The 72,089-nt window shown below is 40.3% G+C and overlaps 1 protein-coding gene across 1 annotated transcript; it reads right to left on the bottom strand.

The window, feature by feature from the left end:
* Positions 1–39,674: 39,674 nt before the first annotated feature.
* LOC135611582 (anthocyanin regulatory Lc protein-like) lies at positions 39,675–63,152 on the bottom strand. The gene is made up of 7 exons (XM_065107219.1): positions 63,025–63,152; positions 52,509–52,763; positions 42,281–42,377; positions 42,125–42,139; positions 41,947–42,003; positions 40,877–41,845; positions 39,675–40,659 (listed from the first exon to the last, which is right to left on the bottom strand). The coding sequence occupies exons 1-7, from the start codon at positions 63,150–63,152 to the stop codon at positions 40,129–40,131; spliced, it is 2,052 nt and encodes a 683-aa protein (XP_064963291.1). The 3' UTR covers positions 39,675–40,128.
* Positions 63,153–72,089: the final 8,937 nt, after the last annotated feature.

The following is a 72,089-nucleotide window of genomic DNA, read 5'->3' as shown; positions in this document are numbered from 1 at the left end:
GGGCAATAGACCAAAAGTTGCTATAGTGGTTGTTGGCGAGGGCACCCTACATCTTCTTGGTGAGCTACTATTATATTGGATGTATGTTATTTTGTTCATTCTATTATCAAAAATATTATTTCAATTTCATGTTTGAAAGTTAGTAGATATAAATTAGTTTTTTAGAACAATGGTTGTTTAATAATATTGGATGATAAGATCATCACGATAGGAACATTGTATGATAGTTTATTTATACTGAACACTACTCCACATATCATGAAAAGTATGTCCAAGAGAAAATGAGATGAAATGAACAATGGATACTTATGGCATTGTTGGCTAGGTTATATCTATAAGAGAAGGATTCAAAAGTCATTGAAGAATGGATATTTGATTATCAGTCATATGCAACTTGTAAACTTTATCTTCATGGAGAACTAACCAACTCTCAATTTAGTAGAATTGGAGAGAGAGCCACTAACTTACTCAAACTCATACATAGCGATATATATGGTCCTATGTCAATTCAGGTCATAAGTGGTTACTCCTACTTCATTACTTTCACTAATGATTTATTTAGTTACGGACTTCATTACTATGTCAATTTAGGTCAATTCTAATGATCCATTCTTCAATTCTACTATGTCAATTCAGGTCATAAGTGGTTACTCCTACTTCATTACTTTCACTAATGATTTATTTAGTTACGGACACGTGCACTTAATGAAGTATAAGTCCGAAGCCTTTGAAAAATTCAAGGACTATAAGAATGAAGTAGAGAACCAAATTGAAAAGAGTATCAAGACTCTTCGATTAAATCAAGGAGGTGAATACTTGAGTACAGAGTTTACCCAATTCCTCAAGGATCATGAGATTCTATCATAATGGACACCTTCTTATACACCTCAGCTCAATGGTGTATCCGAAAGGATGACTCATACACTGTTAGACATGGTGCGGTCCATGATGAGTTTCACCGACCTACCCCTCTCATTCTGGAGATACGCCCTAGAGTCCATAGCTTACCTTTTGAACAGAGTTCCAACTAAGTCGGTAGTATCTATACCATATAAGATATGGAAAGGAAAGAAGCATGAACTTAAGGTTGTTAAGATTTGGGGCTCCCTTCCCATGTTAAGAGATACAATGCTGATAAGTTAGAATCCAGGACGGAGCTGTGCAAGTTCGTAGAATATCCTAAGAAAATTTATGGGTATTATTTCCATCACCCCGAGGACTAAAAGGTCTTTGTAGCCAAGAGAATAGTATTCTTTGATAAGGATCACATTTTTGGTAGAGTTAGTGGGAGCATGATATAGTTGAGCGAGTTGGAGAACCTAGCTCAAGCACCATTCTACAACCTGAGTCTGTTCAGGTACCTAACACATAAGTTCCAACTTTACGTAGGTCTGGCAGAGTACCCCACCCTCTTGAAAGATATGTGGGACATATCAGAAGAGAGGATGTTGAGAATATTGATCCTCAGACCTACGAAAAGTCTATTATGAGTATAGACTTCGAGAAGTGGTAAGAAGCTATAAATTCTAAGATGAATTTCATGTACTTCAACAAGGTTTGGAACCTAGTTGATGCAACCGAGGGTATCATACCCATTGGTTGCAAGTGGATCTTCAAGAAGAAGATTGAAGTAAATGGAAAGGTAGAGACCTATAAAGCGAGGCTAACGACTAACGGGTGTCGTCAAAGGCAAGGTGTTGACTATGACAAAACCTTCTCACTTATAGCCATGCTAAAATCCATCCGAATTATGTTGGTTATTACAACACACTATGATTATGAGATTTGACAGATAGATGTAAAATCTAGGTTCCTCAATGGTAACCTCGAGGAGGAGGTATATATGATACAGCCTAAGAGATTCATATCTAAAGAAAGCCAGGTGTACTGATTTCTTAGGTTCATCTATGAACTAAAGCAAGCCTCCCAAAGTTGGAACATAAGATTGATGAAGCAATCAGATCTTATGACTTCATTAAGAACGAAGATGAACCTTGTGTGTATAGAAAGGTAAGTAAGAGCTTGCACTTTTCTCCTTTTTGCTGATGACAAAGGAGGAGAAGGTATAATGATGATTTGAATCATATATGATATGATGCACTTTAAAGTTTTAAAATTATGATTATGTATACAATGCTCATGATTTTATTATGATGATATATATGATGTATTGCATGATGTGAATCATGATTAAAATTGCTTTGACTTGAATTCAATTTAAATTCAAGGTTTATCTCAATTATGACATATTGATAGGGGGAGTTTAGTTTAAACTCTGCTGAAGGATCGGATGAAGCATCGGAAGAAACAATGACATGCCAGATAATATATGATTCATGCTTATAATCAGTTGTGTCTAGATTGAGTTAGTTTAGATTTAATTTAGTATTAAGGTGAAATAATCCAACTCAATTAGGGGCCAATTGGGCCTACTGTTTGGCTCATTCAGTGTCCTGTAGTAGGGTCCGGCGGTGGTACCACCCAGACATAGTCTCCTAGATAATGTTAGGCGCTAGTATCACCCGATTGGGTAGTGGTACTGCTCAAACATAGGCTCCCAAATTATGTCCAGTGATGGTACCACCAGATTGAGTGGTGTACCGTTAGGACTTGGGAAACCCGAGATGAGACCTTTTTTGCTTTATTTTTGAAGTCATTTGGGGTCTATAAATACTCCAGCTATTCCTACTTGGAGAAGCATGAATTTGAGCAAAAAAGAAGAAAATAATCCTTGTGAAAAAAGTTATAAATCTCTCTTAGTATAGAGTCACCTCTTCCTAGTTTTTAGAAGTTCTTCTAAAGGGCGAAGTGAGGTCTAAGTATAAAAAAGAGAGGTGTAAATGTTCTATCCTAAACCTATGAAAAGGAGAAAGAGTTGTAAAGGTAATTGATCTCCGCTCATTGGAAAGAAGATCAGTAGTGGAAGTCGGTGGCCTCGAGTGAAGAGGGATCGAGAGTGGATGTAGGTCACAATGACCAAACCATTGTAAAATTGGTGTGCCTCCCCTTCTCTGCTTGTTTACTTATTTTGCAACTACTTTACATGCTCATTACTATTCTTGCAATGTTTCAAGTTAAACTCTTTTCTGATATCGATTTTCAACGAACGAGAATTTTCAAACCGATGTAATTTTACGAAAGCACTAATTCACCTCCTCATCTTAGTGTCATCATAGTCCTAACACCAATGACATGCTAGACAACATAAGCTTTATGATTGTAATTAATTCTTGGTTAAAGTTTAGAGTCTAATTGAGTTGGTTTTGGAGTGTAACCATGCCAATTTAATTAGGGGCCTATTGGGCCTAAGTTGGGGCTACTTTGGGCCAAGTAGAAGGCCCATTCAATAACCCTTAGCTAGCCCAAGTGGTGGCACCACTAGGGTGGGAAGTGGCACCATCTAAGGCTTGGCCTCCTAGGTTGTCTGGGCGATGGTACTGCCCAGACACAGTCTTCCAAATAGTGTCAGGCGATGGTATCGTCAGACTAAGCGAAGGTACCTCCTAGTGGCAATGACAGACTGAGTGGTGGTGCTGCTCAATGTCAAACTGATAGGTGGTGGTACCGCCAATTATGAGTCTGGCAGGCAGTGATACTATTTAGTACTAGAGATGGTACCGCCAATATCCCGAAAACCCGGGATGAGACCGTTATAGCTTCAAATTTGAATCCATTTGGAGCCTATAAATTCCTCAATCTTTCCTACTTGACTTAATAAGAAAAGAGAATGAAAACTTGGGGTTTAGAATATGAAAACTCTATGAGAAAGTTGAGTCCCTCCTCCTTGAGCTTAGAGGTTGTTCTAAGGGAGGTGTGTGAAGGATACCTTATAAAAAAGGGGTGTAAATGTTCTCTCTTGAGCTTGTCGAAAGGAGAAAGAGTTGTAAGGGTATTTGATCTTTGCCCATTGAAAGAAGATCAGTAGTGAAAGCTGATGGCCTCGAGTGAAGAGGAATCAGGAGTATACATAGGTCACGATGACTGAACCATTATAAAATTGGTGTGTCTTCTCTTTGTTAGGACCCTTTTTCTAAGCATTTGAATAATGTTTATCGAGTTTGTTTAGTTCAGTTGTTTATTGAGTCGGTTTGGTTTAGTTAGAGTCAAGTAGAGGTTTATTTAATATTTATTTATTATTAGAGTTCAAGTCCTGATGGACTCTGGGTGGAACTCTATAAATAGTGATGTAACCCTTTCATTAATCAATCAATCAATCAATGAAATGTTATTCCACTCTGTGGACAAACCCTAAGAGGTCAATCCATTCAAAGTGATCAAGGAGGGCCGATCCCCTCGAAGCGATCAAGGAGGCCGATCCTCTCGAAGCGATCATTATCATCCCCATTTCTCTCATTTCTTCCATGTTAAGACTTTAGGGTCTTATCAATTGGTATCAAAACGATGATAAGATTTTTAAGACTTTAGGGTCTTACCATTTGGTATCAGAGCAACGATCCTTGGCATTCTTGCAGCGGTATTGCTGTAGCTATCTTAAAAAAAAAAAAAAAACACGCCCGTAGCCGCTCCCCTGCTTCCCAAGCCGCAGCCTTCCCCTGCTTTCGGCCAGCCCACCCGTCGCTCCTGCTATCCGGCCAGTGACCACCATCGCCCCGCTTCCTGGCTATAGGCCAACGTCGCCCGTCGCCTCCCACACAAGCCACCACCGCTGCCTCCTTCTCCACCGCCGCCCGTCTCCCCTTGCGTTGCATCGCAGCCGCTCGACCTCTCCTCCTCGGCGATCGTTGGTGACGCTGCTCCCAGCCGCGCCACCACCGCTGCCTTTCCACCACCGCCTGCCACCCCTTGGGTCGTAGCCATAGTTGCCGGTTGTCACCCTCCTCGCGGTGACCGAAACAGGGCAACTCACGGATTGTCCTTGTTCCCAACTGCATCACCACCACTTTTCCCAACCGCCTTGCTGCTGCTCGATCACCGCCGCCCGCCCCCCAACTGCAACCCTAGCTACCTCCCCTTGGGTTGCCGCCGCAGACGCGGATTCCTCTGCTAGTCATAGGTGCCCAGCAAGCCAATCACGTGAGTGATGGCACGTGTGACTTGATACATAATCTTTTTGCTTATTATATTTTGGCGTATATCACTTTATAACAATTGCATATGTGCATATATATATTGTGATGTCCTTGGATTTGTGCAATGGGAATCAGATCGTGATGAGATCAAGATAATGAGATCGATTCACCTTTAAACACATATCCTAAATAATCCCGGTCATAGGTTACTCGAGAGGGACATCGTGATAACCGGATAGACTGGTGTGCTGTATACCCGTCCATATGATGGATGCAGCTGGTCTCATAGCTGCTCGTGTAGGGACACTAGGGATACAGTACAGGTGCTCATTGGAGAATGAGTTCACTGATTGATCCGCTTACGGAATGCTGGATGGTTGATGATGCCTTATTGTCAGACAGCGATTCCGTAGTCCTAGTGGTGTATCTGGTCCTTAGACTTGAGACACCAAGGATGTCCTGTATGAGTGCTCCACTCTTTGATACCAGACTTATAGGTTTGGTTGTCCCCAGATCTAGTACAGCTGGTCATTGGGAGTGGTAGTCGACCTTACGAGGGCTATTGAGTGTCAATAGAGGATCATCCACTCTCGGTGTCATGAGAGGAATATCCTATGTGTTCTTGCTCAGACAAATCCCTGGCCAGGGTCATTCGGGTTGAGAGAGAAAGAGTTCTCCGGGAGAATCCGATTAGAGCGAGACTCGAGTAGAAACCGTATGGGTCTGACAGCACCATGCTCGATATACGGTCTCTGGGATATTAGATGGATAAGGGACTATAGGTACATGGTAACTAAGGACAGACAGGTCCAATGGATTGGATTCCCCTGTATCGTCTGGGGACTACGGCGTAGTGGCCTAGTACGTCCGTAGTCGATGAGTCAAGTGAATTATTACAGAGATAATAATTCACTCAGTTAGAAGGAGTTCTGACAGGTATGACTCACGGCCAACTCGATATTGGGCCTAGAGGGTCACACACATATGGTAGGCATTGCGATGAGTAGAGGTTCGGATATGAGATATCCGATGGAGCCCTTGTCTTATTGGATGCAGATCCAATACCCACTAGGGAAGGACCCATTAGGGTTTGACACGGGATCTCTATAAATAGGAGGGATTCACAGCCTCATAGGCTAGAGTCTTTGCTTGCCTTTCCTATTCTCCTCTCCCTCTCCACCTCAGAGTAGGCCTGGAGTTTTGAGGAGCGTCGTCGCAACCCTGCTGTGTGGATTACCGCTAGAGAGTAGGACGCTTGACCTCCTTCACCCTCTCCTAAGGATCTGCAAGGAAACAGGGATATACGATCTCCCTAGGTAAAACAATCTCTATACGCAGTTTTATGTTTTGCGGATTTTTGCGCACCAATCTTCGCACGACGACGAACATCCTTTTGGGAATCGGGGATTTTGTTTTCTTATTTTTCCGCTGCGCATATGATGTTGCCCCCCAATGATTTCCCAACATCCTCTCCTCCACCGGCATCAACAACAGAGCATCCTCTGCTGCCGCAACCACCGGACCCTCCGCTGCCTCTCGACCTTGTCAAACGACACCGCAGCCACCTAGCCTTCAACCTGCACGCAGCCTCCCAGCCCTCAACCAGCAACCTCCCCTCCTCGTTGCGCTGTAACAGCCACAACCACATCTTCTCCCATCCGAAGCCCATCTGGTCGAAAGGGGCCCATGCTTCCCCTGCTTTCGGCGAGCCCCGCCGTCGCCTCTGCTTTCCGATCGGTGACCACCATCGTTGCTGCTCCCCGGCCAGTAGTCTTCCCTCCTTGCTGCTCCACCTTGCTCGTGTTGAATCTCGTATTTTGATGATGAAACCACTTGATATGTGTTTATAATTTAAACTACATTTTGAGTGATGCAGGTCTACTCGATCAGGATTAGACAGTTAACGCAAGAGGAATTGACGTTGCGCCGGAGGAGATCACGTCAGGATATTGGACGGTAGAAGGCTTCGGACGTCGGGCATCGGGTAAAGGAGAGCGGAATTGCACCAAGGATATCGGGGTTGCGGAGGTCAACTGTCGATTGGGCAACAAGTCGCAAGAGAGGACGATGCGCTGAAGAATCGGACAAAGCGCCAACCAATGACGTGCCGAGCAACATAATGTCAATTCGTGTTGTAATAATTGTCTAGATCGGAGTAAAGTTTTAGCTTGTGTGTGCAGGATTAACTACGATAACGATGAAGACATAAAGCGAAACAAAGTGTCAGAGTCAAGCGCGAAGGATTTGTTGCGAGTTCGAGAGTTCGACGGAAGTCTGAAGGTTCGTCGGGAATGCTGCCGGAACTAGCCGAGAATGAGTAAGCTTGCCGAAGGGTTTTTCGGAAGCTCACCAGAAGGTTCGTTGGAAGTTCGCGGAGCTCGCCGGGAAAGATTGGAGCTGGCCGAAGAAGCCTGTTGGAACTCGCCAAGATCAAATCGTGAAGTCTATGAGCTTGCCGGGAGTCCGCAGAATGGTTTCCGAGATTTTATCGGAAGACCGTCAGAAGTTTGCCGAAAGTTCGCCGGAAGAAGTCTTGACCTACGGACTTTGTAATAGCTTAGAAAATGTCTTTAAATTCATAGTTAGCACATTAATTAGGGTTAGGATTAAGTGTTAATCCTAAACCCAAGTAGGGGCCAATTGGGCCCGAGTTCGGACTGGTTTGGGCCAAGTTTAGAGCCCAACCAGTGAGCTGAATTGGCCTAGGCGGTGGCACCGCCTAGACTGGGCGGTGGCACCGCCCAGCACCTGAGACCTGTGTGGTGGCACCGCTTGACTGGGCGGTGGCACCGCCAGTCCACTGTCAGTGTCAGACACTGACAGGCGGTGGCACCGCCGGCCTCGGAAACCCAAGAGAATTCAAATTTTGGAGCCCAAATTTGAATCCTCTTGGGGCCTATAAATATCCCTCATTTCTCAGCAGAGAATACAACCTTTTGAGAAGTTAGAAGTTGAGAAAAGCTTTAGGAAAAGTCTTGTTTTCAATAGCTTGAGTGTGTTGAATCTCAGATTTTGATGATGAAATCAATTGATGGGTTAATTGATCTAATCTATATTATTGAGTTAAGTGTGCAGGATTAACTACGATAACCAGAAAACACAAAGCAAGAATACCGGAGTCAAGATCGATGGACGTTTAAGAGTCCGAAGAATCGTCGGAGATGTTGCCGGAACCAACCGAGAAGGCTCAGCTACTCGTTAAAGTCATCACAAGATCGGGAGCTTGATGGGAGTCCGTCAGAAGAAAGTTCGTCGGAAAGCTCGCCGGAACAAGACTCGACGTTCGCGGTTGAAAACTTGCTTAGGAAGTGTTTTGTTATGTAGTTCACTTGTAATTAGGATTAGGATTAAGAGATAATCCTATATCCTGGTTAGGGGCCAACTGGGCCCAAAGTCAGATTTGGTTTGGGCTAAAATTAAGCCAAACCAGTGAACCGGAGAGCCAGGCGGTGGCACCGCCCAGCACCCGAGAGCTGGGCGGTGACAACTCCTGGGCTGGACGGTTGCACTGTCCAGCACCCGAGCGCTGGGCAGTGGCACCGCCAGCATCGGGAACCCAAAGAGAATTCAAATTTTGGAGCCCAAACTTTGAATCCTCTTGATGCCTATAAATACCCCTCAAATCTCAGCTGAGATTACAACTTTTGATAAGCATTTGATTGAGAGAAAAGTCTTAGAAAGTCTTAGCAAGTCTTGTTTTCAATTTGCTAGAGAGTTCTCCTCATTCTTTCTTATTGAAAATTTGTAAGAGGTTGAACTGCTTGTAAAAGGTTGTACGAGAGGTATTTACCCTTCCATTTCAAGAGATTTGCTAGTGGAAGGTGGGAGCCTCATCGAAGAGGGGCCTCGCAAGTGGATGTAGGTCATTTGACCGAACCACTCTAAAATCGGCGTAATCGCTGGTTTGCATTTCATTATTGCTATTTACATTACTGCAAACCTTCTTACATGCTTTAGTTCCTTATTACCTTTGCTACGCAACTTCAAGAATACGCTTTCAAGTTAAGCTTTTCAAGTTCCGTTCTTATCGTACGAAAGATTTTTCTAAAACCAAAGTTTTAATCCGCTGCACTAATTCACCCCCCCCCCCCTCTTAGTGCCGCTCCGATCCTAACAAGTGGTATCAGAGCGAGGTTATCTCTCATATTTGGTTTAATACCCAAGAGAGATGGCTTACTCTGGCATGCAAGAGGGTCATTCTATTGTACGACCACCTTTGTTTAATGGGTCGGATTACACATATTGGAAGACTCGCATGAGGATCTTCCTCATTTATATGGACTTTGAGCTTTGGTCTATTGTCGAGAATGAATTTCAAAAATCTTCTCTTCCGATGAGCGAATGGAATGAATCGGAGAAGAAGGTTTTTGCTTTAAATGCAAAGGCTATGAATGCCTTATTTTGTGCACTAGACAAAAACGAATTTAATCATGTTTTATTTGTGATTCGGCTTTTGATATTTGGAGAACTCTTGAGGTCATTCATGAAGGCACTAGCCGAGTGAAAGAGTCCAAAATCAACATCCTTGTGCACTCTTACGAACCTTTCCGAATGAAACCAAGTGAGTCCATCGGAGACATGTACACCTGGTTTACGGATGTCATCAATGGACTCAAAGCTCTTGGTAAAGATTTTACTAACTTTGAACTAGTAACTAAAATCTTAAGATCCCTCCCTAAAAGTTGGGATCCAAAAGTTACGGCCATTCAAGAGGCCAAAGACCTTAAAGCATTCCCTCTTGAAGAACTCATTGGGTCTCTAATGACCTACGAAATGACATGTCAAGCTCATGACGAGCTCGAGAACCCCCTTCCAAAGAACAGGAAAGATATGGCACTCAAATCACAAGAAGACCACTTGAAAGAAACATCAAGTGATAAGGACAGTGACAATGACATTGCACTTTTGACTCAAAAATTTAAAAAATATTTAAGAAAGAACAAATTTAAAAATAATATAAAAAATAAATTTGAACAAAAGAAGGACCAAGTGATTTGCTATGAATGTAAAAAACCGGGACACTACAAGAACGATTGTCCTCAAGCCAAAAAGAGAACAACAAAGAAGAAGGCGCTCAAGGCAACATGGGATGATTCAAGCGCGTCCAAAGAAGAAGAGTCCAACACCGAGCAAGTTGCTCATTACGCGCTAATGGCTTTAGGAGAAGAGGTATGTGATTTATTTAATGAATATTTATCTTTTGAAGAACTCTATATCGCTTTTTATGAATTATTTGATGAATGTAGAATTGTTAGCAAGAAGTTAAGTATCTTAAAGAAAGAGCATGCTTTGCTACAAGATAAGTTTGAGAATCTTCAAACTCCTCCATGCTCTAAGTGTGAGCATTTAGAAGCAATAAAAAAATGAAAATTTGCTTCTTAAAGAAACCTTAAACAAGTTTAAGGTTGGTAGCAAAGGATTAGATATGATCCTTGCACACAAGGGTCACATCGCAAATAGAAATGGAATTGGATTTGTAAAAGGATTACATCAAAATCCTACCACTTTCATAAAAGGACCTACATTACATGTTTCCTCTTATATGAAATGCAACTTCTGTTGCAAATCCGGACATATTGCCTACAAATGTCCATTTAGGAAAATTAGTTCACAAAAATTAATATGGGTTCCTAAAGGAACTATAAAGGATTCAATAATAAATAACAAAATTAGTGGGTCAATTTTTGAGGCACCCAAAATCAAATGGGTACCTAAAAATCATCCTCTTTTGTAGACGAACCCACAAGCTAGGAGCAAGAGATGGTATCTCGATAGTGGATGCTCAAGACATATGACTGGAGATCCATTTCATTTCTCTATGCTCACTAGCAAAGAAGAAGGGTACGTCACCTTCGGAGACAACAACAAAGGCAAAATCATTGGCAAGGGAACTATTGGTAACAAATTTAGTTTTTCCATTGATGATGTTTTACTAGTTGATGGATTGAAACACAATCTCTTAAGTATTAGTCAACTATGCGATAAAGGTTATATTGTTAGATTTGAATCAAATATGTGCATTATTGAAAAACCAAATCATAACATGACTATGATTACTTTAAAATAAAATAATGTCTATACCATCAATCTTGATGAACTAGGTAATGAAATGTGTTTCTCCGCCGTAAATGATGATGCTTGGCTTTGGCATAGGAGATTAGGTCATGCAAGCATGAAAACAATATCTAAAATCTCATCTCAAGAATTAGTACGAGGGATTCCGAATATGAAGTTTATTAAGGATAAGGTATGCGATGCATGTCAACTAGGCAAACAAATAAAAACAAGCTTCAAACCAAAAAATCAAATTAGCACCACTAGACCATTACAATTGATCCATTTGGACTTATTTGGACCAATTGATACAACAAGTCTAGGTGGAAGCAAATATGCTTTTGTGATTGTAGATGACTACTCTAGATACACTTGGACCTATTTCTTAGCTCACAAAAGTGATTGCTTCAAGTGTTTCTCTAAATTTTGTAAACTTACTCAAAACGAAAAAGGCTTCATGATTTCATCAATTCGGAGTGATCACGGTGGTGAATTCCAAAACCGTGACTTTCAAAATTTTTGCGAAGTTAATGGGTACAATCACAACTTCTCAACTCCAAGAAATCCTCAACAAAATGGAGTAGTTGAAAGGAAAAATAGAAACCTACAAGAAATGGCAAGAACTATGTTAAATGAACATAGTTTACCCAAATATTTTTGGGCTGAAGTCCTAAATACGGCTTGTTACATCATGAATAGGGTCCTAATAAGACCATCTCTATCAAAAACTCCCTATGAATTATCGAATAACAAAAAACCAAATATTTCTTATTTTAAAGTTTTTGGTTGTAAATGCTTCATTTTAAATGAAAAGGATGCCCTAGGTAAATTTGATGCTAAATCCGATGAAGGCATTTTTCTTGGTTACTCCTCCGTTTCTAAGGCCTTTCATGTCTTTAACAAAAGGACCTTAGTAATAAAAGAGTCTATTAATGTAGTTTTTAATGAAATTTCTGATTTAAAGAAAAATGATTTTGATGATGATCTTGGTTTTGATAATTTGAATTTAAACGAACCCCCTCCTCAAAATAGCCATTTGAATGCATCTTCTTCCAAAATTTCTTTACCCAAAGAATGGAAGTATGTAGATGCTCATCCAAAGGAGCTAATTATAGGAGATACAACAAAAGGAGTTCAAACTCGTTCTTCCTTCAAGAATTTTTGTGCTAACGTCGCTTTCCTTTCTCAAATTGAACCTAAATGCATTGACGAAGCCTTAAAAGATTATTTTTGGGTTATTGCAATGCAAGAAGAATTGAACCAATTTGAGAGGAATGAGGTATGGAAGCTTGTTCCTAGACCAAGTGACCACTTAGTCATAGGTACTAAGTGGGTCTTTAGAAACAAGCAAGACGAAAATGGTATCGTGGTTAGAAACAAGGCTAGATTAGTGGCCAAAGGTTTCAACCAAGAAGAAGGTATCGATTACGAAGAAACCTTCGCTCCCGTGGCTCGATTAGAAGCCATAAGGATGCTCCTTGCCTATGCTAGTAGTAATAATTTTAAACTAGTTCAAATGGATGTCAAAAGTGCTTTCTTGAATGGTTTTATTTCCGAAGAAGTATATGTCGAACAACCTCCCGGATTTGAAAATTCTCTTCTTCCTAATCATGTATTCAAATTGACTAAAGCTCTCTATGGCTTGAAACAAGCTCCTAGAGCTTGGTATGAAAGGCTTAGTTCCTTTCTTATTTTAAATAATTTTACCAAAGGCAAGATTGATACTACATTGTTTATTAAATATTTTGAAAATAATTTTCTTATTGTGCAAATTTATGTTGACGATATTATTTTTGGCTCTTCGGATGAATCACTATGTGAATCATTTGCCAAATGTATGAGTCATGAATTTGAAATGAGTTTAATGGGTGAATTAACTTTCTTTTTAGGATTACAAATCAAACAACTTAGTGATGGTATATTTCTTAACCAATCCAAATATACATTAGAATTGTTAAAACGATTTAACATGGATAATTCAAAAGCAATAAACACCCATATGAGTACTGCGACTAAGTTAGATATGGATGAAAATAGTGCAAATTTTGATAAAAAACATATAGGGGAATGATAGGTAGTCTACTCTACCTCACCGCGACTAGACAAGATATTATGTTTAGTGTAGGACTTTGCGCTAGGTTTCAATCTAATCCTAAATTATCTCATCTAAAGAGTGTTAAAAGAATATTTAGGTATCTTAAAGGAACTCCAAATTTAGGATTGTGGTATCCAAAATCTGAAAAATTTGATCTAATAGCTTATGCAGATGCCGATTTTGGCAGATGCAGGATAGATAGAAAAAGTACATCCGGAACATGCCAATTTTTAGGACATGCACTTGTTTCTTGGACTTCCAAGAAACAAAATTCAGTTGCACTATCTACGGCGGAAGCCGAATACATTGCTGCAAGTGCATGTTGTGCACAAGTCATTTGGATGAAAAATACATTAGAAGACTACGGAATTCACTTTAAAAACATTCCCATAAAATGTGATAATACTAGTGCCATATGTCTTACTAAAAATCCAATTCTGCACTCTAGAACTAAACACATTGACGTTAGGCATCATTTCATACACGATCATGTCCTTAACAATGATGTTGTTCTAGAATTCATTGACACAAAGCATCAATTAGCAGATATATTTACAAAAGCTTTGAACGAAGATCAATTTGAATTCATTAGAAGGGAATTAGGTATGTTAAATTGTCCCTAAAATGAGCTTCACGAAAAATGACTCGTCCTTTTCCTTTCTTTTGTGGATTTGATTTCTTCCTTCTTCTTCAATTCAAAATGATCCATTAAAGTATAACTTATGATCTTGAGGGAAGAAGCTAAACAAAAGGGAGGAAGAAAAATTTTTTTCTTTCCTCCGCGCGATGCCTGCGGTGGCACCGACCGAGCGACCCTTATTAACCCGAGGGGTTAGGGCCGGCGGTGACACCGCCCCCAACCCGAAAAAAAAGGCTCTCAAAACCCTCTCTCATTCCCTCTAAACCTCATTCTAACTCTTAGAAGCATTGGAGAAGGATTCTTGGTGGTCCAAGCTTTCCATCTCTCAACATAATCTCCATAAGGTAACACTTGAAATCCCTCTTTTTGGTATCCCATTCCCTCTTTTCTTTCCTCTTTCCCTTGCTTATTTTTCACAATTTCATCATCATCTTGTCTAGATAATGGCTCCTAAGAGATCAAAAGGAAAAAGGATTGAAGGAGATTCATTTGACCATGATCTTTTTAGATCAAAAGAGGTAGCCCTTAGCTTTCCAAAATTTAAAACACGATGTATCCATAAGGGAAAATACGTTGATCGGGATGAACTAGAGGACTTAGAACCCATTAGGTGGTTTGCACACCTAGAAGCTCTACCTCTACTACAAATAGATGAACCAATCTATCCGCGATTAGTTAGATTGTTCTATGCCAACTTATATGAGGACAACGATAGCCTAAGCACTTACCTTCTAGGAACACCCATTAGAATATTTGACAGCACTATTTGTGGGCTAATTGGCATAACTGAAAAAGATAGGGGATGCTATTTTAAAGGTAAATGGGACGTCAACACAATAGGAGCAACCTATACCGAAGCCGTAGAAACAATTTTTGCAAATCCAAACCTTGACTTCCTACCCAAGAGCTGTGAACACTTACTGTCTTTCAACTCTAAAATTCTTCATCACATTATCACAAGCATCATATTCCCCAAACAATTTTATCTTGACGAAATAAGTCAAATAGAGATAGGAACCATGTATTGGATTATGACCGGTCAGCATAATTGTTTTGGGTACTTAATTCGCCAACACATGTAGGATATTATGGCTAAAGATACTATATTGCCATATGGGAGGTTAATCACTAGATTTCTTCATGCCTATAACATTTGCATTCCACCCGATGAAGAATCTATTCAAAATGATCGATATAACATAATAAATAAAAACCTACTGAAAAGACTTAGGTGCACTTTTAGCAATGGCATATGGGTTAGGCAGCCTAGAAGGACGGATCCAATTCCTCAACCAATATAACACCCCGAAACACCAATTCTTATGGGAAATGAATCTCCTCTTCCTAGTCCCTTTGGCGCAGCACCTTCAGCTCCTGTTTCCTCCTCTGAAGATCTCATTATGGCGGAACTATCTCAGATCAAATCTCAACAAGTACAAATTCAGAATCAACAAGTTGAAATTTTGAAGACACTACGACAAATGAATGAAAAAATAGATATCCTGTATCAGCATTGTGGATTACCTCCTAAGGATTAAATTGATGTATCTTTTTATTCTGTTCTGTTTGCTTTTAACAACAAGTTCAAAGTTTGTCATCGATTGAACGATAACTGATCCTTCCTTTTCGATAACTACTGTTTTGATCTACATAAATGATGATGTCTTTTGGATAAACTATTTCTGAAAAATTTGAATGATGAACTTTGGTTCCTATTAAATGCTAAACCTTTTTTCTATGATCATCAATTAGCTGGCTTGTCTCTTTTTGTTGATGACAAAGGGGGAGAAGTGATGACTAAGTGATGACTTACACCATAACGATAGCATGACTTATATGAATTACAAAAACTTGTGTGATATGAATGTCTTATATGCCTTGCAAAATCCTTGAAAATATCGCAAGATTGATTGATCATATTGAAGGCATGCCTTACATTTGCATCATGAAATTCATGTTGAAAATCTTTATCTTCTATCGTAGTAAAAAAATTGTCTCTCATCATGATTTTCATCGAAGTTTTATATTTACTATTGCTTAATGAGAATGACGATAAGTTCTACGGTTAGAACTTATCGGTTTATGCTTGAATTCTATGGATGGAATTCAAGTGTTTTCATCTTCTCATAATATGGCATATAGATAGGGGGAGTTATGTTTAACTCCGTTATCAATTGATTTGTCATCATCAAAAAGGGAGAGATTGTTGAATCTCGGATTTTGATGATGAAATCAATTGATGGGTTAATTGATCTAATCCATATTATTGAGTTAAGTGTGCAGGATTAACTACGATAATCAGAAAACACAAAGCAAGAATACCGGAGTTTAGATCGATGGACGTTTAAGAGTCCGAAGAATCGTCGGAGATGCTGCCGGAACCAACCGAGAAGAAATCGGGAACATATCGGAATTTTCGGAAGTTCGCCGAAGAGATCGTCGGAGGTTCACGGAGATCACCGAGAAGGCTCGGCTACTCGTTAAAGTCATCACAAGATCGGGAGCTTGATGGGAGTCCGTCAGAAGAAAGTTCGTCGGAAAGCTCGCTGGAACAAGACTCGACGTTCGCGGTTGAAAACTTGCTTAGGATGTGTTTTGTTATGTAGTTCACTTGTAATTAGGATTAGGATTAAGAGATAATCCTATATCCTGGTTAGGGGCCAACTGGGCCCAAAGTCAGATTTGGTTTGGGCTAAAATTAAGCCAAACCAGTGAACCGGAGAGCCAGGCGGTGGCACCGCCCAGCACCCGAGAGCTGGGCGGTGACACCTCCTGGGCTGGGTGGTTGCACTGTCCAGCACCCGAGCGCTGGGCGGTGGCACCGCCAGCATCGGGAACCCAAAGAGAATTCAAATTTTGGAGCCCAAAATTTGAATCCTCTTGAGGCCTATAAATACCCCTCAAATCTCAGCTGAGATTACAACTTTTGAGAAGCATTTGATTGAGAGAAAAGTCTTAGAAAGTCTTAGCAAGTCTTGTTTTCAATTTGCTAGAGAGTTCTCCTCATTCTTTCTTATTGAAAATTTGTAAGAGGTTGAGCTGCTTGTAAAAGGTTGTAAGAGGGGTATTTACCCTTCCATTTCAAGAGATTTGCTAGTGGAAGGTGGGAGCCTCATCGAAGAGGGGCCTCGCAAGTGGATGTAGGTCATTTGACCGAACCACTCTAAAATCGACGTAATCTCTGGTTTGCATTTCATTATTGCTATTTACATTACTGCAAACCTTCTTACATGCTTTAGTTCCTTATTACCTTTGCTGCGCAACTTCAAGAATACGCTTTCAAGTTAAGCCTTTCAAGTTCCATTCTTATCGTACGAAATTTTTTTCTAAAACCATAGTTTTAATCCGCTGCACTAATTCACCCCCCCCCCCCCCCCCCCCCTCTTAGTGCCGCTCCGATCCTAACAGAATGTTCACCTCCTTTCTTTTCATTGAAATCTTTGTAAAAGGGTGAACCACTTGTAAGAGGTTGTAAGAGGGGTGTAAGAAGGAGGTTGATCTTCACCTAGTAAAGGAAGATCATTAGTGGATGCCGGTGGCCTCGACGGAAGAGGAATCGGAAGAGTGGATGTAGGTCACGATTGACCGAACCACTATAAACTACCGTCTTCTTTGGTTTGCATTTTATTCTTGCCATTTACATACTGCAAACTACTTTACTTAGTCACTATGCTTCCATACGCTTCTAAGTTATTAAGCTTATCAAGTTCGGTTTTTTATCGTACGAAAGATTTTTCCAAAACCGAAGTTTTAATCCGCTGCACTAATTCACCCCCCCTCTTAGTGCCGCTCTGGTCCTAACAATTGGTATCAGAGCCCGGTATTTCTCATTTTGGATTTACACCTAAGAGAAATGGCTCTTCATGGCTTTCAAGAGGGCTTTTCGGTTGTTCGTCCACCGTTGTTTAACAGATTGGACTACACTTATTGGAAAACTCGAATGAGAGTTTTCTTGATTTCTATGAATTTGGATATATGGAATATTGTTGAAAATGGTTTTCAACTTCCCTCTAAACTGATGAACGAATAGTCAGATTTGGAGAAGAAGTATTTTTCTTTAAACGCAAAGGCTATGAATGCCTTATTTTGCGCTTTGGACAAAAATTAGTTCAATCGGGTTTCTTTGTGCGAAACGGCTTTCGACATATGGCACACTCTTGAAATCACACACGAAGGCACTTCTAGAGTTAAAGATTCAAAAATCAACATTTTAATGCATGATTTGGAGCTTTTTCGATTGAAGCTGAGCGAAACCATTGTTGACATGTACACCCGTTTTACGGATGTCATCAATGGTTTACAAGCTCTTGGCAAATGTTTCTCGAATTTTGAACTTGTTAGTAAAGTTTTACGATCACTTTCTAAAGCTTGGTAATCAAAAGTAACGGCAATACAAGAAACAAAAGATTTAAATATTTTTCCACTTGAAGAACTTATCGGCTCATTGATGACATATGAAATGGTGCGCAATGCACATGATGAACACAATGAACACTTGAACCATCTTCCAAAGAACAGGAAGGATTTGGAACCCCGGACAAATGAATTCCACTTGAGCGATGACTCAAGTGATGAGGACAATGATGAACTTGAACTTCGAACACTAAATCTTAATAAGTTTATTAAACAAAAATCTAAAATAAACAATGAACTTGAATGGAGGAAGAGGCCAAAGAAGAGGAAGGCAACCAAGGATGAATCAAGAACTTCCAAAGGTGAAATGACGAATTGGGCTTTGACGGGCTTCAACCACAAGGTAAGTAACTCAACTCTCTTGAATTATTTTGAAATTACTTGAAGTTTTTCATGAGTTCTTAATTTAGATAGTAGGAATAGGAAATAAAAAATTGTTTTTCAAAAATTATATCATGTTTTTCTTTTTAGCATCTTTGAAAAATTAAAAAAAAATTGATCATGAAAAATATATTGCTAAGGTTTCTTGCTTGTTATGTTTTGAAATATTAAATGATATATGCAACATTAGGGATGATAATTATATGATATGTGATAATGCTTAGGATTAATCTATGCATGTGTATCTTGATGATTTTATGTCATGCATGAGATTTTGAAGTAAATGTTGATTTGAAACTCTCATTTTAGATTAACATGTTTTTGGTCTAATCATTTTTACGATAAATTAAGATGACATTCTCATGATATATTAAGATGACATAGTGCATGTACATCTATATATGAATTTCTTGATAGTCTTTTGATGATAGATGTGATATTATGATGTGTTTGGTCTTGACGGTTTCATGACGAAACTTTTATTTCGATTTTAAAATGATACATGTTTTCACAAAAGACTTGAATACCCTCACATGAAATCAATTGTATGAAATGGAAATGAATTTTCTATCCTATTGAAATTAATGAATTTATTTTACCAATCTTGTGGATTTCATGAAAATAAACATGATGAATATTTTGAAAATAAATGAGTGTATCATGTATTTGCTCTTAATGATTTCTCTTAAACATATTTTTTGAAATCATACTTGATGATGAATATCAAGATATTAAAAGGATGTTATCATGGAATCATGCTTGATGATTTGTTTTACGAAATTTACCTTTCCATTTTAAATGTTGACACTTGTTTTATTAAAGGTAAAGGCATGCTTATAAGAAGCAAATCACATGAATAGAAATTTATAAAAATGAAATGTAATCCTCTATCTTATTGATTTTTCAATAAATCTATGCTTGTCATATATGAATTTATTGAATGTAATTTTGAGGATGATTTCAGATTTGACAAATGCTTGATTCATATTTACGACATAAGATACATTTTAAATATGAATCATGCTTCAATCATGTTAAATGCTTCAATCATTTTCTATCTCTAGAGTTCTCGATTTTGATGAAATACAAGTGATAAATTCATTTATGATATCTTGTAAATCACTTGAATTATAAATAAGTTTTTTTTATGATGTGTTAAAAGAATCACTTAAAAAGAAAATGATTTTCCCATCTTATCGAGATTAATGATTTCATGATATTATGTGAATCTCGAAATTGAGTTTGATGAAATAGTAATAACGTTATTCATGTTATAAATCTCAAAAATGATGATTTGATTATGATTTTTTTTTAATTAACTTGAATGAAATTTTGTTTTAACCGAATCATGAACTTTCCCTTGACTTCTTGATTTAAGAATTTTGAAGAAACATGATGATTACTTGATATTTGATTCTTGAAATTTCTTATAAAATGTGATCTTGATAAGAATGTTTCAATTTGCTCTTTGTGCTATATCTTTTCAAATGAATCATGAGCCTTGATATCATATATTTCATAATATAGAAATAACAAGATTTCTTTGCCTTGTATGTATTGTGTGATGATTGTACATCAATTTGCTTTATTATGAATTATATGAATCTTGATCGTGAACTTGTTAAGAAGAATTTTAATGAACCATGAATCATATCTTTGGTATTCACGAATTGATCCTTATTGATATCTTTCATGAATTCTTTGCATATTTGGCTTGTTGAATGGTTGAAATTTTTAGCCATTGAGTTCTCCCTTCTTTTCGATAATGATAAAGGGGGAGTTAGTTTACTAGCCTGCATATTTCAAAGGAAGAAAAATTTGCTAGCTCGATCATTTCATTGAAAGAACTTGCTATCATAAATACTATCAATGAATTACAAATCTTGCAATATAAAGAGAAGCAAAGAATTGTTATTTCGAAAGAAGCAAAAAAATGCAAAACTTAGAAAACTTGCAATATAATTGCTCTTGCCATGCTTTGTATCAAAAATAGGTTGATATCCTTAAAAGCATCGCATTAAAGTTTTTAGTGTATCGCAATGTATCACATGTATCACAAATTGAAAATTTTGAGACTATTATCATATAATGTTTAACAATTGATATCTTTCATTGATATGATAAATTATCATCTCATGATATATCGCATAATTATATCATGCTTTGCGATTGTATCATGTGATCTTTGCTGAATTTTCACATTAATATTCTTCATGACATGATTTCTTTGCATTGTTGTATGCTTCATGTGATAATATGAATACATGAAACACTTATGATATGATTTTTATACAATTCCGTATATTCATAAAATATTTATCTCATCACCCAATAACTCTTCTTGATATTCCTTATGAGATGAAATGAAATAATGCATGAAATACAAATGAGAAGTTAATGATCATGCATGATAGGATGTAATGAATTTTGACATTTAGATACCATCATTTGAATAGCTATGATCATGTTGCCAAAATGATATATCATGAATGCTTGAATATCATGGTTGATATGCTCATAATGATGATTGATTTTTCGGTATCGTACATAAAAAAATGAAATGTAATGTTAATGAATTTGTGCATTAAAACTATAATGATGCACAAATAAGAATGATTACTTACCTTTGTCATGATTTAGAAATTGATGTAAAGGTTTTTTTCCCTTCTTTTTTGACAATGACAAAGGGGGAGATAGCTAGCTTACACAATTCAAGAAGAAAGCAAAAATTACACTTCTCAAAAGAGAAGAAATTGCTATCTTGAACATCACTGAGAATTGCTAGCTTGAAACATCAAGAAAATGTAAAAATGTGCTATCGTGCCTATCTCAAGAAAAGCAAATAAGCCAACTTGCATATATTTGAATTTGCTAGCTTATAAAACTTGCATATTTCAAGAAGCAAGAGTTGCTTTCTTGAACATCTCTAAATTGCTAACTTGCAAGTTCTAAAATGTTGTAAAACTGCTAGATTACATGATGATAAAAATTTAATATTATGTTTTTCATGCAATAAGTTGAACCCATATAACAAACACTTGATTGTGGTACTTCTCCTTTTTGTTGATGACAAAGGGGGAGAAGTATGTTGATGACATGACATGTGATACATAAGTTTTATGCATATGTTCATGATGATGTGTTGCAAGTATTCATGATGAATATTGCAATGACTTGAATTCAGTTTGAATTCAAGGTTCTATCAATATGGCATATTGATAGGGGGAGTTTATTTAAACTCCGGGAGTTAAGGTTAACTCCGTCATCAAGTGGTTGTCATCATCAAAAAGGGGGAGATTGTTGAATCTCGTATTTTGATGATGAAACCACTTGATATGTGTTTATAATTTAAACTGCATTTTGAGTGATGCAGGTCTACTCGATCAGGACTAGACAGTTAACGCAGGAGGAATTGACGTTGCGCCGGAGGAGATCATGTCAGGATACTGGACGGCAGAAGGCTTCGGACGTCGGGCATCGGGCCAAGGAGAGCGAAATTTCGCCAAGGATATCGGGGTTGCGGAGGTCAACCGTCGATTGGGCAACAAGCCGCAAGAGAGGACGATGCGCTGAAGAATCGGACGAAGCGCCAACCAATGACGTGCCGAGCAACAGAATGTCAATTCGTGTTATAATAATTGTCTAGATCGGAGTAGAGTTTTAGCTTGTGTGTGCAGGATTAACTACGATAACGACGAAGACATAAAGCGAAACAAAGTGTCGGAGTCAAGCGCGAAGGATTTGTTGCGAGTTCGAGAGTTCGATGGAAGTCCGAAGATTCATCGGGAATGCTGCCGGAACTAGCCGAGAATGAGTAAGCTTGCCGAAGGGTTTTTTGGAAGCTCGCCAGAAGGTTCGTTGGAAGTTCGCGGAGCTCGTCGAGAAAGATCGAAGCTGGCCGAAGAAGCTCGTTGGAACTCGCCAAGATCAAATCGTGAAGTCTAGGAGCTTGCCGGGAGTCCGCAGAATGGTTTCCGAGAGTTTATCGGAAGACCGTCGGAAGTTCACCGAAAGTTCGCCGGAAGAAGTCTTGACTTACGGAATTTGTAATAGCTTAGAAAATGTCTTTAAATTCGTATTTAGCATGTTAATTAGGGTTAGGATTAGGTGTTAATCCTATAACCCAAGTAGGGGCCAATTGGGCCCGAGTTCGAACTGGTTTGGGCCAAGTTTGGAGCCCAACCAGTGAGCTGAATTGGCCTAGGCGGTGGCACCGCCCAGCACCCGAGACCTGGGCGGTGGCACCGCTTGACTGGGCGGTGGCACCACCAGTCCACTGTTAGTGTCAGACACTGACAGGCGGTGGCACCGCCGGCCTCGGAAACCCAAGAGAATTCAAATTTTGGAGCCCAAATTTGAATCCTCTTGGGGCCTATAAATACCCCTCATTTCTTAGTAGAGAATACAACCTTTTGAGAAGCTAGAAGTTGAGAAAAGCTTTAGGAAAAGTCTTATTTTCAATAGCTTGAGTGTTCACCTCCTTTCTTTTCATTGAAATCTTTATAAAAGGGTGAACCACTTGTAAGAGGTTGTAAGAGGGGTGTAAGAAGGAGGTTGATCTTTGCCTAGTAAAGGAAGATCATTAGTGGATGTCGGTGGCCTCGATGGAAGAGGAATCGGAAGAGTGGATGTAGGTCACGATTGACCGAACCACTATAAACTACCGTCTTCTCTGGTTTGCATTTTATTCTTGCCATTTACATACCGCAAACTACTTTACTTAGTCACTATGCTTCCATATGCTTCTAAGTTATTAAGCTTTTCAAGTTCGGTTTTTTATCGTACGAAAGATTTTTTCAAAACTAAAGTTTTAATCCGCTGCACTAATTCACCCCCCACTCTTAGTGCCGCTCCGGTCCTAACAGCTCGAGCGAGAAGGACCGCAGCCGCTGCTTTCCGGCCAGTGGACCAACCCCCTCCTTCTACCGTTGGCGACGCTGCCCCCAACCACACCACCATCGCTGCCTGCCCTTGGGTCACAGTTGTAGTCACTTGATCATCCCTCTTCGCGGCGATCAAAACAAGGCAACCATGACCGTCATAGCCACCATCGTTTCCTCAATCGCACGTGATTCCTCGGTGTCACCAGTGCCTCCTTTCGCAGTGCGATAGAGACAAGCATCATTCCCTCCCATCCGCACCGTCGCAGCCACCGCGGTGGTGAGCCTTGGCGGTGCTGTCCCTAGCCGCACCACCATCGATGTCTTCCCTTGGGTCGCAACCATCGCAGCAGCTGCAGCCACATCAACGCAGTCGCCTTCCAACCCCGGCGCTCTCACCCCACGCAGCGATAGAAACAGGGCAGCAACTCTTCCTCCAACACAGTGACTGTAGCACTGCCCTCGGCGTCCATCTTCTTGGCAACTTCGCATCGACAATGTTGATACCCTTGACCGACACCAAAAATAGAAGTTGAGATTACAGATTTGCAGTCTTACGCAATAGCCACTGATAACTCGGTGAAAGCATAAATGGAAGCATTGGAAATTAGAATTGAGAACCGACTACAAGAAACACTTAATGATTTCAAAAAGAGCCTACTAGAGAGCCTCAACAAATTTCAACAAAATGGGGGCTCAAGTTCTACGTTGCACAGATCTGAAAATACAGGAAAGAGGCCCCAAGATTGTGACACAAACTACTTACACATGAAGGTGGAATTTCCGAGATGGAAAGATGGAGATCTGACCAGTTAGATCTCTTAGGCAGAAATTTTTTTTCATTTCACAGAACTCCAAAAGAATCCAAGGTGGAAATAGCCTCAATCCAGCTCGATGGAGATACACTCCAGTGGTACGATTGATATGAAACTATTTACGGAGTTCCTTCATGGGAGAAGTTCAAAAGAGGGCTTCTTGTTCGATTTGGCCCATCCGAATATGAGAATGTTGATGGCCAACTCGCCAATTTTCGTCAAACTTCTACAGTGTTGGAATATCAAAGTAGGTTTAAAAGATTATCAAATCAAGCTAGAGATTTGTCGGAACGACAGCTTCTGGATATATTTATTGAAGGGCTTATTCCAGAGATTCGGTGTGAAGTTAAGGTTCGTCAACCCCGCACTATGATAGCTGCGATCTCATTCGCGCATCTATATGAGAAAAAAATCAATCAATGAAATGTTATTCCACTTTGTGGACAAACCCTAGGAGGCCGATCCCCTAGAAGTGATCAAGGAGGGCCGATCCCCTCGAAGTGATCAAGGAGGCCGATCCCCTCGAAGCGATCATTATCATTCCCTTTTCTCCCCTTTCTTCCATGATAAGACCTTAGGGTCATATCATTTGGTATCAGAGCGAGGATAAGACTTTAGAGTCTTATCATTTGGTATCAGAGTAATAATAAGACTTTAGGGTCTTATCAATTGGTATCAGAGCGACGATAAGACTTTAGGGTCTTATCAATTGATATCAGAGCGATGATAAGACTTTAGGGTCTTATCATTTGGTATCAGAGCGACGATAAGACTTTAGGGTCTTACCACTCTTCTTTGCCTTTTTCTTTATATTGCTTACTGATTTGGCTACTCACTCCACTTCACACTTTCTTTAAGTTCAAACGTATTTCCGATATGATTTTATCGAATGAGATTTTCAAATATACGTGATTTTACGAAAGCACTAATTCAAATGCCAAAACGGTCCTAACATTTATAACACTTTTATCCTCAATAATTCTTGCTCCTTTTTTGCTTCATTAAGTAAGCATGAGTAAGGTATTTATAAACCCCCAAATTGCTTCAAAATTGAAACAAAAAAATTTAAATCTCTAAGTTTTTTGGATACTGGTCGTACTACCTCCTGCGCCAAGCGATACTACCAGTTGACAAAGCCTGGGAACCTGGGCTCTAGTGGTACCATCGCTTATATAAACAGTACTACCGTCGACCTGGGCAGTACTATCGCTGAACCTAGTGCTAGTAAAAAATGCCCTTCACGTGAGTGATGACACATATGATATACACTTTTTTATTTTTTTATTATTATGATAATTTCTTATTTTATATTGCTTGTTGCATAAATATATTGTGATGTCCATACTAGTCATTGGTACCATGCAAGCTAATCACGTGACTAATGACATATGTGATATGACACACAATCTTTTTGCTTATTATTATTATGGTATTTTCTCACTTTATATTGCTTGATGCATAAATATATTATGATGTCCATGGATCTGTGCAATGGGAATAGGATCATGATGAGATCACGATAATGTGATCGATTCACCTTTAAACACAGACCTTAAATAATTCCTGTCATAGGTTACTCGAGAGGGACATCAAGATAGCTAGACAGACTGGTGTACTGTATACCCATCCATATGATGGAGGAGAATGGTCTCATAGCTGCTCATATGGGGATACTAGGGCTACAGTGCAGTGCTAGTTATAGGTGCCCTACAAGCCAATAATGTAAGTGATGACATGTGTTACATAACACGTAGTCTTTTTGCTTATTATTATTATGACATTTTCTCACTTTAGATTGTTGAATCTTGAATTTTGATGATGAAATCAATTGATGAGTTTACCATTTAATCTATGTTTTGAGAAAAGTGATGTAGGACTAACTTCAATCATGAAAAGGTAAAATAATTAAAGTAGAAGAATAAAAGGTTGGGTTGGAGTCAAAGATCGAGCATCAAGTCAGAAGAATCGAACATTGTGCCAATATTGAACATTGCACCAATATCGAACATTACGGGAGTCAACATGCCGATGGATCAGGTGATACGCCAAAGGTTCAAATGACACACTAGTTCGCTAGAAGTTTGCCGGGAGTTCGGATAAACCAATGATATGCTAGAAAACTTAGATTTTTGTCTTAAAATTATTTATCTTAATTATCGTAATTAGGTCTTAATTATCATTGTTAGGTCATTCTCCCCCACTTATTCCTTCGACGTCCTTGTCGAAGTCTTTGCCGACACTGCAACTCCTCGCCTTTGCTGAGTCTTCAATCTTCAGCTCCAGTTGCAATGCACCTTTTGGCTCCCAGTTGCTCTCCGCTGCTATTGTTGAGTAGTCGAACTTTTGATCCACCATGCTGCTTCAACTCATCAATGACTCTGACTCTAGTGTAGGGTTGGCTAAGTTGTGTTGATCCTTGTTGGTTCCTGCGGATCCTTCAGATGAAGGAAAAGACCATCCTTACTTTGCGCTAGTCTCTTAAATGACTCATGCTGCTTGAACTGGGTTCATGCTTGTTGGAGCTTTAACGAGCATTGCCTCTCAAACTTTTGAAGTTTTGGGTCCTTCCTCCATAAAATTTGCCTAGTGACTCTTCTTTCACTTAGTTGTCACTTCCAAACAGATTTGCATCACTTTTGCTTTCGATTGGCATTTTGTTGGGAAATGAAGCGGGTAATCTGCTCTCAGTAGCACTGATCACCATTGGTGATGATTTGATAACTATTATCTTAAATTATCTTTGAAGAGCCTTTAAACCTATATAGAGCTCCTTTGCTGGATAGATAAGAGAATTGGGGTACTCAATTTCGCCCATTCTCTTAAGAGTTAAGAAGGCAAAAGTTACTTGACTTCACCCGCCTCCTCGAGGGTTGTACTCCATACATCGAGCTGGTTACTAGCCTTCGCTTGCTCTTTGCTCACAATTCTGAAGCACTTGAAGTGTTTGTACTCCTTGCGTTGAGTTAGTTACTGTGATTCACCTTCTCAATGTCATCGAACTTCTGGAATGCAGGAAGTTTTCACCCCAACTTGGAGTAAGTCTCTAGTAGTTTTGGTCGCCTCTAGGATTGTGCTATCTTCTCCATCAACCTTGCTGCCTACTTCATATAGTAGCAAAGGTACAACACCCCGTACTGCCTGCTTTGTTCCTTGGTCGTGCACTCTTGCATGACCCGAAGTCCTTCACTTTCGGCTATCTTGATGAGAAGCTCGTTGACATTGGTCTTACGAAGTTCCCTAGCCTTAGCCCTTCATGTTGAATCTCGGATTTTGATGATGAAATCAATTGATGGGTTAATTGATCTAATCCATATTATTGAGTTAAGTGTGCAGGATTAACTATGATAACCAGAAAACACAAAGCAAGAATACCGGAGTCAAGATTGATGGACGTTTAAGAGTCCGAAGAATCGTCGGAGATGCTGCCGGAACCAACCGAGAAGAAATCGGGAACCTATCGGAATTTTCGGAAGTTCACCGAAGAGATCGTCGGAGGTTCACGGAGATCACCGAGAAGGCTCGGCTACTCGTTAAAGTCATCACAAGATCGGGAGCTTGATGGGAGTCCGTCGGAAGAAGCTCGTCGGAAAGCTCGCCGAAACAAGACTCGACGTTCGCGGTTGAAAGCTTGCTTAGGATGTGTTTTTGTTATGTAGTTCACTTGTAATTAGGATTCGGATTAAGAGATAATCCTATATCCTGGTTAGGGGCCAACTGGGCCCAAAGTCAGATATGGTTTGGGCTTCAAAATTAAGCCAAACCAGTGAAATCGGAGAGCCAGGCGGTGGCACCGCCTGGCTGGGCGGTGACACCTCCTTGGCTGGGCGGTTGCACCGTCCAGCACCCGAGCGCTGGGCGGTGGCACCGCTTGGCTAGGCGGTGGCACCTCCAGCACCGGGAACCCTAAGAGAATTCAAATTTTGGAGCCCAAATTTGAATCCTCTTGAGGCCTATAAATACCCCTCAAATCTCAGCTGAGGTTACAACTTTTGAGATGCATTTTGATTGAGAGAAAAGTCTTAGAAAGTCTTAGCAAGTCTTGTTTTCAATTTGCTAGAGAGTTCTCCTCCTTCTTTCTTATTGAAAATTTGTAAGAGGTTGAACTGCTTGTAAAAGGTTGTAAGAGGGGTGTTTACCCTTCCATTTCAAGAGATTTGCTAGTGGAAGGTGGGAGCCTCATCGAAGAGGGGCATCGCAAGTGGAGTAGGTCATTTGACCGAACCACTCTAAAAATCGGCGTAATCTCTGGTTTGCATTTTATTATTGTCATTTACATTACTGCAAATCTTCTTACTGCTTTAGTTCCTTATTACCCTTGCTGCGCAACTTTAAGAATACGCTTTCAAGTTAAACTTTTCAAGTTCCGTTCTTATCGTACGAAAGATTTTGTTAAAATCCAAGTTTTAATCCGCTGCACTAATTCACCCCCCCTCTTAGTGCCGCTCCAATCCTAACAAGTGGTATTAGAGCAAGGTTATCTCTCATATTTGGTTTAATACCCAAGAGAGATGGCTTACTCCGGCATGCAAGAGGGCCATTCTATTGCACGACCACCTTTGTTTAATGGGTCGGATTACACATATTGGAAGACTCGCATGAGAATCTTCCTCATTTCTATGGACTTTGAGCTTTGGTCTATTGTCGAGAATGGATTTCAAAAATCTTCTCTTCCGATGAGCGAATGGAATGAATCGGAGAAGAAGGTTTTTGCTTTAAATGCAAAGGCTATGAATGCCTTGTTTTGTGCATTAGACAAAAACGAATTTAATCGTGTTTCAATGTGTGATTCGGCTTTTGATATTTGGAGAACTCTTGAGGTCACTCATGAAGGCACTAGCCGAGTGAAAGAGTCCAAAATCAACATCCTTGTGCACTCTTACGAACTTTTCCGAATGAAACCAAGTGAGTCCATCGGAGACATGTACACCCGGTTTACGGATGTCATCAATGGACTCAAAGCTCTTGGTAAAGATTTTACTAACTTTGAACTAGTAACTAAAATCTTAAGATCCCTTCCTAAAAGTTGGGATCCAAAAGTTACGGCCATTCAAGAGGCCAAAGACCTTAAAGCATTCCCTCTTGAAGAACTCATTGGGTCTCTAATGACCTATGAAATGACATGTCAAGCTCATGACGAGCTCGAGAACCCCCTTCCAAAGAACAGGAAGGATATGGCACTCAAATCACAAGAAGACCACTTGAAAGGAACATCAAGTGATGAGGACAGTGACAATGACATTGCACTTTTGACTCAAAAATTTAAAAAATATTTAAGAAAGAACAAACTTAAAAATAATGTAAAAAATAAATTTGAACAAAAGAAGGACCAAGTGATTTGCTATGAATGCAAAAACCGGGACACTACAAGAACGATTGTCCTCAAGCCAAAAAGAGGACATCAAAGAAGAAAGCGCTCAAGGCAACATGGGATGATTCAAGCGCGTCCGAAGAAGAGGAGTCCAACACCGAGCAAGTTGCTCATTACGCGCTAATGGCGTTAGGAGAAGAGGTATGTGATTTATTTAATGAAGATTTATCTCTTGAAGAACTCTCTATCGCTTTTCATTAATTATTTGATGAATGTAGAACTGTTAGCAAGAAGTTAAGTATCTTAAAGAAAGAGCATGCTTTGCTACAAGATAAGTTTGATAGTCTTCAAACTCCTCCATGCTCTAAGTGTGAGCATTTAGAAGCAATAAAAAATGAAAATTTGCTTCTTTAAGGAAACCTTAAACAAGTTTAAGGTTGGTAGCAAAGGATTAGATATGATCCTTGCACACAAGGGTCACATCGCAAATAGAAATGGAATTGGATTTGTAAAAGGATTACATCAAAATCCTACCACTTTCATAAAAGGACCTACATTACATGTTTCCTCTTATATGAAATGCAACTTCTGTTGCAAATCCGGACATATTGCCTACAAATGTCCATTTAGGAAAATTAGTTCACAAAAATTAATATGGGTTCCTAAAGGAACTATAAAGGATTCAAAAATAAATAACAAGGTTAGTGGGTCAATTTTTAAGGCACCCAAAATCAAATGGGTACCTAAAAATCATCCTATTTTGTAGACAAACCCACAAGCTAGGAGCAAGAGATGGTATCTCGATAGTGGATGCTCAAGACATATGACTGGAGATCCATCTCATTTCTCTATGCTCACTAGCAAAGAAGAAGGGTACGTCACCTTCGGAGACAACAACAAAGGCAAAATCATTGGCAAGGGAACTATTGGTAACAAATTTAGTTTTTCCATTGATGATGTTTTACTAGTTGATGGATTGAAACACAATCTCTTAAGTATTAGTCAACTATGCGATAAAGGTTATATCGTTAGATTTGAATCAAATATGTGCATTATTGAAAAACCAAATCATAACATGACTATGATTGCTTTAAAATAAAATAATGTCTATACCATCAATCTTGATGAACTAGGTAATGAAATGTGTTTCTCCGCCGTAAATGATGATGCTTGGCTTTGGCATAGGAGATTAGGTCATGCAAGCATGAAAACAATATCTAAAATCTCATCTCAAGAATTAGTACGAGGGATTCCGAATATGAAGTTTATTAAGGATAAGGTATGCGATGCATGTCAATTAGGCAAACAAATAAAAACAAGCTTCAAACCAAAAAATCAAATTAGCACCACTAGACCATTACAATTGATCCATTTGGACTTATTTGGACCAATTGATACAACAAGTCTAGGTGGAAGCAAATATGCTTTTGTGATTGTGGATGACTACTCTAGATACACTTGGACCTATTTCTTAGCTCACAAAAGTGATTGCTTCAAGTGTTTCTCTAAATTTTGTAAACTCACTCAAAACGAAAAAGGCTTCATGATTTCATCAATTCGGAGTGATCACAGTGGTGAATTTCAAAACCATGACTTTCAAAATTTTTGCGAAGTTAATGGATACAATCACAACTTCTCAACTCCAAGAAATCCTCAACAAAATGGTGTAGTTGAAAGAAAAAATAGAAACCTACAAGAAATGGCAAGAACTATGTTAAATGAACATAGTTTACCCAAATATTTTTGGGCCGAAGCCGTAAATACGGCTTGCTACATCATGAATAGGGTTCTAATAAGACCATCTCTATCAAAAACTCCCTATGAATTATGGAATAACAAAAAACCAAATATTTCTTATTTTAAAGTTTTCGGTTGTAAATGCTTTATTTTAAATGAAAAGGATGCCTTAGGTAAATTTGATGCTAAATCTGATGAAGGCATCTTTCTTGGCTACTCTTCTGTTTCTAAGGCTTTTCGGATTTTTAATAAAAGAACCTTAGTAATAGAAGAGTCTATTCATGTAGTTTTTAATGAAATTTCTGATTTAAAGAAAAATGATTTTGATGATGATTTTGGTTTTGATAATTTGAATTTAAATGAACCCTCTCCTCAAAATAGCCATTTGAATGCATCTTCTTCCGAAATTTCTTTACCAAAAGAATGGAAGTATGTAGATGCTCATCCAAAAGAGCAAATTATAGGAGATACATCAAAAGGGGTTCAAACTCGTTCTTCTTTCAAAAATTTCTGTGCTAATGCCGCTTTCCTTTCTCAAATTGAACCTAAATGCATTGACGAAGCCTTAAAAGATGATTTTTGGGTCATTGCAATGCTAGAAGAATTGAACCAATTTGAGAGGAATGAGGTATGGAAGCTTGTTCCTAGACCAAGTGACCACTTAGTCATAGGTACTAAGTGGGTCTTTAGAAACAAGCAAGACGAAAATGGTATCGTGGTTAGAAACAAGGCTAGATTAGTGGCCAAAGGTTTCAACCAAGAAGAAGGTATTGATTACGAAGAAACCTTCGCTCCCGTGGCTCGATTAGAAGCCATAAGGATGCTCCTTGCCTATGCTAGTAGTAATAATTTTAAACTATTTCAAATGGATGTCAAAAGTGCTTTCTTGAATGGTTTTATTTCCGAAGAAGTATATGTTGAACAACCTCCCGGATTTGAAAATTCTCTTCTTCCTAATCATGTATTCAAATTGACTAAAGCTCTCTATTGCTTGAAACAAGCTCCTAGAGCTTGGTATGAAAGGCTTAGTTCCTTTCTTACTTTAAATAATTTTACCAAAGGCAAGGTTGATACTACATTGTTTATTAAACATTTCGAAAATAATTTTCTTATTGTGCAAATTTATGTTGACGATATTATTTTTGGCTCTTCGGATGAATCACTATGTGAATCATTTGCCAAATGTATGAGTCATGAATTTGAAATGAGTTTAATGGGTGAATTGACTTTCTTTTTAGGATTACAAATCAAACAACTTAGTGATAGTATATTTCTTAACCAATCCAAATATACATTAGAATTGTTAAAACGATTTAACATGGATAATTCAAAAGCAATAAACACCCCTATGAGTACTGCGACTAAGTTAGATATGGATGAAAATAGTGAAAATTTCGATCAAAAAACATATAGGGGAATGATAGGTAGTCTACTCTACCTCACCGCGACTAGACCAGATATTATGTTTAGTATAGGACTTTGCGCTAGGTTTCAATCTAATCCTAAATTATCTCATCTAAAGAGTGTTAAAAGAATATTTAGGTATCTTAAAGGAACTCTAAATTTAAGATTGTGGTATCCAAAATCTGAAAAATTCGATCTAATAGCTTATGCATATGCCGATTTTGGCGGATGCAGGATAGATAGAAAAAGTACATCCAGAACATGCCAATTTTTAGGACATGCACTTGTTTCTTGGACTTCTAAGAAACAAAATTCAGTTGCACTATCTACGGCGGAAGCCGAATACATTGTTGCAAGTGCATATTGTGCACAAGTCATTTGGATGAAAAATACATTAGAAGACTATGGAATTCACTTTAAAAACATTCCCATAAAATGTGATAATACTAGTGCCATATGTCTTACTAAAAATCCAATTCAGCACTCTAGAACTAAGCACATCGACGTTAGGCATCATTTCATACGCGATCATGTCCTTAACAATGATGTTGTTCTAGAATTCATTGACACAAAGCATCAATTAGCAGATATATTTATAAAAGCTTTGAATGAAGACCAATTTGAATTCATTAGAAGGGAATTAGGTATGTTAAATTGTCCCTAAGAATAAAATTGTTTGAATCGATTTTCCGTAAAGTTTTTCATTCTCTCTCCGTTCCTCGGTGACTTGTTAAATTATCTTATCCTATCTTGAGTCAAACACCGCTTCCATCTGATCAAGATTAATGATTTTATGATATTTTGAATCTCGAAATTGATTTTGATGGCTTGATTATGAGTTTCAAGTTGACGAATTGAATTTGAATGGATTTGTATTCGAATTATGATCTTGACTTATTGGAGTTACTACTTAAAATTTTTTTCTTATCCCAATCTCTTCTTTGTACATCTACAATTTTTGTTATTTATAAAAAGAAGAGATTTGATAATATGGATGAATGCTAAATTTTCCTTTAAGATGAACTCTGCGTAAATATTTTAGCATACTTAATTTTGAATGATAAAATCTTTGTATGATCAATGATAATATAGATGAGTGATGTATGATCAATGATAAAATCTCTGTATGATAAATTATGTGCTTCAAGTCTCATTCCCTTTTTGTTGATGACAAAGGGGGAGAAAAGTGATGACTTGTATCATTTTAATAGCATGACTTATATGAATTGCAAAAGCTTGTGTGATATGAATGTCTTATATGCCTTGCAAAATCCTTGAGAATATCACAAGATTGATTGATCATATTGAAAGCATGCCTTACATCGATATCATGAAATTCATGTTGAAAATCTTTATCTCCTATCGTAGTAAAAATTGTCCCATATCATTTGACTTATGATTTTCATCGAAGTTTCGCATTTACTATTGCTTAATGAGAATAACGATAAGCTCTACGGTTAGAACTTATCGGTTTATGCTTGAATTCAATGGATGAAATTCAAGTGTTTTCATCTTCTCATAATATGGCATATAGATAGGGGGAGTTATGTTTAACTCCGTCATCAATTGATTGTCATCATCAAAAAGGGGGAGATTGTTGAATCTCGGATTTTGATGATTAAATCAATTGATGGGTTAATTAATCTAATCCATATTATTGAGTTAAGTGTGCAGGATTAACTACGATAACCAGAAAACACAAAGCAAGAATACCGGAGTCAAGATTGATGGACGTTTAAGAGTCCGAAGAATCGTCGGAGATGCTGCCGGAACCAACCGAGAAGAAATCGGGAACCTATCGGAATTTTCGGAAGTTCGCCGAAGAGATCGTCGGAGGTTCACGGAGATCACCGAGAAGGCTCGGCTACTCGTTAAAGTCATCACAAGATCGGGAGCTTGATGGGAGTCCGTCGGAAGAAGCTCGTCGGAAAGCTCGCCGAAACAAGACTCGACGTTCGCGGTTGAAAGCTTGCTTAGGATGTGTTTTTGTTATGTAGTTCACTTGTAATTAGGATTAGGATTAAGAGATAATCCTATATCCTGGTTAGGGGCCAACTGGGCCCAAAGTCAGATATGGTTTGGGCTTCAAAATTAAGCCAAACCAGTGAAATCGGAGAGCCAGGCGGTGGCACCGCCTGGCTGGGCGGTGACACCTCCTTGGCTGGGCGGTTGCACCGTCCAGCACCCGAGCGCTGGGCGGTGGCACCGCCTGGCTGGGCGGTGGCATCTCCAGCACCGGGAACCCTAAGAGAATTCAAATTTTGGAGCCCAAATTTGAATCCTCTTGAGGCCTATAAATACCCCTCAAATCTCAGCTGAGGTTACAACTTTTGAGAAGCATTTTGATTGAGAGAAAAGTCTTAGAAAGTCTTAGCAAGTCTTGTTTTCAATTTGCTAGAGAGTTCTCCTCCTTCTTTCTTATTGAAAATTTGTAAGAGGTTGAACTGCTTGTAAAAGGTTGTAAGAGGGGTGTTTACCCTTCCATTTCAAGAGATTTGCTAGTGGAAGGTGGGAGCCTTATCGAAGAGGGGCATCGCAAGTGGAGTAGGTCATTTGACCGAACCACTCTAAAAATCGGCGTAATCTCTGGTTTGCATTTTATTATTGTCATTTACATTACTGCAAATCTTCTTACTGCTTTAGTTCCTTATTACCCTTGCAGCGCAACTTTAAGAATACGCTTTCAAGTTAAACTTTTCAAGTTCCGTTCTTATCGTACGAAAGATTTTGTTAAAATCGAAGTTTTAATCCGCTGCACTAATTCACCCCCCCTCTTAGTGCCGCTCCGATCCTAACACTTCAGCCATGTCCTGATACTTGGAGTTTGCCTTGCATGCTCCACCTCTTCGGTCCCTTTCATCACCAAGCGCTCTCCCTCCATAAGAGCAATTGATCGATGACTTCACGAAAGTGCCGCCTTTGCAGTACCATAACGCTGCCATGCCCATGACTCTACTATCTGTTTCCTCGTATCTGCATCCCTTTTCATCACGATCGGTAGATCTGCCTTTGTGGCACTCCTTCGAGTCTACATCCATTCTAACTGATGCTTTGTTTTTGGGTAGCTAAGTCCCTCTGGACTCATCATCGCTTCCTCATCCCTTTCGACCCCCTGCTTCAACACCTTTGTGTTCTTAAGTAGTTCCCCTTGGTCGATGGAAAGACAGACTACAACTCCAATGCATGGCCTCTGCCATCATGTTGTAGGGTTTGCACTGATTCTGTTCTCCTTAGCTTCCTTGGCAGCAACGTTCACTTACTTGACCTTGTCCACTGGCTTGTCGGGCTCCCTTAAGTGAATATGAGCTCTGGAGCAGTCCAATTCTCAAACTGCTCTGATCATACCTTTGTATAACCAAGTCCCTCCCATGGGACTCATTAGTACTTGCATTCGAACTTTTCCCTCGGTGGTACATAGCCTTCATATGCTGATGACCAAGGCTTTTATCCGATGCAAAATTTGATGCACGCACGGAAGACTCGCCTCTATGGTACCATGACTTTCACTCCTTGAGTCCATGACCCTTCCTACCATCGTGTTGTTCATCGAAGTGGAGCTCTCGGTAGCTCCTGATCATACCTCCGTATGAAGTAGTCCCTTACGGGACCGTCGTCGTGTGTATCACATTGCCACAAACTGTTCCATCACGATCTACTGCATCATGTCGCCTCCTGGTGACATCTCCATTGCATTTTGATCCTTATGGGATGAACTTGAATTGTGATCCCTCTATGTGTGGCCTTTGCCAATACATTATAGGGTCTCTTCCACCTTCGATTTTGTTCGCTCCTTTGGCAATCGACCTTCATCCATCTGTTCTTGGGTCTCACCTAGATGAAGCACCGCTTTAGGACAGTCTGTCACCTAGTAGCTCCCGAAGTCCACCGACTTTGCTGAAAATGGTGCACCATTGTCTGGATCCTGGGCCTCTACCCCTACCAGCATAATCTTCATTGCGCACCGCTTCCTTCATGACAACTTGAAATGGCAACACTGTGGTATATTCATCAAGAGTACCCGCCTCCGCATCCTCTTGTCCCGTGCCAAGGCCTTCTGAACCCAACTTCGCCTCCACAAGTTGTGTCACCTTAGTTCTTCCATCAAATGCTTTTCCGAGATAAGGTGCATGTGCCCAAAAGCTCCCTTCGTCTTTGGCACCATGCAAGATGAGTTCACTCCATCAGAATGAAGGACCCATGGAACAACATAATCTTGCTCTTAGCTCTGCAAGAGTTCATGTCCTTGACCTTTGTCCAAGGAAAGCTCTGGGCCTCCACTCCATGTTCGATATTCTATGTTGGCTCCCTTCATACGACTTGGGTACTTCACCAAGTTATACCCAAGTTGCTCTGCTCCTTATTTTTGCATTGAGTTGATGGTGGCCCTTGTGCCCACCATTCCATGGGTCAGCCCTTCCTTGAGTCTGATCTCTATATCGACTCTAAGTGTGTCTTCATTTGTGTTGCTTTGGGTTGCTCCCCCACTTGATATCGCAATGCATCCACTAATGTATTCTCTCAAGCGAGATCATGCGACGACTCTTCACCACTCACTTAGTCCATTGAGCTTCGTGGAGTTATTTTTGAGGTACTCCTCCTCAACATGTGTGGTCTGTTGTACATGATTCTCCCTCTGGAGAACCGGGATCTATCCCTCTTGGATATCTGTCCCATTCGAGCAATATCTCTCTTTGCTTCTTTCTCTCTAAAAGTTTCGGAGACCACCATCCCCTTGGACTACTTTGATTTGCTGAACAAACTGTGCGTTGTTTTGCCTCTTGCAAATACACTTGCTAGATTGCGACTCCACGTCAATACAGTCCCCGCTGCACCACTCAAAGCCTAGCAATATGCTGAACTCATTGCACACTTCAGCCGCCTACGGATATATCCTTCACATGTCGAAGATAAAGTTTCAATGCTCCATGGCGCCGAGTTTCGATCGCCTTGGGATGGCCGCATATATTCCATCGTCTGCATACAAGCCCTTGCATGAGTATCAAATTCTTCGAGTTAGCAATTCCCCTCACCTTTGTGAGCTTTGTACAACTTTTTCGGTCGCTGAGCAACTCATTCCACCTTGCATGGTCTCATTCTTTACCAAGTGCCTCGCTTGCCTTGAGCACCATCAAGTGTAGTTACCAACGTTGAGCCATAGCTCAAACTCAGCCATCCCAACCTTTGTGCGTTCTGCATTCATCCTAGCTTGCTTGTCCTCGTGGTGCCTCTTGCATGAAGGGTTGGTCATTCCTCTGAATGCCACTCGTAGATGCCCACTCCTCTAAGCGACTCCTTCTCCCTACATCTCCATGCCCGTTTTCCCTAAAACGATCGCGCGTGCTGGCTGCCCTCAACGCAGCCCCACTAGGTCCCCCACGTTTGCATGGCAAGTGTTTCTATGAGTGCTTATCCCGCTTTGATACTATCTATCATGGACTTAACTAGTTTTGCCTAAATCGTGTAGCACCCTTGCGCGTCCGTCCGCAAAGGCCAGCCTCCCCGAAACCTCCCATGGTCCCTTAGGACCTACAAAAGAGAAAACGGATTAGAGAAAATGCCTCACTCGGGATCTACAAGCAAACATCTCCGAAAACACTTCATAGCCAATGTAAATTACAAACAGACTTTACAAGCTCTGTACGATTGCACAACAAAGGGTCAAAATGGTCCACTATAGACCAAATATCTCTCACAAGTGTCCACATGACATAACCTTTATTTGCAAGCCTAAACCGGCCACCAAACTCAACTAAAATGAGACTATTAAGCCTTCGGTCGTGCCTCTACATACTATGTAAAGCATAAATATACCAAAAGACACGGACATACATAAGCATTACATCAAACATCTTGTTTAGAAGTTTGTCCGTGACAGTAAGTCACGATGACCAAACCACTATAAATCCGGTATGCTATTTTCCTTTCCTATTTATTGCTTACTGACTTTATTGCTCACTCTATTTTACATTTACTCTAAGTCAAGCACATTTTAGATATCAACTTTTATTGAATGTAATTTTTTAAAATCGTCGAAAGTTTTTTATAGCACTAGTTTTTTAAAATCTCCTTAGATAATACAACTATCTCACATATGGTTTTCAATTTTGTAGATTTTTGTACACCAATCTTCGCACGATGACGAATACCTTTTTAAAAAATATAATATTTTATTTTTTGTTCTTCCGCTGCATATATGATGTCGCCCCTAAATTTCCCTACAGTGGCATCAGAGCCAAGTTGTTAATGCAAAGATTGGTTTTGAACTGCATGTATTGTGTTTTAGAAAAGCTTTTGATGTCAAAATTATTGACGCAATGGTGAAAAAGGATAGCAACAGCCCTCACAGAAGTGGCCAAAGGCTGCTTGCAGCCTTAGTCGCGATTGGTTGTCTGTGGCCTGCTTGTAGTGGTGCCCGCATGGGCGGGTGACCTGCCCGCAAGGGTGGGTGCTCGTTTGCAAAAGGTGCTCGCCCACAAAAGTGATGGGCAGCAAAAGGATAATTTTACCCCTGTAAATTTTAAAAATTTTACATTTTATCCTTTTTCTATCTAAATTACCTAAATACCCTTTACAATTCAAAATTTTCCTGCATATCCTGAATTTTAAAAATATTTGTTAATTAAAAGGTTTAATTAACTATTATTATTTATATAGTAATTCTATATAATAAAATATATATTTTATCTAGTATCCTCGTGTAAAATGGTCTTTCCCTTGTCGTGTTCCAAACCACTCAATGTGTGACCAGGTAGTATCCTCGTATAGTAATTTGGTTTTCATATTATTTGTGCCACTATATACTGTTTTTTCCCTCAGAAGTAACAAAGTAAGCAAAATACTCCAAAAAAAATGTTTGATGGCGAACATAAAATAATGAATAATATGTTGTGCAGTAACCACGAGAGTATCATGATGCTAAACCAGGAACCATAGTGCTAAGAACAACGACGACAACATAGACACTCCTACCTATTCATTGTTCTTTCCACAGTATAGATTGCCATGAAGACAAGTGCTCTTCCCTCGCAAGCTGATTCATGAATGGACGTCAACATCTTTAGGTTTTCTACTATCTTTTTCGTCCACTGAATTATGTTTACATCCATCTTCTGAGTAATAGGGATAACCAACTGCTCATCCCTTGCAAGCTACTTCCTGAGTGTACTCCATTAGCTTTCATTTTCCCTGAAGATCGAGGAGAACCTGCACGTACTTACGTGACACACTCTGGTGCTCAGTTGACTTGAAGAAAGATCCGTAAGGGCTCAACGACCTGCTGTCATTAGGGAAGAGGATGCCACCAGCTATTATAATCCCATCACTCTTTGAAGTGATTGCTTTATCATTCCTGGTGAGGCAACACTGGTGCTTCTAAACTGTAGTGGAGACCAAAAGCAAATCAGTAACTAGAAAACACAGCAGGAAGCAATCCACCAGTGAGGCTGTTGGATGCATCCAAACCTTGGATTTTATTGCCAGGGAAAGCATGCCATCGACAGTGGAAGATTGCACCGAGAGCAGATCCAAATGGAGGTTGCTTATAGATTCCACTATCTCGAAAACCAAGCTTTCCCTCCATGGACAGTGCATCTCTACCAAAACCTCTTTGTCCTTCAAGGTGACGTTTACCTCGATTGGTCTATCCTTGGTCGAGATCCAGAGGTGCTCGGCATTTGATCTATCGACGTCAGATACTTTCCGCTTCTTTGCTAAAGAATTCTCGCCATTCACGATCTCTTTGTTCCTGTAATTGTCAGATGATCGCTTTGCTACATCAGGATGCTTCCTGCTCTCCGCAATCTCAAGCTCCGCTGAATCCTGGCAGGATTCCAACTCCAGCAGTCTTCTCTTAAGATCTTTCAGATAATCTATGGTGTTACCAAGGACGGATGCCTTGTCGACCTGATAAAAAGATAATTACAGCAAATTAAATTCTATAACAAAGGTGAAAGGTCAAAGATATATTTTCCCAAATAAGAGGCAAAACATTTCTAGCTTATCACCAAAATTTTGGATTCGGCAAAAATTGTCAGAAACTTCACATGAACAGAAATATACCGAGAAAACCATTTGATACCACTCTAGAAGTATATCTTCCGTCAGGAACTAATTCTACTACCTTGCTGATAGACGGAATAAGTGATCTCAAAACAAGAAATTTCTCCTTCAACTTCTCTCTTCTCCTCCTCTCTGATAAGACATGACGTACATCGGACTCTCCCTCTGGCTTGCAAGTTTTTTCCTGCATCCCATTTTCTTGATGCCTCTGCAGGCGTCCGTCATGCAACCATGTTATATCCACTAGAAGTTTCTTTAACAGCTTCTGAGACATGCTAGTGAATGGTTTTGGTGGGTTCATATCAATTCTCCAGATTGCAAAACTGGATTTATGAGAAATCTTCGGGTAGCTTGAAACTGGTTTTACATGTTTTGAATTCTGTAAAATGACAGCAACTGCCTCTGCAGACTGTGAATCATCACCATCAAGATCCAGTGGAACTATCCTGCTAAGGCTTCTCTGTTGAACACCGTCAACAATCTGGTTGTTTTTTCTTTCTCCCACAGTGCCAGAGACAACTCTCTGAACATGAACAAAAGACATCGGTTCATGCCCATCAGAATCCAAATAGCCATGTAGGACATTGCTGAACTCATCATCTATAAACTGCCTACTCTGAGTCTGAGATATGTCATTTAGCCCATCAACTCCAAATGCATCTTCTACCTTTTGCGTGGGGCAGCCATCATTTAAACTGCCATCTGAAGAACCTACAATTAGTTCTTCACGTGTGCTTGTATGTAGCTCCTCGATCATGCATCGGACTGGTTCTGTTTGTACGATAGGGGCATACAAATGAAATGGAATGTGTGTTGGACCATTGCCCAATTGGGTTTGAGGATCGACGATCAGATTCTGGTCCTCCAAGTCGATACAGTCATCTATGTTATTATCAAGATTAGGGCATAAATGATCTTCGTCGTTCTCAGCCATTCGACGACCGGATATAGATTGCTCAGAGCAAATCGGATTTGGTAGCTCCCAGAGAGAACTTGTGATCTTCTCTATGATGGCAGGATCCTCCAAAATCTAAAGTCACATAAAATTAAAGGAGAGATAGTTGTATGAGAAGTATAATAGTTCAGAATACCTACTTGAAATCTTCATAAGAACAATCAAATAGAACTTACTAGATCAGTTGTTCCAAGCTCTAGTACACCATCCATGATAGGGATGCACACCACTGTCTGCAAATAGACGCCATGACAAATCATAGCATAACTCGCCTAGACATATTTTCACTTAAAGATTATCGAGAGAGACTATCACGGTGTAATTGGTCATTTGAAACTAAGACTGTAATCGTACCTGAATAGATGCACTCTAGATGATGTGTGACGTGGTCCAAATAAATCATTCCGCGAGTAACATATCAAAAATTAAGGCAGTAGCCAATTTTAGCTTCGTGTTCTAATTACATATTTAATTACAACATTGGAAATTTTAACTGGTTAGGTATACTACCTTTGCTAAAAGAGAGCGTGAAAACATCTTGCAATTTGCAAATTGAGAACCGTTCAACCAGATGTGTTGATTGTCTGCAAATGCTTTACCTGGCAATCTGAAGAACAATAGAAAACTAACATGTGTTAGAATTAAACTTATCAAAGGTGTAAGTTCATTCAATCAAGAGGTGAAACGTATTAAAGGCCTAGAAGAATAAATCAAATTAAGGATTGATTCTGGAAAGAGTCTTTTGAAAAAAAAAAAGATATTAAATATAATGAATATAATCTAAAGAACAACGTAAAACATTTAACTAAGATATATTGGAATTAAGATTATCAAGGTGAAATATATTAAGGGCCATACAAGAATAAACTAAATTAACTAATGATTATTGAAAGAGTCTCTTGAAAAATAGAGATTTATATTAAATGCAATAAACGTAATGTACCATATTGTTACGAACGGTCGTCGCGCACCCGCAACAACTCCGTTCAACGAACCGTTCGTCGCTCACACTTATATGTATAGCTGCTTGACAGTATGTTTTCTCTTAGTTTTGGGTCATTTTGCTTGTAAAAATGTAAGTTCGAACAAGCTGCAGCGTTACAAAGCGACCGCTCACCGAACCGAGCAAAACAGCCCCAAAACAGCCCAAAACAGCTCCGTTTTCACGTGCCGCAGGATGATTTCTGCAATCTGCCTCCGCTCACCAAAACGTCAGCCACCTCAGCCCCTTTGAACCCCTCGGGTGGCACAGGGCTGGATGAGACTTCGGTTATATACCGGGCGTTGAACTCTCTTTTGCAAGTTCGCACGTGGCCTTTCCGAGAACTTGTTTTCGCGCCCGGGACTAGGTGAGCGGCTGTTTGTGGGCTTGCAGCTGTTCGTTCATCCTTCTAAAGCCTTGTTTTCTCCCTCTCCCTCTTTTCTTTTGTGCACACAAGGTGCTCGCTGAATTGCTTGTAAAGCTTCCCCTTTTCGCGAGACTTCGGGACTTGTCCGTTGCTCGTTCTTTCGAACTAACCAACTTTCTCTTTTATAGGTCCTTCGGGACCTGCGAGAGGTTACAAGTGGGCTGATCCTTGCGGAGCAAGATCGTAAGGGCGAAGCGCGACTTAGGCAACGCAAGCTAAGTTCGCGTCTTTGGCCGCAAGGGTGCCTCACACCTTAGGCAATTCCAGCTAAGGTCGTGACATTGTGGTATCAGAGCGAGCAAGCACTTCAAGCGAGCAGCGAACCAACTTCGCAACTTCGCCATGGCAAAGCATCGTGGCGAATCAAGCAAGACGGGGCAAGCCGGACCCTTGCCCCAAGCAGCCGCAGGTGGGCTGCATGTGCACACTCGCTCTCATGCTGTTGGAGCCGCTCAAGAGGAGCGCGACAGCGAACATGATGAGCGAGAAGTTGGCGACTCTCCGCGAGCGGAGGAAGCGCAATCTGGTGCGCTAACTGGGAAAAAGAGTCACAAGGAGAGACTCACAACGGCGGAAACCTGCCTGGATGTTCTTGAAGCGAGCATGGAGGAACTCTACCATGGCCAACAAAGGCTTGTTGGGGTAGAGAGCTCGCAAGAGGAAGCGGAGTCCAGGATTGACAAGGTCGAGGCCCTAGTCAACCGACTGTCTGATGACACCAAAGACTCCGTGCAACACTTACAGGCAAGGTTCGCAATACCGTACCGTACCGGAGTTTCGACCTGGGCTCGGTACCGGTACGGTACGGTATACCGCTCGGTACACCCAGGTGTACTGAGCGGTATATTCAGGCGTGCCGAGCACTGTAGCAGTGCTACAGTGCTACAGTACTGATACAGTACTGCTACAGTGTCGGAACGGTAACATATGGTCCGCGTACCGAAAGTCTGGCGGACTGGTACGTACCGCCCGTATCGGCGGTACGGATCGGTACTGCAAACCATGCTTACAGGATGTTATGGCGGAACTCACTGCAAAGGTGGTCATGCTCACAAGAACACTAAATGCGGGAGGAAGCAACACCCGCGTTGCACCGCCACAAAATTTGAGGGCACCTGAGCCTCATGGATGTGGAGGGGCCAGAGATGCCAAAGAGCTCGAGAACTTTCTGTTCGACATGGAACAATGCTTCTGAGCTACGAGGCCCGATTCTGAAGGTACCAAAGTTTCTATAGCAACAATGTATCTGAACGGAGATGCAAAACTTTGGTGGCGAACCCGTTGGGAGGAGATCCAACAAGGTCGGTGTCGAGTCGACACATGGGAGGACTTGAAGCGGTAGTTGAGAACTCAGTTCCTACCGGAGAACACAGAGTTCGTTGCAAGAAGGAAGTTGAGACAACTCCGCTAAAGTACCACCATCCGAGACTATGTGAAACAATTTTCTGCACTAATGCTGGACATACAGGACATGTCTGAGAAGGACAAGTTGTTCAGCTTCCTCGATGGTTTGAAATTATGGGCTCAACAGGAGCTAAATCGAAGGAATGTTACCGATGTAGTCGGGGTAATTGCTGCTGCAGAAAGGCTCACCGACTTTGTTTCCTCTGAAGACCCAGCAAGAAGGAAATAATCTTTAGGCAATCGCCCTCCAAAACATTCTCGAGGGAAGGAGCTCGGGGGCGAATAAAAGAAGAAGAGCTCCCACAAAGGGCCGAACCCGAAAGGTAAGGCCTCAAAACCTAGAGGATGCTTCTTGTGCGGAGGACCGCACATGGTGAGGGAGTGCCCACAAAAACAGGCACTCAATGCTTTGACGGCTTCCATCCACCCCCCCCCCCCCCCGATCGGACAAGGGCAAAGCTGTTGCTCTTAGTTCGAGTAGTTCTGAATCCAGCAGCGACGACGAGGAGTCGCAAGGACCCCGAATGGGAGCAATGCATTTGTTGAACGCTATGCGGGGTCAAGTGGGGGAGAACATGAAGACAAAGGTACAAAAAGCAAGAAGTAGTGAGCTGATGTATGTGGACATCAAGCTAAATGACCAAACGACTCGTGCAATGGTGGACACGGGCGCTACCCACAACTTCATAGCTGATCGTGAAGCACAACGACTTGGGTTGATCTTGGAGAAGAGCCCAAGCCGAATGAAGGCGGTGAACTCGGAGGCCAGGCGAATCTTCGAGTTGGCGAAGGGAGTTCCCATCAAAATCGGGACATGGAGCGAAAACACCAACATGATGGCCGTGCCACTGGATGACTTCCAAGTGATTCTTGGAATGGAGTTTATGCACGCGGCGAAGTTGGTGCCGATGGCATTCTTGAACTCCCTATGTATGATGGGAGGCGATGACCTCTGCGTGGTTCCCGTCTCTCGGAGAGGAACTAAGGAGCCCCAACACATTTCGGCATTACAACTGAAGAAAGGGGTGAGAAAAGGCGAATTGACATTCGTGGCTGCTATGAAGCTAGAGCCACTCAACGAGGAGGCCATCCAAGAACCTGCTGTGGTGGCGAACGTCCTAAAAGAGTTCAAAGACATTATGCCACCCGAGTTGCCAAAGACTCTCCCACCACATAGAGGCGTGGATCACAGCATCGAGCTGGAGCCAGGAGTGAAGCCTCCAGCGAGACCACCCTACCGCATGCCCCCGCTAGAGTTGGGAGAACTCAGGAAGCAGTTAGGTGAACTGCTAAGCGGTGGTCTCATCCACAGCTCTAAAGCACCTTTCGGAGCTCCAGTTCTCTTCCAGAAGAAACAAGATGGGAGCCTCCGATTATGCGTCGACTACCGAGCCCTCAACAAAGTGACAGTGAAGAACAAGTATCCCATCCCACTCATTGCAGACTTGTTCGACCAATTGGGCAAGGCTAAGTATTTCTCAAAACTCGACCTTCGGTCGGGGTATTGGCAGGTGCGCATTGCTAAAGGCGACGAAGCGAAGACTACCTGTGTGACCAGGTATGGAGCGTTTGAGTTCTTGGTGATGCCTTTCGGCTTAACCAATGCTCCGGCCACTTTCTGCACTCTCATGAACCAGCTATTCAAGGAGTATTTGGATAAGTTCGTGGTCGTCTACTTGGACGATATCGTCGTCTACAGTCAAACGCTCGAGGAGCACGTCAAGCACCTTCGGACGATTTTCAAGGTTCTCAGGGAGAACACTTTGTTTGTGAAAAGGGAGAAATGCTACTTTACTCAAACTGAGATCCTATTCTTGGGGCATCAAATCTATGATGGCTCCATTCGGATGGATAAGTCGAAGGTGCAAGCAGTTGCAGAATGGCGAACTCCAAAGAAGGTGCCAGAGTTGAGATCCTTCCTTGGTTTCATCAACTACTATCGACGCTTCATAGCGGGATATTCGAAGCGGGCAACCCCACTGACGGAGTTGCTGAAGAAGGAGCAGCCTTGGAAGTGGTCTGACAAATGTGAAATGACATTCCAAGATATGAAGGCTGATGTTCTAGAAGAACCAGTGCTCAAATTGCCGAAATATGGAGAGCCCTTTGAAGTCCATACAGATGCTTCGGACTTCGCTATTGGGGGGGTACTCATGCAAGAAGGTCATCCGGTGGCCTATGAGAGCCGCAAACTCAACGAGACCGGGCGCCGGTATCCAGTGCATGAGAAGGAGATGACAGCAGTGATCCACTATCTACGAGTTTCACGACACTACCTCCTCGGGTCGCGATTTGTGCTGAGGACGGACAACATCGCCCTGAGCTATTTCCAAACTCAAAAGAAGCTCTCCCCAAAGCAAGCGCGGTGGCAGGACTTCCTGGCTGAATTTGATATGGCAATGGAGTACAAGCCCGGGAAGGCGAATGTCGTGGCCGACGCGCTGAGTCGGAAAGTGGAATGCGTGAATGCCGTACAACTGGAGGGCAGAGGCCAAGCAAGTCAGTTGCACTCCAACTTCCTTTCCCGAATCAGGGATGGACTGTATAGTGATCCCCAGGCAGTTATCCTGATGTAGCTCATCAAAGAAGGCAAGGCACGACGATTTTGGGTCTAGGAGGGACTTGTTTACATAAAAAGGAATAGGGTTTATGTTCCCCGAGTGGACAATTTAAGGCGTGAGCTCTTAAAAGAGTGTCACGATTCCCTTTGGGCTAGACACCCAAGCATTCACAGAACGTTGGCTCTCGTGGAGAGGGCCTTCTACTAGTTGAAGATGGGGACTGATGTGGAGGAATATGTTCGAACATGCCTTACTTGTCAACAAGACAAGGTGGAGCAGCGGAAGCCGGTGGGACTTTTGGAGCCGTTGCCCGTACCAGAAAGCCGTGGGAGAGCATTTCCTTGGATTTCATATCAAGCTTGCCACTTGTAGGGGGACTCGGGTCGATACTCGTGGTGGTCGATCGGTTTTCAAAGTATGCAACTTTCATTGCTGCTCCCCTACACTGTTTAGCAGAGGAGGCGGCCAAGCTGATGATGAAGGATGTAGTGAAGTATTGGGGAGTCCTGCACAATATCATTAGCGATCGAGACGCTCGGTTCCTAGGACGATTCTGGACCGAGCTGTTCAAATTATTGGGGTCAAAGTTATACTTCTCTACAAGCCTCCACCCCCAAACGGATGGCCAGACTGAAAGGATAAACTCGCTCTTGGAGCAATATCTCCGGCACTACGTGAGTGCCAATCAACGAAATTGGGTGAAGCTGTTGGACATTGCCCAATTCTCCTACAACTTGCAGCGGAGCTTTGCATCCAATAAGAGCCCATTCGAGATCATCACTAGACAACAACCATTGACTCCGCACACCATGGCAATTGGGTATACTGGGAGTAGTCCATCAGCCTATCATTTCGCAAAGGAGTGACATCGAAATGCAGATATTGCGCGGGCTTACTTGGAGAAGGCGGCAAAAAGAATGAAGAAGTGGGCAGACTTGGGAAGGCAACCGCAAGAGTTCAAAGTTGGCGATTTGGTGTTGGTAAAGCTCCAACCAACATCACTCCAATTCTTTAGGAACAGAGTCCATAAAGGATTGGTGCGCAAGTATGAAGGACCCTTCTCGATTATCAGTAGGGTAGGCAACATCTCTTACAAGTTGCAGTTGCCGGCGTGGTTCAAAATTCACAACGTTCTTCACGCCAGCAACCAAAAAGCCTACCACTCGGATCCGCAAGATGCTTCCCGAAGTGTTCCAACTCGGCTACCTCCCATCACAGCCTCCTATGAGAAGCGAGTGGAAACCATTCTGGCGGACCGCAAGATAAAGCTACCCAACGGAGCTGAGCAGATAGAGTACTTGGTGAAGTGGCGAAAGCTTCCCCGAACTGAAGCCAGTTGGGAGCCCGAAGACGCCCTGCGACATGAAGAAGAAGTCCTCAACAACTACCAACAAGCATCGACGAGGGCGTCAACAGTTTAAGTGGGGGAGAATGTCACGAACGGTCATCGCGCACCCGCAGCAACTCCATTCAACGAACCGTTCGTCGCTCACACCTACATGTACAGCTGCTTGACAGCATGTTTTCTCTTAGTTTTGGGTCATTTTGCTTGTAAAAATGTAAGTTTGAATAAGCTGCAGCGTTACAAAGTGACCGCTCACCGAACCGAGCAAAACAACCCCAAAACAGCCCAAAACAGCTCCGTTTTCGCGTGCCGCGGGCTGATTTCTGCAATCTGCCTTCGCTCACCAAAACGTCAGCCACCTCAGCCCCTTTGAACCCCCCGGGTGGCACAGGGCTGGATGGGGCTTCGGTTATATACTGGGCGTTGAACTCTCTTTCGCAAGTTCGCACGTGGCCTTTATGGGAACTTGTTTTCGTGCCTAGGACTAGGTGAGCGGCTGTTTGTGGGCTTGCAGCTGTTCGTTCATCCTTCTAAAGCCTTGTTTTCTCCCTCTCCCTCTTTTCTCTTGTGCACACAAGGTGCTCGCTGAATTGCTTGTAAAGCTTCCCCTTTTCGCGAGACTTCGGGACTTGTCCATTGCTCGTTCTTTCGAACTAACCAACTTTCTCTTTTATAGGTCCTTCGGGACCTGCGAGAGGTTACAAGTAGGCTGATCCTTGCGGAGCAAGATCGCAAGGGTGACTCGCGACTTAGGCAACGCAAGCTAAGTTCGCGTCTTTGGCCGTAATGGTGTCTCATGCCTTAGGCAATTTCAGCTAAGGCCGTGACAATTTGGGGGCTATATAAGCCCCATCTATTGAGTTATGAAATATAAAGAGTTTTTGAGTGAAACATAGAATATTTTATCTTGTCATACTTTTCTTTGTATGATAGGTTTATCTCTTCTCCCTACATAGTTTAACATTTGGCATTAAAACTAAGTTAAGCTATAGCCTTTTCCTCAAGCATCATCCAATTTCAAATCCCTAGATTGACAAAAAAAAATTACGATATATGGTGCATCTAAATGAAGATCCTTCTAAGCTTCCAAGATATATAAGAGTTTGTAAAAGATAGATTTATTAAACTAAGTCCAGTAAAAAAAGGAGCAACGAATGCAAAAGTGTAAAACTAACTCAAAGATAAAAAAAAGTAGAAAAAAATTTTATTCATGATTTACCAAGAGCTTGATGATATAATGTTCTAGATCATTACTCCAGTAAATACTTTAAAAGAAACTTGGGAAATGCTTCAAAAAGTATTTTGTGGTATGGACAAAGGAAAAAAGCTCTATCTACAAGTTTTTATGAGATGAGTTTAAACAATTATAGTAAAACACTTTTGAATCTATGTCTGATTACATCTCAAAAATTATTCTATCATTCATCAAATAAGATGAAATGATGAACAAATAAGTAATCAAAGAGTTGTAAAAAAATACTAAGATCGCTATATCCAAAATTTAATTTTATTATTATATCAATTAAAGAGTCTAAAGATTTAGAATAAATATCTTTAGAATAATTAATAGCTTCTCTTGAAGTTCTTAAACAAAGGCTTACAAAAAGAGAAGAAGAAAAATCTATAGAGTAAGCATTACAAATTAAGCTTACTCTTAAAAATAAAAGTGAATCAAAATCTTTAAAAAGAAAGAGGTCATGGACAAAGAGGAAGATATAACAAAAATCAAACTAATAAAAATTTTTAAAACAATAAAAGTGATAGAGAAAATTCTAGCTAAAGCGGCCGAGGTTATGGTTAGGAACATCTTAAAAGAAAAGAAAGATGTTTTTCCTAAACCAAACTACTATAAATCTGATTTGTATTTTTCTTTATGCTTTTTCTTACTATTACTAACCGATTTAGTTGCTCACATTCTAAGTTAAACTTATTTCTTATATGTATTTTTTTTAATCAAATTTTCAAATTAAAATTTTATTTTGAAAGTGCTAATCCCCCACCCCCCTCCCTCTCTTAGTGTCTTTATGATCCTAACAGAGATGGCCAACTTAGGCTTAATGATTAATGATTTATTTCCCCGGTATCAAAATTATACAAGATAATAAAGAAATTATTATCTCAAAAGAAAATTATGTAAATGGGATCCTAAAGAAGTTTTCCATGGAAGATTGTCACTCTACTATTACATTTGTGGAATATGACACCAAGTTGACTAAGAAAAGTGAAGGTAAACCAATTAATCCAACTCTAAAAGTCTAGTTGGATGTTTAAGATATTTAACATGCACTCGATCTGATATATTATTTGGAGTTTGTTTAATAAATAGATACATAAAAGCTCCTAAGATATCTCAATTAAAGGTCATTAAAAGAATTTTATGATAATATTAATGGGACAATTAACCATAGCATATTCTATTTATTATTAAAAAGATTGGAGCTCATTTGATATAGTGATAGTGATTGGGTTGGAAGCTACATGGAAGAGTATAATCAAATTTGTAATTTATTTTAGTGAAGCCACATTCATATGATTTTTAAAAACATAATATATCGTTGCTCTATTAAGTTGTGAAGTAAAATATATAGTAGTATTTTCTTATGTTTGTCATGTAATATGGTTAAGAAGACTACTCCAAGAACTTCATATATAATAAGAGAAGTCAACCAAGATTAATGTTGGTAACAAATCAGCTATTACCTTAGCTAAGAATCCTATCTACTATGAAAGATTAAAGTATATCGATACATAATTTCATTTTACAAGAGATCATATCAAAAACAAAAAAGTGAAACTACTAAGATAAACACACAAGACCACTCAAATTTAAAATATTTTAATAATAATTAAAAAGTATGTTAGATAGAATAAATTTAAGGAGAAAGAATATTAGAATTAAACTTATCAAGATATCATGAAAAAGTTTATTACATCAAGAGGTGAAACACATTAAAAATCTATAAAATAATAAATCAAATTGACTATTGATTTTTAAGAAAAAAAGATTCATATTAATATAATGAATATAATATGTCAACTATAAACTCCATATATGCTAGGCTATGAAATATAAAAAAAATTAATAAAACATAAAATATTTTATCTTATCATATTCTTTGTAGCTCTAATTTTTTCTCCTAACATAAAAAAAGCTTTCACATGGTCAGGTAGTATGATACAAATTGCTGAACAAATCCAACGAGGTAATAAATAATAAAACAAAATAATGTGAACTTTTAGTAAGAGTGCATCTAACATACAAGAAACTCAAATGACATAATCCGATACTGCTGTTACGGCACACACGAATGCTCGGTCTTGCTTACGTTAAGACATGAACTTTATGTAGGAAATACTTTGTCGAGAGCTGACAAAAAGACACAATCATCGGAAAGCAATGATTCACCAAATAGCATAAAGGGATGAAAGCCACCGACACAAAATAGGGCAGTCACGTAGGTGTTCCGTGTTAGTTTCCCTTAGCATGCTTTGGAAAGTATACTTTCCTCAACATTATAACTTTGTTTGTTGCTTAGAAAAGAGATACAAAGCTTAGCTTCTAGTCAAAATTAAAATCTCTTGCAGAATAATTTCAATCACATGTAGAGTTGAAGGGCAAAACTCTAATTCAAACTCATCCAATCCTTCATCACTATTTTTCACTGAGATAATTATGTACGACCTCGTCCATAAAAGTTTTACAATTAAAACATCGTAGCAATAGATAAAGCAGATGGTATGCGATAGAACCAGTCTCAACTATAATCATCAAAATGATGATGGAGGAAATTAATCATGATATCTTAGTTGTCCAGTAATCATTATCTTACATTAGCATAATCATGCAGAATTAGAGACTTATTTCTTGAATCAAATATACAAAGCCAACTTCTTTACTCTGATGACATGTATACGAGATAAATTGCATTTGATAATAAAAAGAATCTTGAAGTGACCATAAAACAAAGATATAATGACAGGGAGAAAGACAACTTTAGATTTTTAAGAAAAGAGAGTACCCTTGTCCTATATTGAATGCGAAGGACATGCAAATCAAGTAGTACCATTCTGCATCAGTCAAATCCTCCGGAGACAATGCATCACAAGCCCTTCTCATCTGCTGATTGCTATCACCCGATGAAAGTGATTCATACAATTCCCTCAGTTGCTCGCTCCTCTGAAGGCTCATTTGGTCAGCTTCAAGTTCTATTGGTTGAATCATCTTCCTTGTTTTTATTTGACCATTATAAAATCCACCGTACCATTCTAAGGCACTGACAAAACAAATTAACACGAAATTATGGCAAAAAGCTCAAATCACATGAAACAATCAATTGATAAAAAAGATTCACGAAGCAAAGACGAAATGTAAATTTCACCATATTATCTAGAGGAGGGGGACAAAGAACAGCCCTCTTTGCTCTACCATACGGTAGAAAGTCTGCACATCCTATTTTATTGATATTTGATAAGACGGGACCATTTTTCTGTGCAGTGTTATCATGACATAGGTCTGTTAACTGGCATTCTTCTATACGGTAGTCTAGGAAGAAACCAAGGTGAGGAATCTTATCTAATATACTGCTCACTACCTTCCTTTTTATGACAACCTGCTATCGTTCCATAATTGCACACGTTTAATGTAGTCGCTCGATGATTTTGTCTAGAGAGAGAAGCTCTGCGAATTCGTGGGGGGTGATGGAGAAACCCCATCGCCGTCAGCATCTCGCTCTCCTGAAGCGTCGCTGGCTGTCACAGAGGCTCCCCAGTCGTCGGTCCCTCCGTCGGCTACTCCGTCTACGCTCGCGGCTCCCCACCTAATTTCGCCCGCTATTTCTAAGGTTCTCCGATCTTCCGCACTTTCGCTCGCTAGAGAAGATGCTGGGGAGCGCATGTCTCACATTCATCCGTCCGTTGGGGGCGCGGGGTGATCGGCGCAGTTGAATGCTGCTAGAGCGGTGGCGCCTAACGGCGGTGAAACTGCTCAACCGATTGCTGCTGGCGCGAGGGAATCGGCACTGCCTTTCGGTCCTCTGTCCGCCGGGGGCACGGGAGAACCTCCTCATCCGATTGCTGCTGGCACGGTGGTGAAGGTGAAGGTAAAAGGGTATCTTGGACGGACCTGCTTGCTGGCCATTATAAGGATACCGTTTCTTACTCATTTCATTCGACGTTTGCTTTTGATTGCATCAAGATCTCCTCCAATGTTAGATACGATGAGAAGATTATGAGGCAGTGGAGGCAGCAGCCCTGGGACTTCAACCTTGTGGAAAAGTTTCTCCTCCACTGCACATCTTGAGGGACTTTGTTTCCAAAACGTGGAAAGTGTCTTCTATGCCTCTAGTTTTGGATTTAGCCAATGACTTCTTTCTGTTTCGTTTTCAATCTGAAGTGGATATGATTTCAGTGCTTACTTCTGATCCGTGATCTTTCCTTGCATATCTTTTCTTGGTGGCTGAATTTTAACCTCGTATTTGAAACGTTGAAAACCTCCCCTATTTGGATCCAACTCCATGGACTGCCCGTGGAGTATTGGAGTAGACAAGGGGTTTTGGGCATCATGAATGCGCTGGGTCGTCCATTAAAGGTTGACGAATGCTCTCTGAAGATGGAGCAGAACAGGTCTGTGAGGGTATGTGTTAGGTTGATCTCACCATCCCTCTGTTGTAGGGCGTGAGGATTGGGGACTAGCAAACCAGCTTCTTTCAGCCTTGCTCATACGAGAACCTTCCTAGTGTGTGCTTTTGGTGCGGGCATGTCGAACATCGTCTGAGCGAATGTTCTTAGTCCCTATCGGGTGAGACATGGCGGTGGAGGAAAGGTCAGATGTGAAGGAAATCCCTCCTGCTCCCACCTGGAGTCCCAGGGGCAGGGTCACGTAGAGTCCCACATGGATGCTACGGACAGATCAACCAGTTTTGAGTTTCTTGCAGCATCGGTTAGCCCATTTTGGCTATCTTTGCTCGCCTTTTCCCTTTTACCTTCTCCCCGAAGATTGAAGTGGATGATAAATCCATTGGGTACCATCTGCTCCAGAGCAGATTAGGGAGTTGAGCAATGACAAAATATAGTATGAAAGCATTTGTAGAGAGAGTCAAGTCCCAAAGGGGCTGTGGACGTAAATGATTGTGTTTTGTTGACTTTCATTTTCTTTTACTGTGAGTGTTTTAAGTTGGAATTGTAGGGGCTTTAAGTTGGTTTTTTTGCAAGACATGCACTCCGATGCAAATACTGCACGTAGGATGGCATGTAGGCTAGGCCGTGGATGGTGCTCCTGGGCGATATCTGTGGAGGGTGCATCGGGAGGGATTGCTTTGCTTTGGAACTTATTCATATCCAGGTGCTCTCTTCTCATACTGCCATTATGTAAGATGAGAGAAATGACTCATGAATTTTTATTAGGATTTATGCGGGTATTTCTTTGTACAATAGGAATTTATTATGGAATGACTTAGAATCACTTGATCTGCATGAGTTTCTTTGGGCTCTTATGTGTGATTTTAATTGTATTGTTTCAGCTTTTGACAAATTTTGTGGTAGGGTTTCACCATGAATTCTTCGAAACTTCAATAACTTTATTGCTAATTCGGGTTTAACAGATTTGGGATTTATCGATCTAAAGTTTACTTGGTGTAATAGCTATCGAGACAGTGCTCGTATTCTTATATGACTTGATAGGGTTTATGCTAATAATGTTTGGCTTGATATGTTTGGTGCATAGTAGTTTCTCACTTGCCTTGTGTTTGCAATAATAATTGTCCCCCGTTTGTTTCATGTTAATGGGCAAAGAAGCCCTTCTTCTCCTCTATTTAAATTTCATCAATTTTAGATTAAATATGATGATGTATGCAATATTTTCAACATGTATGAAATTTTCAGCATGCCATTCTATCTAAATGACATTTCTTGCAAGTTACATAGGCTTAGGGGATATTTGTCTTAATAAGAATAAGCATAGTCTGGGAAAGATTCATGAGGCCTTAGAGTCAACTAAGCAAGATATCTCCTATCTTAAGTTTAGAGAGTCTAAGGGTGATCTTTATGAGTCGGATGGGCTTCAACTCTCTTGTCTTTACAATAGATATATAATGCAAATTAATTTGAAATTGTGGTCTCAAGCTAAAATCAAGTGGATTGGTGATGGAGATCAAAACATAAAGTATTATCATGTTGTGGTCACTTAGTGTAGGAGGAAAATTTTCATTCACCATGTCAAGACTGGTGGCGGATACTTATTGACCCTATCCTTATTAGGAATGAGTTTATTGAGTTTTACTCCCAGCTTTGGAAAGATGACGGGTGTGTTGTGTCGTACGCAACTTGGTCGACCTTTCTTCACTAGGGCATCTTGGATTCTTTGATTCAACCTTTTAGTCGTAATAAAATTTGATAGAATGTTAGTTCGGGGAAAAGGCTTAGACCTACGGTTTCACTATAAAGTTTTATAGATTTTATTGGGATGTTATCTCAGATTCCTTGATCCAAGTTTTTCAGGACTTCTTTGATCACATTATGCTTCCTTCTGATTAGACCAAAACCTTTCTTCTTTTCATTCCAAAGATTAATAATCCTACGAAGATTAAAGAATTTATCTATCTAAGTCTAAAATTTTCTTCTCGAAGAATATCCCTAAAAGCATTAGGAGGGATATTTGTAATGCTTTTATGTTTAAGGGTGTTTTTCTTCTAAGTACTTCGGGTTCATATCCCTAAAAGCATTAGGAGGGACATTTGTAATGCTTTTATATTTAAGGAAGGGTGTTTTTCTTATGAGTACTTAGGGTTCCTTATTGCTCTTAGAAGAATTAGTAAGTCTCACCTTTGGTATAGCCTATTGTTGATAAAATTGAGAGTTAGTAGAGAACTTATTTATCGCTGGTGGGTCATACTATTTTGATTAATTTTGTGTTGAACTTCATTCCTATTCATTCCTTGAGTGTCTCTTGGATATTGAATGTTATTCTTAATAAAGTTATGAGAGATGTTAGAAAGTTTTATTAGGGAAATGGCGAGAACTTATGATTTACATATCCTACCTTGGAAGCTGGTCATCCTCCCTAAGAATGAGAGGAGATTCGACATTAAGGATCTTCACATTATGAAAATTGCTTTGGGAGTAGGGCTAAGAGCTTGTGAGTTGATGTGATTAGTGCTAAGTATGGTTGTGTGGTGGTGTTAACCCTTGGAACTTGTAATTCTCTTCTAAAGATAGTTATTTTTTATTAGAGATTATTTTTTATTATTTTAAAAAATTACATAATTTTTTTTCATTGTTTGTGGGTAATTGTTCTACGATTGGAGTTTTTTTTTTTAATCTTTGGATTTTAGATTTACTGATTTCTTTTAAGCTCACTTTTTGTAATGTTCTTGAGCTAGAACACTCGTGTATGATTTCAGATTTAGTTCAAATTGGTTCATGAAATTTGAATAAGTTAAATTTTCTCATTGGGAGTGTTTTATTGAAGGTCATTTGTTAAATGGATTTTGCCCTTATGTCATATGATGATTTTTAGCTTTGGAAGCTTGATAATAAAGGTTTTATTTCATGTAAGTCTACTAATTGGTTTTTGCATTGCTAAACAAGTAATTCTGTGATGAATGATGACCAATGGGTAGGTTGTGGAAGTTGCCAATGCCACCTATAGGATTCAGGTATTTTGCTGAAAACTTCTTCATCGCCTTCGCCCGATTGGATATGTGCAATACTGAGTTATGTCCTTTTTATCTATTGGAACCTTAGTTGATTTCTCATTATTTTTTTTACTACTCTTTTGCAAGTGACCTTTGGAATCTTATAGAGCAAAAACTTCGTGTATATTTTAGTTCTTTTCCGGTATGGCATGAGGGTGATTGGATTAATAAGGGTGTGCAAACGAGGGGAGATCCTAGGTTACTCTTTGAAACTATCATCATCACTACTCTATTGTCACGGACAAACTTCTAAACAGGATGTTTGATGTAATGCTGATGTATGTCCGTGTCTTTTGGTATGTTCATGCTTTGCACAGCATGTGGAGGGACGGTCGAAGGCTTAATAGTCTTATTTTAGTTGGGTTTGGTGGTCGTTTTATGCTTGTAAATAAAGGTTATGTCATGTGGACACTTGTGAGAGATTTTCGGTTTGTAATGGACTATTTTGACCATTTGTTATGCAACTGTTCAGAGCTTGTAAAACATATTTGTAATTTGCTTTGTCTATAAAGTGTTTTCAGAAATGTTTACTTGTAGATCCCGAATGAGGCATTTTCTCTAACCCATTCTCTCTTTTGTGGGTCTTAAGGGACCGTGGGAGGCTGACCTTTACGGACGGACACACAAGAGTGTCGCACGACTTCGATAAAACCAGCTAAGTCCGTGACAGATGGTATCAGAGCGGGACAAGCACTCATAAAAACACTTAGCATGCAAACGTGGGGGACCTAGCGGGGTTGCATTGAGGGCAGTCAGCACACGCACGACCGTTTGAGGGAAAACGAGTAGGGAGATGTAGGGAAAAGGAGTCGCTCGAAGGAGTGGACATCTGAGATTGGCGTTCAGAGGAATGGCCAACTCTTCGCACAAGAGGCACCACGAGAACATGCAAGCTTGGAAGAATGCGGAGCACACAAAGGTTAGGATGGCTGAGTTTGAGCTACGGCTCAACGTTGACAACTATACTTGATGGTGCTCAAGGCAAGCAAGGCGCTTGGTAAAGGATGAGACCATGCAAGGTGGAATAAGTTGCTTGGCGACCGAAAGAGTTGTGCAAAGCTCACAGAGGTGAGAGGAATTGCTAACTCAAAGAATTTGGTACTCATGCATGGGCTTGTATGTGGACGATGGAATGTTCGCGGCCATCCCAAGGCGACCAAAACTCGGTGCCATGGAGCATTGAAACTTTCTCTTCGGCATGTGAATGATACGTCCGTAGGAGGCTGAAGTGTGCAGTGAGTTCAGCTTGTTGCTAGGCCTTGAGTGGTGCAGCGGGGGCCGTATTGACGTGGAGTTACAATCTAGCAAGTGCGTTTGCAAGAGGCAGAACAATGCATAATTTGTTCAGCAAATCAGAGTAGTCCAAGGGGATGGTGGTCTCCGAAATGAAGAGAAATGTTGCTCCAATGGGATAGATATCTAAGAGGGATAAGTCTCGGCTCTCCAGAGGGAGAATCATGTGTAACAGTCCATACATGTTGAGGAGGGGTACCTCAACAAACAACAACTCCACGAAGCTCAATGGACCGAGCAAGCGGCGAGGAGTCGTCGCATGATCTCACTTGAGAGAATGTATTGGTGGATGCATTGCAAGATCAAGTGGGGGAGCGACCCAAAGCAACACAAATGAAGGCACACTTGGAGTCGATATAGAGATCGGACTCAAGGGAGGGCTGACCCTTGGAATGGTGGGCGCGAGGGCCACCATCAACTCAATGCAAAAATGAGGAGCGGAGCAACTTGGGTGTAACTTGGCAAAGTACCCAAGCCGCATGAAGGGAGCCAGCATAAAAGTTGGAACATGAAGCGGAGGCATAGTGCTTTCCTTGGACAGAGGTCAAGGACATGAACTCTTGCAGAGGCAAGAGCAAGATCATGTTGTTCCATGGGTCCTTCATTCTGATAGAGCGGACTCATCTTGCATCGTGCCAAAGACGAAGGGAGCTTCTGGGCACATGCACCTTATCTCGGAAAAGCATTTGATGGAGGAACTAAGGCGACTCAATTTACGGATGCGAAGTTGAGTTTAAAAGGCCTTGGCACAGGGCAAGAGGACGCGGAGATGGGTACTCTTGAAGAATATGCCATAGTGTTGCCATTTAAGTTGCCATGAAGGAAGCGGTGCGCAGCGAAAATTGTGCTGGTAGGGGTAGAGGCCCAGGATCCAGATAATGGTGCACTAATTGCAGCAAAGTCGGGGGACTTAGGGAGCTACTAGGCAAAGGACTGTCCTAGAGCGGTGTTTCATCTAGGTGTGACCCAAGAGTGGGTGGATGAAGGTCGATTGCGAAAGGAGCGAACAAAATCGAAGGTGGAAGAGACCCTGCGATGTATTGGCAGAGGCCACACATGGAGGGATCACAGCTCGAGTTCATCCCACAAGGATCAAAATGCAATGGAGATGTCACTAGGAGGTGACATGGTGCAGCGGATCATGGTGGAACAGTTCGTGGCAATGTGATACACACGACATAGTCCCGTGAGGGACTATATCATACGGAGGTATGATCAGGAGCTACCGAAAGCTCCACTTCGATGAACAACACGACGACAAGAAGGGCTATGGGTTCAATGAGTGAAGGCCATGGTACTGCAGAGGTGGGTCTTCTGTGCGTGCATCGAATTTTGTATCGGATAAAAGCCTTGGTCATCAGCATATGGGGGTTGTGTTCCATCAAGGGAAAAGTTCGAATGCAAGTACCAGTGAGTCCCATGGGAGGGACTTGATTATGCAGAGGTATGATTGAAGCAGCTAGAGAGTTGGACTGCTCCAGAGCCCATATTCGCTTAAGGGAGCTCGGCAAGTCAGAGGACAAGGTCGAGTAAGCGAACGTGGCTACCAAGGAAGCTAAGGAGAATAGAATCAGTGCAAATCCTACAATGTGATGGTAGAGGTTATGCATGGGAGTTGCAGTATGTCTTTCCATCGACCAAAGGGAGCTGCTTAGAGAACACAAAGGTGTTGAAGTAGGGGGTCGAAAGAGGCGAGGAAGCGACGACGAGTCTAGAGGGACTTAGCTTCCCAAAATCAAGTATCAGTTAGAATGGAGGTGGACTCGGAGGAGTGCCATAGAGACATATCTACTGATTGTGACAACAAGGGATCTAGATGCGAGGCGACGGATAGTAGGGCCATGGGCATGGCAGCACCATGGTACCGTAGAGGCGGGACTTCCGCGAAAGTCATTAATCCCTTGCTCTCATGGAGGGAGAGCGCTTGGTCGTGAAAGGGGTCAAGGAGGCAGAGCATATAGAGGCAAACTCCAAGTACCGAGATAAGGCTGAAGGGTAGAGGCCAAGGAACTTCGTAAGACTGGTGTCAATGAGCTTCTCATCAAGATAGCCGAAAGTAAAGGACTTCGGGTCATGCAAGAGTGCACAACCAAGAAACGAAGCAGGCAGTACGTGGTGTTGTACCTTTGCTACTCAGTAGAGTAGGCGGCAGGGTTGATGAAGAAGACAGTACAATCCTAAAGGCGACCAAATCTATTAGAGAATTACTCCAAGTTAGGATAAAAACTTCCTGCATTCCAGAAGTTCGATGGCATTGAGAAGGTGAATCACAGTAACTAACTCAATGCAAGGAGTGTAAACACTTCAAATGCTTCAGAAGTGTGAGCAAAGAGTAGGCGAAGGTCAGTAACCAGCTCGATAAATGGAATACAACCTCGAGGAGGCGGGCGAAGTTGAGTAACCTTTGCCTTCTCTACTCTTAAGAGAATGGGTGAAACCGAGTACCCCAATTCTCTTATCTACCCAACAGAGGAGCTCTGCATAGGTTCAAAGACCCTTCGAAGATAATGGAAGATAATAGTTGTCAAATCCTCACCAACGATGATCAGTGCTACTGAGAGTGATTGTCCGCTTCATTTCCCAACGAAATGCTAATCGAAAGCGGAAGTGATGCGAACCTACTTGGAAGTGACAACTAAGTGAAAGAAGAGTCAATGGGCAAATTTTATGAAGGAAGGACCCAAAACTTCAGAAGTTTGTGAGACGATGCTCGTTAAAGCTCCAACAAGTATCCACCTAGTTCAAGCAGCATGAGGCATTTGAGAGACTGGCGCAGTAAGGATGGTCTTTTCCTTCATCTGGAGGATCCGCAAGAACCAACAGGGATCAACACAAGTCAGCCAGCCCCACACTAGAGTCAGAGTCATCGGTGAGTTGAAGCAGCATGGCGTATCAAAGGTTCGACTACACCAAAACAACAGCGGAGAGCAGCTAGGAGCCAGGAGGCGCATTGCAGTTGGAGCAGAAGATTGAAGACTCAACAAAGGCAAGGAGTTGCAGTGTCGGCAAAGCCTTCAACGAGGATGTCGAAGGAATAAATGGGGGAGAATGTCACGGACAAACTTCTAAATAGGATGTTTGATTTAATGCTGATGTATGTCCGTATCTTTTGGTATGTTCAAGCTTTGCACAGCATGTAGAGGGACGGCCGAAGGTTTACTAGTTCCATTTTAGTTGGGTTTGGTGGTCGTTTTAGGCATGTAAATAAAGGTTGTGTCATGTGGACACTTGGGAGAGATTTTTGGTTTGTAATAGACTATTTTGACCCTTTGTTGTGCAACTGTTCAGAGCTTGTAAAGTATGTTTGTAATTTGCATTGTCTATGAAGTGTTTTCGGAAATGTTTACTTGTGGATCCCGAATGAGGCGTTTTCTCTAACTCGTTCTCTCTTTTGTGGGTCCTAAGGGACCGTGGGAGTCTTCGGGGAGGTTGACTTTTGCGGACGGACACGTAAGGGTGCTGAACAACTTAGGCAAAACCAGCTAAGTCCGTGACACTATGGTGGCCGTGGAAGGTTAGGAATGAGATTATTTTTAAGCATAAGTCTACATCTGTGCATGACATTTCTATAAGATAATTGCATTGTTCCCAACTCATGACATGGCCAAACACTCGAATGGTATTGTGTAAGGGTAAGTTTATAACCAAGTGTTTTAGAATAGGCCTCAGGTGGAATACTAGTGAATCTCTATTGACTAAGTGCAAGTATATTAAAAAGGAAAGTGTCCTTTATTACGAGGTGACTGTTGCCAAAAGATGGTTTGTAGATCATTGCTCAGGGTGGAGTCAAAGATGATTCACATAGAGTCAGACTCAAGACATTGGTGCGAATCATGTGCATGGTTGTTCCCACCTCTTGGGTGATAAAAAATATTATTGAAGATATTTGTCATCTTGGATGCTTTGATTCCTTTCTTATGACAAGGGAATGAGATGGCTAGCTTACATACTAGATTAACCCATGCTTTTTTTTTATTTTTTTCCCAGGAGAGTGGTCCTTTTAGTTTGTCAGTTTCAAAGCTCTTCATGTAATTTTACAGTTTAGCTAATATAATTTTGTTTGTTGAAAAAAAGAAAAACTATAGTCGCTTGATGATTCTTTCTCTCATGGGAAAAGAATCAAATGCTGGTAGAATGGTTTTTAGTTCCCAACCAACTAAAATTATGTGTCGTTGTGTTTATGTTGTCATGATACAATTTGATCTACAAGGAAGCATTTCTGTGAACAATATCATTAGCAAAAACAAATATTCAAAATTAGAGCTCAACAAAATTCTTCATGGGAGTGCCATACTACAAAGTGCAGTAAAGATTAATAGTCTAATGTGAGTGAATCGTGCCGCAAAATAAAGATCAATGGACTAAAATAAGTAAAGAAGCTGTGGTCTGCATGAATTCCAAATTTTAAGAACGTTAACACAAGAATAAAAAATTTTAAGTATATAAACACATGAAAAAATATAAGAATTTGAACGATTAAGTAAACAGAACAAGATAGTAGCAAGTAAGAATAAATTTAAGAGGGACAAAGAAGTTGGAGCAGCTTCCTTACCCGGGTTGCGTGGTGGAAGCAGACCAAAAGAATGCATAACTCCACTGCATCTTCGTAACGATGGCAGCAAGCTGCTTCCTGATGTGCCTCGCTAGCAATTCTTCGTGAATCGCCGGATCTGCGGCCATTTCTTGACACAAGACCAGATCTCCACCGAAGCCACCGATTATATCTCAGAAGAAGTAATTATCTTTCTGTACCATGTCTTCTAACCCAATAAATTGCAGAAGATCATAATTAATTATAATCGTCATTTTCGATATGGAGCCTCTCCTACGAAAGAAACTTTATTATCATCAGAGGATCATATTCCATGGTATTTTCATTATGGGGATAGTGACGACACTATCTCCGGTGGTTGCAGTAATGAAGAGACAAATCCATCAAAAAGTAGTAAATGTTGGGAGGTCTTGAAATGAATAAGTGGGGGATTCTTGGAGCTTAATATGTTATCTCAAGAATTTTGTTACCTTCTTTATCTGGCACAATTTAGACCCTTAGACCACAAAAGGAAAAGATAGTACACCATAAATTAATTCGCAATAATGTGCAGAAAATGACAAGACTTCTAGTGGTTAGAAATCTGTTATTGGTCTATGGTTCGCAATAATCCGTAGAAAATAACATGTTTTCAAGTTGTTATAAATCTATTGTTGGTTTAGGGTTCGCAATGGTCCACAGAAAATGACAAGATTTCAAGTCGTTGGAAATTCATTTTCGCAAAGTTTCAAAATCATTGCTCTTAGATATCTGCGATTATAGAACACTACAGCCCGGTGCAGTGTCAGATCACCTTTGCTGGACCGACAGCAGTGACTACGGGGAGGAGAGTAAAATTTCGGATTGTATCGACACAAGAAGAGACTGAAAAAAAAAAACACAACAATAATAATTGTTGACTGGCATTGGCTTTGGTTTTTCAACAAAAAAAAAAAAAAGACACAGAGAAAATGAGTAAAGCTGAGGGTGCAGCAACACAACAATAATAATGACTCCGAATCCAATATGGACCCTCCCTTCAGATCTTCTGCGCTTTTGAATTGCCTGAAAATGTGCTATCTTTCTAACATCTAAGCTCATCAGAAACCTCATTGTTGTTCATCTAAGCTCTTAGATCAATCTGCAACAACCAGCAATTGCCACAAGTTTTCTTTCTTGATAGTGGAGGAAGGTTTATCGTCCGATGAACAAAAATAGATTTTCTCCTTGCAAGTACAACATCTGAATCCTAAGCCAAGTATTGTTTCATTGCGACCTAAAACATGATTAAACTTCAACATTGTCATCTGTATTCATTCTCCAGATGGTGATTTCGGCTTTATTTTTTTTTTCATCTAATTAGGTTATCATTCCATCATCTGAGTCAGAAAACCGAGTGCAGGCTACTTTCTGAGTGATCTTCGACCTCCATTGCTTTCATTTTTCGTGTCCAAATGTGCTTCACATGCCTTGGGATGTTTACGATGTATGTCTCACAAATACTGTGATCACTGTGATTGTGCAGTACATCTAACTTCGATGCATGTCTAATTGTACGCTGCGCGATACGTCTCTTGACGTTGCAGGAGCCGTAGTCAAGTCGATGTCTCCTTCATTGAACAGTCCTTTATGTTGCAGCTGTCCTCCTCTATTTATTACCTCTCCGAACGGCGGGTGGTCCAAATCTTTGATCCGCAATTTGACACGCACTATTTTTGTCTCCCCATCTTTTGACGTCTATCTCACAGGCCACGAAGGAGACGGGTTTCTGTCGTTCATGAGACCATTTATGCATGCTTGTGAGATACAAGATGGGAAAAGTCTCCGTTTTTTTTTTTTTTCATTTTTTGTTTTACCATTTTCCTACTCCCATTTCAATAGCAATCGAATGACAAAATCGTATATGATTATTTATCATCATGCCTTCTACTTGGTATGCTTTTTGACTTCAACGTGGCAACATGGTGTTCTTTTGTTATGAATCAAGATCATACATTAATCATCTTGCAATGTGTTTCCACTTCATGATATATTACAGGTAGCGGATCATGCATAATATTTCTTTTGGTATTTGCACATTTCAAATTACAAAATTAGGCTCACTGATTTTGCTACTATCATGATAGCATGGGTGTATAGAGAACATGTTTCTTCATCGGTTCTGATTTCACCATGAGCTGATAAAACTAAAGCAGAAACCTCTTTGTTTTCTGGCGCTGAGCTTTTTTTTTTTATAGAGAATATCTTTGATGCAATACGTTTTTATTTATTCGGAACATAATTAAGATAGTAGAGTGCAGTAACCATCGAAGTATCATGAGGCTAAAAGAAGACCAAAGAGAGAGTCTCAAGAATAATGAAGGCACCAGAGACACCAATTGATATCCATTAATTCTTTTATTTCCTATAAATTATGTAGTCATTAGAACGTACGGTTAGTGTAACTAACTGCTCTTTCCTCACAAGTTGAGTCATGATTGAACTTCAACATCTTCCTTCAACACGAACACTATTGGTTATCTCTGTAAGCTTTATCGTGAAGGAGTTCGATGGAATAAATAAATTTGCTTTATAATAAAAGAGAATAAAAGATCAAAGCTTCCGAAAAATGCAGAAGGGATAAGCAACTTCATCTTTATGTCATCGTGACTATTTGGGATAAATTGTATAAGTATTCTATCTTTTATGTCATGACAATATGATTAATGATGTTATTGATGATCACTTTATCATGATTATTTGAGATAAATTAGAAAATAATTATTTAGTTAAAAGTTTGAGTAACAAATTATAACCTTTTAGTACTCTAGAAGAGTCCTAATTGAAAGAGGTATTCATATAAAATCTACTTAGTTGACTCCTATTAAAGAGGTAAAGAGGTCGGTTAGGGTTAGGAGGTCGTTTCTTAGATAAATATTATGAGTTGTAAAGGAATAAGAGTCTTGAGTAGGGGTCATATTAAGAGTTAGTTAGAAGTAGGAGTCTTGAATTTGAGTCCAATTAGGAGTTGGGGTTTAGAAGCCCTATAAATACTCATGTATTCATCCTCTTTTCTTAAGCAATAGATGAATCTTTTTTGTAGTCTTTGAGCAACAACTTGGAGGAAGAAACCCCTATAGAGCACCAAGGAGGTCGATTCCCTAAAGAAATCAATCCTAAGCTTAGAATCCGTAAGGGTTCTAATACTTGGTATTAGAGCAACGTTCTTGGTGTGTCGTTGCCCTTTCACAGCCATCCATCAACCCTCCACAGTCGCCCAAAGCAATTCCCAGAATTGCTTAAAAGATCATCGCTGAATTCTGCCATCATCTCCACCATCGCAGATCATCCTTTGATCTCCCCATGAATTGCAATAGGTTCTAGTTTCCTACCTTACTACTGCAGTAATTTAGTTATCCTTATTCAAAAATCCAGCCATCCATTAGCCCTCCATAGCGGCCCAAAGCAATTCCCACAATTGCTTAAAAGATCGTCATCGAATTCCGCCATCATCTCCATCACCCCGGGTCATCCTTTGATCTTCCTGTGAATTACAATAAGTTCTGATTTTCTACCTTACTGCTACTGTAATTTAGTTATCGTTATTCAAAAATTTTAAAAAATTATTCTTATATTGCTGCATAAACTTTTCATTATAAAGTTTTCATCTCTACGATGAAAGATGCACTATAGAATTTCATCCGCATAGCATAGTCTGTTTGATCTTGCTACTACGTTTTTTCTATCCAAATCTCTATGAAACTTTTATGACAACTTTGACACTTCATAACAGTGGATTTTTCTTTAGTTTCATCAAAAAATTCTTAATATAAACCACTAATCTTTTACGTCCAAACTGTTATACTTGAAAATTTGCACTGTAAAATTCCAACCACATAGCACAGTTTGTTTGATCTTGCTACTGCTTCTTTTCTATCCAAATCTTTATGAAATTTTTATGACAACTTTGACACTTCCTAACAGCGGATTTCCCTTTAGTTTCGTGAAAAAATTCTCAATATAAACTATTGACCTTTTACATCCAAACTGCTATACTTTAGACGTAAAAATCTGCTGCAATACCTTTATGTGATCCTCAATTTTTTTTAACCTTCCACCACCCCATACCATTAACCCATCAATGGAAAAAAGACATGGATATCTTTGATTTATAGGCGTATGCTATGGCTTTTTAAAATCCAATTGATGCCAAGTTTGAAGCTTGAGAATCTCGGATTGAATCGTGGCTTGAATCGTGCTTGGAGGATAAATTGTGCACTTTGTTTATAGAATTTAGAATTGGACAACTACCGAGTCCAATCAAATCTCAGCGAGAAGAGAGTTTAGAGAGACCTCCATAGAAGTAGGGACAACCCTCGGACATGCTTTAGCCATGCATGAGGGTGGATTTCCCACGATGGGAAGAAGGAGACCCAACGGGGTGGATTTCATATGCCGAATATTACTTTCGCTACTACCAAACTATCACGGACTTAGTTGGTTTTGCCTAAGTCGTGCGACACCCTTGCATGTCTATCCGCAAAGGTCAGTCTCCCTGAAACCTCCTATGGTCCCTTAGGACCTACAAAAGAGAAAATGAGTTAGAGAAAGTACCTCACTCGGTATCCACAAGCAATTATTTCATAAAATACTTCATAGCCAATGTAAATTACAAACAAGCTTTATAAACTCTGAATAGTTGCATAATAAAGGATCCAAATGGTCCACTATAGATCGAGCATGTCATACTGCTTTAACTCGCCAATGACTCTGACTCTAGTGTGGGGTTGGCTGAGTTTTGTTGATCCCTGTTGATTCCTACAGATCCTTCAGATGAAAGAAAGACCATCCTTAATTTGCACTAGTCTCTCAAATGCCTCATGCTGCTTGAACTAGGTGGATGCTTGTTGAAGCTTTAATAAGCGTCGCCGCATAAACTCTTTGAAGTTTTGGGTCCTTCCTCCATAAAATTTGCCCATTGACTCTTCTTTCACTTAGTTGTCACTTTCAAGTAGATTCACATCACTTCTGGTTTCAATTGGTATTCTGTTGGGAAATGAAGCAAATAATCTACTCTCAATAGCACTGATCACCATTGGTGAGGATTTGACAACTATTATCTTCTATTATCTTCGAAGGGTCTTTAAACTTATGTAGAGCTCCTATACTAGATAAATAAGAGAAATAAGGTACTCAGTTTCGCCAATTCTTTTAAGAGTTGAGAAGACAAAGGTTACTTGACTTTGCTCGCCTCCTCAAGGGTTGTACTCTATGCATCGAGCTGGTTACTAGCCTTTGCCTACTCTTTGATCACACTTCAAAAGCACTTGAAGTGTTTGCACTCCTTGCGTTGAGTTAGCTACTGTGATTCACCTTCTCAATGCCATCAAACTTCTGGAATGCAGGAAGTTTTCACCCCAACTTAGAGTAAGTCTCTAATAGGTTTGGTCGTCTCTAGGATTGAACCGTCTTCTCCATCAACTCTATAGCCTACTCCACCGAGTAGCAAAGATACAACACCGCGTATTGCCTGCTTCCTTCCTTGGTCGTGCACTCTTGCATGACCCGAAATCCTTCACTTTCGGCTATCTTGATGAGAAGCTCATTGTCACCGATCTTACGAAGTTCCTTGGCTTCTACCCTTCAACCTTGTCCTAATACTTGGAGTTTGCCTTTGCATGCTTCACCTCCTCGACCCCTTTCACGACCAAGTGCTCTCCCTCCATGAGAGCAAGGGATCAATGACTTCACGGAAGTCTCACCTTTGCGATACCATGGCGTTGTCATGCCCATGACCCTACTGTCTGTCACCTCGCATCTGGATCCCTTTTTTTCATGATCGGTAGATCTGCCTTTATGGCACTCCTTCGAGTCTACCTCTATTCTAATCGATGCTTTATTTTAGGTAGCTAAGTCTCTTTGGACTCGTTGTTGCTTCCTCACCCCTTTCGACCCCTTACTTCAACACTTTGTGTTCTCCAAGCAGTTCCCCTTGGTCAATGGAAAGACAGACTGTAACTCCCATGCATGGCCTCTACCATCATGTTATAGGGTTTGCACCGATTCTGTTCTCATTAGCTTCCTTGGTAGTAATATTCGCTTACTTGGCCTTGTCCTTTGACTTGCCGGGCTCTCTTAAGTGAATATAGGCTCTGGAATAGTCCAATTCTCCAACTGCTTTAATCATATCTCTTCATGATTAAGTCCATCCCATGTGACTCACTAGTACTTGCATTCGAACTTTTTCCTCGGTGGTACACAACCCCCATATGCTGATGACCAAAGCTTTCATCCGATGCAAAATTCGATGCATGCACGAAAGACCCACCTCTGCGTTACCATGACTTTCACTCCTTGAATTCATAGCCCTTCTTGCTGTTATATTGTTTACCAAAGTGGAGCTCCTAATAGCTCCCGATCATACCTCCGTATGATATAGTCCCTTATGGGACTGATTCGTGTGTATTGCATTGCCACGAACTATTCCACCATGATCCGCTGCACCATGTCGCCTCCTGGTGGCATCTCCATTTCATTTTGATCCTTATGGGATGAACTCAGATTGTGATCCCTCTATGTGTGGCTTTTGCCACCACATCATAGGGCCTCTTCCACCTTCGATTGTATTCACTCATTTGGCAATCGATCTTCATCCACCCGCTCTCGAGTCACACCTAGACGAAGTATCGCTCTAGGACAGTCCGTCACCTAGTAGCTCTTGAAGTCTACCGACTTTACTGAAATTAGTGCACCATTGTTTGGATCCTAGGCCTTTGCCCTTACTAGCACAATTTTCGCTATGCACCGCTTCCTTTATGGCAACTTGAATAGCAGCACTGTGGTATATTCTTCAAGAGTACCCACCTTCGTGTCCTCTTACCTCATGCCAAGGCCTTTTGAATAACTTCACCTCCGCAATTTGAGTTACCTTAGTTCCTCCGTCAAATACTTTTTTGAGGTAAGGTGCATATGCCTCAAAGCTCCCTTCATCTTTGGCATCATGTAAGATGAGCCCGCTCTATCAGAATGAGGGACCCATAGAACGATATGATCTCACTCTTGCCTCTGCAAGGGTTCATGTCCTTGACCTCTGTTCAAGGAATGCTCTGTGCCTTAGCTCCATATTTCATATTCTATGCCGGCTCACTTCATGTAGCTTGGGTACTTTACCAAGTTATACTCAAGTTATGCTCTGTGTCTTCGCTCTCCCACTTGATCTCGCAACACATCCACCAATGTATTCTCTCAAGCAAGATCATGCAATGACTCCTTGTCACTCGCTCGGTTTGTTGAGCTTTCTGAAGTTGTTTTTGAGGTACTCCTCCTCAACATGTGCGGTCCGTTGCACATGGTTCTCCCTTTGGAGAGCCATGATTTATCCCTCATAGATATCTATCTCATTGGAGCAACTTCTCTTTTCGCTTCCTTCTCTTTGAAAGTTTCGGAGACCACCATCCTCTTTAACTACTCCGTCTTGCTGAATAAACCGTGCATTGTTCTACCTCCCGCAAACGTACTTACTAGATTGTGACTCCACATTAATACAGCCCCCGCTGCACCCCTCAAGGCCTAGCAACATGCTGAACTCGCTGCATACTTCAGCCTTCTATGGATGTATCCTTCTCATGCTGAAGAGAAAAACAACAACTTGGAGGAAGAAACCCCTATAGAGTTCTAAGGAGGCTGATCCCCTAAGAGATCAAACATAATCTTAAAATCTGATTCTAACATAACCAAAGATGAAGCTTTACATATCAATAACGGAGCAAGAAATAATAAACTCAATAGAGTATTTAAACATGTTCCAAGAAATATTGAATTACCTAAAGAAAATTAACGAAGAATATACAATACTATTACTTGCAGAATTATTAAGATATAATAACTCTAAAACAAGTGGCAGAATCTTGGTATCTTATGCTAGTATAGTAGGAAAAAGTTTAAATATTATGATGAGACTTAGTCGATCCATTGATTCGTGTGTAGCTATAATGTATTTTTGAAATCAATTATTTATTGATTGTTTTAAAGGGATGACATAAAATGGGTAAAAGTATTCATCAAAATAGATATTATTAAAATTGGTCTTTTAAAAAAAAATCTAATGTGAATAAAGTCGTTTGCACAATATGTTTAGTTGGAAGATAACAATCAAAGTACATAAATAAGCCTTTGGTATTAGTGATTCATTAGCTTTATGGTGTCCTATCTAAATGATGGATTTATATCGTGAGTTATGAAACCCAGACATCCATATATATATATATATATATATATATATATATATATATATATATATATATATATATATATAAGTTGAGAAACATATTGTGTATAATAAAGGATTTTAATGAGCTGTCCCTGTATCCCATTAATAGGTTATGGTGTCCTATCTAAATGATGGATTTATATCGTGAGTTATGAAACCCAGACATCCATATATATATATATATATATATATATATATATATATATATATATATATATATAAGTTGAGAAACATATTGTGTATAATAAAGGATTTTAATGAGCTGTCCCTGTATCCCATTAATAGGTTATGGATGTCCCTACCTAATTTTAGGTTAAAATTAGGCCAACTTCGTACTGATTGCAATGAATGTACCCATCCAAAAAGCAAACCAACCATCTGTAATGCAATAATTTGATATGTATTGTGATAATAACATGAGGAAAATAACATTGAGAATGTGACATTGACATATAGCTAAATAAACTGTTCATTGATTCCACCCGAAGTAGCACCATTATTCAAGTTTGTCTCAATTATTCATGCTCATTTTGCATCAGATTTTTTTTTAATTTTTTATCACACAATAATCCTGAATACGATCCAATTTGACTCCAAATTTGCACTATGGATTCTCACTTGCGATTCAGAAGAAGAAGAAGAAGAAAAAAGAGAGTCTATGACTCTAATTATTATTTTTTAATTGTATCTTAATCCTTATTTTCGGATCTTGCTATTTTAGAACCAGTATTGATGTTGGTGCGCATATGGAATCATATTGCACTTGTAGGTTCAAATCCTAATCAGGTGACAAATCCGATGTGGATGGATGATGTTATAATTGCATTTGCTTTTCTTT

This window comes from Musa acuminata, chromosome BXJ2-5, assembly GCF_036884655.1.
Source record: "Musa acuminata AAA Group cultivar baxijiao chromosome BXJ2-5, Cavendish_Baxijiao_AAA, whole genome shotgun sequence".
Classification (NCBI taxonomy): Eukaryota; Viridiplantae; Streptophyta; class Magnoliopsida; order Zingiberales; family Musaceae; genus Musa; species Musa acuminata.
The sequence above is the reverse complement of the archived record's forward strand: the minus strand, read 5'-3'. Positions and strand labels throughout refer to the sequence as shown.

Excerpts from the sequence above, each read along its gene's own strand:
- LOC135611582 (XM_065107219.1), bottom strand. The coding sequence starts at position 63,152 with ATGGCCGCAGATCCGGCGATTCACGAAGAATTGCTAGCGAGGCACATC. Across the intron at positions 41,846-41,946 it reads AGCTTGGAACAACTGATCTA|ATTTTGGAGGATCCTGCCAT; the intron begins GTAAGTTCTATT and ends ATGTGACTTTAG. Across the intron at positions 40,660-40,876 it reads TTATTCCGTCTATCAGCAAG|GTCGACAAGGCATCCGTCCT; the intron begins GTAGTAGAATTA and ends TCTTTTTATCAG.